General features: G+C 44.6%; 1 protein-coding gene across 2 annotated transcripts; it reads left to right on the plus strand.

Annotated features, from left to right (window-relative positions):
- The first annotated feature begins 11,972 nt into the window (after nucleotides 1-11,972).
- Nucleotides 11,973-43,426, plus strand: LBHD2 (LBH domain containing 2). Of its 2 annotated transcripts, none has more exons than XM_040412244.1 (4): nucleotides 11,973-12,289; nucleotides 34,479-34,566; nucleotides 35,261-35,441; nucleotides 43,345-43,426. In XM_040412244.1, the coding sequence occupies exons 2-4, from the start codon at nucleotides 34,480-34,482 to the stop codon at nucleotides 43,407-43,409; spliced, it is 333 nt and encodes a 110-aa protein (XP_040268178.1). In that variant the 5' UTR covers nucleotides 11,973-12,289; nucleotide 34,479; the 3' UTR covers nucleotides 43,410-43,426. The 2 variants fall into 2 exon arrangements, with proteins under 2 accessions (XP_040268178.1, XP_040268179.1); XM_040412245.1 differs by lacking the exon at nucleotides 11,973-12,289 and adding an exon at nucleotides 12,478-12,647.
- The last annotated feature ends 28,663 nt before the right edge of the window (nucleotides 43,427-72,089 follow it).

Here is a 72,089-nt window from a genome sequence, read left to right on the forward strand (position 1 = left end):
ATGTGCTTTGCGGTCCGCAAAAAAAAATAAATGACATCCGTATGCCATCCGTTTTTTTTTTGTGGATCCATTGTAACAATGCCTAAAACGGACAAGAATAGGACATGTTCTATTTTTTTTGCGGGGCTACGGAACAGACATACTGATGCGGACAGCACACATTTTTTGCGGACCCATTGAAATTAATAGGTTCCGCATCCTATCCGCAAAAAAAACCCCGGAAAGGACACGGAAACAAAAAACATTATTGTGCATGAGGCCTTAAACCAAGCATACTGCCTGGTAAGGTTGATCCTTCTGATTAAAATAATACCTGCCTTGTGAAAATCGGTCGTGCCGTTCCGGACTTTAACTCTTGATGAAAATGAAAGCTTCCGTGGCACTGAGGGGCGTGGCCAACATTGGAAAGCTGAGGTGCACCAGGGGACTGCATGCCCCGCCTATCAGTGCACTGAAGCCCTCATTTGCATAAAGGATTTAAAGTTTTTTTGTTTTTGTTTTTTCATTTCTTGGGAATATCGCAACCCTTTTTCACAAGACAGGTCTCATTCTGATCAGCAGGATCAACCCTGCCAGGCAGCATTCCAGATTTAATTGGGTTGATCCTGTAGACAGCTATGTACGGTATTCTACGGGATCAACCCAATTAATGGATAGCAGTAATGCGTTTTTCAATAGTCCATGCTGGTCCTTTTAATTCCACCCGAGCTGGGGACGGTTTGGCGCAGAAGCGATATGCAAATAGCGCGTCCGCCTGCGGTGACACAGGACGTAGCATTGCACGATCCGGTCTATCTTCATGACTCTTCTCTTCCAGCTTGTTCCCTCGTTTGCAATGCAAAATTCTCTTTGACTGGCGCATAAACAAATAATAGGAGAGGATGAGGCAGACGACCGGACCTGTGAATGAATCTCCCCGCTACGTTTCTTAAAGGGGAACTCCACCTTGTCTTCTGACATCATATAGGCAGGTCAGATTCCTGCCCCTCCTCTGATCAGTTGTTGTCTGCTGGTATCAGGCACTGGAGCACCACAGCTCCGTACACTAAGGCCTCTTGCACACGACTGTATGGCTTTTTCAGTATTTTGCAGTCCGCAAAAAACAGATCCGCAAAAAATACGGATGACGTTCGCGTGCATTCCATATTTTGCGGAACTGAACAGCTGGCCCCTGATAGAACAATCCTATCCTTGTCTGTTATGCGGACAATAATAGGACATGTGCTATCTTTGAACGGAACACAAAAACGGAAATACGGAAACGGAAGGCATACGGAGTACCTTTCGTTTTTTTGCGGATCCATTGAAATGAATGGCTCCTGACTCTCCCCGCCCACCTGCTGAATGACAGTTTTTTTCCATATGAACCAGCAGCAGGTGGGCAGGGGAGTGGCTATAGCTCTGAATTAAATATACGCTGGACTCACTGACATCACGCTGGACTCAACTCAGCTCATTAGCATGCGGCATCTTTGTGTGTATATTATGAGGTAACCATCTGTCACACCAGTAAGTGAATACATCTAAGGCACTTTTTAGTAGTTAATGATTGTATATAATTAGTTAGATTATAATCAAATATCCACATGACAGGTTCCCTTTAAGTGTTTGGATCACAAGGCCACCAATTGGGGGCGGACTGATTTATTCAGCTCTCCTTGGACTAAATTTGCTTTAATAGAGTCAGTGACAAAGCAAAAGGCATACTTTGCATGGAGGCCGAGCACGCAACTGGCATTGAGCTGCTTTCCCTGATCCTGACATAGTGAATCCATATCAAGTGAATTTCCTGCAACGGCCACTAGGGGGAGCTGACCTAATAGAGATTTATACAGCTCCTGGTGGGTTCTATTGTAGCGGTAGAGATTCCTATGTACTAAGCTCCCCCTAGTGGTGGCTGCAGGCCAAAAAAAAAAGCCACAGTAACCCTCCTCAAAATTCATCATGAAGCCGAAATGACTTCCATCAGCAGCATTTAAGGCGGGGCATTTATCACGAGGGCAGTTTATGGAGTGATTTTTTTTTTTTTGTAATTTGCTGTAAATTTAAGGCACGTCGTTTGATAAATTTGGTGCATCTTTACCAATAACGCTCTTGTCTAGAGTTGTTACTCCAGTTTTTTTTTTCTTACTCCCCCCCCCCCCCCCCCCCCCCCACTGGAGAACAATTGCACCTTTTTTGTGGCGGTTTACAATTCTGCCGTCTGCCTAATTAGCATAGATATTCTGCTAAGAGCGCTGTAAAATTAGACGTTTTTGCACGATTTGTGTTTGGTGGCGTTTTGAAGCGGTTCCTGCCTCGCTCTCTAATCACAGCTTTGTTCCCGGAGCGTCACTCAGAGCTGACACCTTCTATCGGAAAGGCTATGATAATACCTGGCGACGCCATTTCTAAGTCGGTATTTTAAGCAGGCTGTTATTTTTTTTTTTATCCGAGGTGAAAGTGTCAACAAATGGCAGGAAGCAATGAGGAGGTGGCGACGTGCCAGGCTCCGGGATTTACAAAAGATTCCGCTTTATACAAAATCCATCTGGATACAATGGCAGCCGTTCCCTCCAGCACATTCCGCCATCTCCTCCTCTGGGGCTCAGAGGCTGCAGGGCTTAAAGGGGGTGTTCAGGATCCTGAAATCGCTGTACATGCAATACATAGGGAAGTTTTACGCTGCGTTTTGCAGGGTCCATGTGCTGCATAACCTCCTGGCATAATCCACAAGCCACCGTTCACCCAAAGGAGGGCAAAATGGTTTGATTTTCGCATCTTTTTGGTCATACTTTTTCCTGTATGGAATTGTGCATCCAGTAAAAAAAAGGGTCTAGCGTGTGGCATGCATGTTATATATATATTTATTCTTTTACAGTAGGAGCCAATGAGTGACGGACGGCATTGTATCTTCCAACTCGCTGGGCATTGCAAGAGGCAGCGCTCTTACCAATCCCCCGTCGCTCCTGCAGTTCCTCGGTGCCCATTCCTTTGCCGTCCATAGTGACAACCCGTCCGGGGTTCAGTCTGTACAGATGTCCCTACACCTGAGGTGTTTTTGCAATGTGTGGCACATCGGCGGGCACAGAGGAACAAGACTGGCAGAGGACTCACGAGGCTTGCAGTGATGAGTAGCGCAACTAAGGTGAGTATACTTCACAAATTCTAGGATATGCCACCAATGTCAGATAGGTGCAGGTCCCACCGGTAGAGCGGAGCCGCCAAAGTTCGGAAGAGCGACCCGCCCGGCATTTATTTCTATAGGAGCGCTGAATTGAGCGGCTGTTTTCTGTAGTCCCATAGAAATGAATGGGAAGAGCAGAGCACGAGGGCGGCCACCGCTCCATTCACTTCTATGGATCCGCAGGAAATTGCCGAGCCAGCTCGCTTACATTCGGCGCTCCCATAGAAATGAATGGAGGCTAGCTGCACATGCGCCCCTCTTCTGTTTGGGAGCTTCGTTCTAGAGACAGGTGCAGGTCCCAGAGGTAAGACCCACGCCTATTAGACATTGGAGGCATATTCTAGCGATATGCCACCAATGCTTGATAGGACACAACCCCTTTAAGCAGGGCACTGGATCTTCTTACTGGAAGTGCTCCATGGGAGATCAATATGCAAAGAGGTGTCTCCAGAGAAAAGGGAACCATCTCGCTAGCGCCACTGGCTCCCTACGTGTCAAAATCAGACTTTTTAGGCTACTTTCACACTAGCGGCAGGACGGATCCGACAGGCTGTTCACCCTGTCGGATCCATCCTGCCGCTATTTCGCGGTGCCGCCGGACCGCCGCTCCGTCCCCATTCACTATACTGGGGACGGGGGCGGAGCTCCGGCGCAGCACGGCAGTGCACGGTGAAAGGCCACCGGACTAAAAGTACTGCATGTCCGACTTTTTAGTCCGGCGGCCTCTCACCGCGAACTGCCGTGCTGCGACGGAGCTCCGCCCCCATTATAGTCAATGGGGGCGGAGCGGCGGTACGGCAAAATAGCGGCAGGACGGATCCGACAGGGTGAACGCTAGTGCCGCTAGTGTGAATGTACTCTTAGCGAGACTTGGAATATTACAAGGAAAAATAGTCAAGAGTTGGATTTGGCGCTAGTGAGATGGTTCTCTTTTCTCAGGAGACATCTCTTTCCCTAATGTCCAAGAAAGCAGTCCACACTGAAGACCATAAAGCAGGTAAGCCTCAGCTGCAGGTGGAAAATTGGTTAATAAAGCAGTGGCCCCTTTAAATAAGCTGCTACAATAACTAAAGCTCCTCAGATCTGTTGATTGACACATTGTTGCAGGAGTATGGATACAGTGTCACTATAAGGAATGGATTTTATTTATGGGAAAGGTTACATTTACATCACAATGCCGCCTGAAATTACCGTTCTCAGCATCTGGCACACAGGTTCAATGCGGCCATTGTAAACCCTGAACATTTCGAGAAGGAGCTATTTTTGGGGGGAGGAGTTGGGGGGGGGGGGTTATTTGTGAAATAAACACAAGTGATAAATATATAGCGAAGCATAAACCGAATCAGTACCTATTGGATAGAATTGTATATTCAAGGTTTAGATGGGCAAACAATTCAGTGCTCACACATAAATAACCCCTAGTGGTAGGAGCCAGCAACTACAGCAGGGGCGTGGCCAGAAGAGCTTAAGGTTACACCCCTGCAGTGCTGAAACCAAGGAGTGAAACCATGATTGGATGACTTTACAGGAGGCACATAGGCTACAGGTGCACATAAGAAACGTTTGGGGTTTGATTTAGGGTTCGTTTTTTCAAAAATAAAAGAACATCAGCAGCCCGCGCTGACAGGGTTCTTTCGCAAATAAAATAATCTCTGGCTGCAAGATGGTGCAATTACACCCCACATCCAGGGGCAAGAAGGGCAGAAATTGTGTGTTTGCATGTAGACTCTACTGATATGCCAGTCCGCACTTCTGGTGGACTCAAGGATCTTAGGCTCCATTCACACGTCCGTAGAATGGGTTCCGCATCCGTTCCACAATTATGTGGAACGGGTGCGGACCCATTCATTCTCCATGGGCCCGGAAGAGATGCGGACAGCACACAGTGTGCTGTCCGCATCCGCATTTCCGGAACGCGCCCCCGATCTTCCGGTCCGCAGCTCTGGAAAAAAAATAGAGCATGTCCTATTCTTGTCCGCAATTGCGGACAAGAATAGGCATTTCTATGGAGGGTGCCGGCCGGGTGTATTGCGGATCCGCAATGCACTACGGACGTCTGAATGGAGCCTTAGGCTGAGTTCACACTTCAGTTAATTGACCAGTTATTTCCATCAGTTATTGTGAACTTAAAGCCGGTGCGGGTCTAAACAGGATCTAATCCTTCCATTATACCTGATCTCTGTGGAGGCTTCACTACTGGTTTTCGCTCACAAACAATAACTGATCAAAATAACTGAAGTGTGAACTCAGCCTAACTATTTCTCTTGGGTCTGAGAAGGTCCAATGGCCCTTCTATTACAATAAAGGACACCACTATAATGAATGGCGCAAGAAGCTTGAGGGCCCCTTCCCAGAGAATCCAGAATCATTAAAGTGGTTGTGTGAGATTTTGATATTGATGGCTTATCCTCAGGATCGGTCAATATTAGATTGGTGGGGGTCCGACTCCTGGCCCTCCTGTTGATCAGCTGTTTGAAGAACTGGTTCTCCGGAGAGCTTTGCAGCCTTTTCCTAGGCCGGTGACATCACCTTCAAGTGAGCGGGGCTGAGCTGCAATTCCAAGCACAGCCAAAATCGGGTGTGGAACTGCATAAGCAGGGTCTCTCACAGCGCGCCATCGCTGCTGAGGTGGGACGCAGTAAGACAGTCATTTGGAATTTCTTAAATGATCCTGAGGGTTATGGAACAAAAAAGTCAAGTGGAAGACCCCAAAAAATTTCATCAGCACTGAGCCGAAGGATCCAATTGGCTGTCCGTCAAGATACTGGACGATCCTCGACCCAAATTAAGGCCCTTACTGGTGCTGACTGCAGCCCCATAACCATCAGACGGCACCTGAGACTGAAGGGCTTCAAAAACAAAAAACGTCTTCAAAGACCTCGTCTCCTTGAACGCCACAGAACTGCAAGAGAGCACCAAACATGGGACATTCAAAGGTGGAAGAAAGTTTTATTCTCTGATGAGAAAAAATGTAACCTTGATGGTTTCCAACGTTACTGGCATGACCAGCAGATCCCACCTGAGATGTTCTCTACGCTCCACAGTGGAGGGGGCGCCATAATGGTCTGGGGGGCTTTTTCCTTCAGTGGAACAATGGAGCTTCAGGAAGTGCAGGGGCGTCAAACGGCCGCTGGCTATGTCCAGATGATGCAGAGAGCATTCCTCATGACTGAGGGCCCTCGTCTGGGTGGTAACAGGACAACGCTACAGTACACAATGCCCGCAGGACAAGGGACTTCTTCCAGGAGAATAACATCACTCTTTTGGCCCATCCTGCGTGTTCCCCTGATCTAAATCCAATTGAGAACCTTTGGGGATGGATGGCAAGGGAAGTTTACAAAAATGGACAACAGTTCCAGACAGTAGATGGCCTTCGTGCGGCCGTCTTCACCACTTGGAGAAATGTTCCCACTCACCTCATGGAAACGCTTGCATCAAGCATGCCGAAACAATAACGGCGGAGCTACTCATTACTGAGCTCATGTTTGGAAGTTGGATTTCTGTTTTGGGGGGGGGGTTTAGATTTTTTTGGAGGTGTGGTCCTAAACTTTTGATCAGCTGAAAAACAGCCCGTTCCCGTTTATTCGTTGTTTTCATTAAATTGAATGCTCAAAAAATGTTTTGTCTCCCTCCCATTTCTTCTTGTTGCATGGTGAAGCTCTACTTGGAACCTTGTTAAGATCCAGCCATGCTACATAGGAATTTTCTGCCATTTTTCAAGTGGTCTTAAACTTTTGATCAGGACTGTATAATGGTCCCCTTAAAAATAGGTGTGTGGTACAACAGGGGCCAAGAATCTGCATGAAGCGTCTATGCCCGCTGCCGCTGGGCGTCCTGTCTACAGGAGCGAAAACATAGACTACTGAAGACGCCTTATGCTGAGTCTGACCTCAGAAATGCACCAGGGACGCCGAACAGCCCGCGGAAAGTCTGCGTCTTGGATTTCGGTCTTACAAAAACAAACAGGGGCTTCAATGGAGCAGTTAGAGCGTTTCCCCTACAAGCACCGCCGTGGAGACGTCTTCTTCTGTCAGGCATCTCTCAGCTATATCTGTCTGTGGGAAAGCTGGGTGACAGCCAATAGGACCATCTTCATAGTTCCCATAGGATTCTTAGATGGTCAATCTGCCTAGTCATGGGCATGATTATGGAGATGAGCCCTTCAGGAGTCCGGGAAAGTAGGGTGGAAAGTCCTAGATGGTAACTCTGCCTAGCGAGGTCACAATGTGGGGGGCGAGCGGATCCATATCAGTGCGTGCCTGCGTCGACTTGCCATTCAGGGCGGCAAGTAATATTGCAATTTTCGGAACGCCCACAGGTTTCCTAGACGGCAAACGCGACCAGTTCTGGGCTGTATCGTTATAAAGTAAGGGTATTTGTCATTTAGGGCTCTGAGAAAGCTGGGTGACAACAGATATAACTAATAAATGGTCTAACAGAATATTAAAATTGTATTTACTGGAGATTTTCCTTGAGCACCTGCCAGCAGGATCAGCCCTACTACACTCAGCATACAGCATGGTAGGGTTGATCCTGCTGAGAAAAATGATACCTGTCTTGTGAGAATCATTTCTGGCGTTCCCGACAGGAAAAAAAACAAAACCCACATATTCTTTATGTAAATCAGGGCTTCAGTGAACTGAGAGGCGGGGCCTAACCTCAGCTCAGCCAGTGCTGGCCCCGCCCCTAGGTGCACTGTAGCCTTAATTTGCATAAAGAATAGATTTTTAAATCAGGAACGCTGCAACCGATTTTCACAAGGCGGGTATCATTGCAATCAGCAGGATCAGCCCTACCAGGTTGTAATAGGGTTGATCCTGCTGACAGGTTGCAAACCTCTTGAGGTGGAATATTATAAGCTTTGAGACTTGCCTTCCCGATTAGCTATAATTGTGCGATGTCTTTCTCGTATCCCTGCCATGATCTCTACAAACGACACATCTGCTGCCGCTGGATAATCGACAACGTCATAATTGCATCGCATTTACTGACTCTTATCCTCCCGGCTAACGCTGGGGACTTGTCAAATACTCCATCTTCATTATAGAAGACGTTGAAACACAATATGGAGGAGGACAGTCCGGGCTTGTCCTGTGCGAATTCACACAATGGCGGCTAATTAAAAGGGGCAGGGCGAAAAAGGAGGCGATTTTTCGTGATGAGATCAGAATAAAAAATAAAAAAAAGTGTGTGGGAAAACAGACATTGATTTTTGTGTGAACAATGTAGTTATAATCTCTACGGAGAGAAGGGGGCGTCCCCGGAACCTCGGTCCGCCAGGCAGGCAGCGGCAGGCGGTGAGCATATAGTGAGGTTACTCTGCCTGTGAGTATGGGTATGGGGCAAGTCCACGTGCCACGTTTTTGCCATTTGTACGGCCATGGATTTTTTCCATGTGCATTTTAAATCCGTATCAAGTTGTGAGGTGTCCCTTCTAGACACGGAATCCATGCGAAACCGCGACAAACTACAAATCTGTGGCAGTAATCCAAGGCTCGGTTTTGGATACAGCGGCAAATACACATTGGTGTATTTTAAACCATGTGAACGTAACCTTAGGATGTATTTGTGCTAATTATTTTTGTTTATTTGTGTTTTTCCCCAAGATTTTTGTAGTCGAGTCAATTTTTATTAAAAACGGCGAGGGATAAACACGTGCAAAAAATAGACTCGTGCATATAAACCATTACAGAAGCTGGGTAACAGAAGTAATAAGATGAGAGGGATGGCTAATGAGAACCTCGTGGGCGGGTCTAAGTGGCCAAGATGGGCGGGGGAGTGGTCCCATATATATATCTAGTGTATTACAGCTTTACTTCCTGTGATTCTGGGAGTTTCTTCTGCTTTAAGCCGCTGAGTTTCTAAATCTGCAGAAGGCTGGACGCAGTGTAGTAATTATCCCTCATGGTAAAAATAGTTAGATCCTAATGTAGGACGAGTGGGCCATTGTTATCATAATTACATGTGGCGAAAAAAGGCGGCATTGTGGGCTCTAGTGCTGCCGGGCTCCGTTCACACTGGGGTACACGTGCTGTGTGACCATGCAGCCCCCCAAGGCAATGGGCCATAGAGTATTCAGAGAATATCAACACAGAAGGAGCGGTAAGAACAGGCCCATACCCATCAGTAGTCACGATGGTGGCGGTGGGTCACTGGGGTGCAAAATAAAAGGGTAAAATAATGGGGCATATGTATTGTCTTAAAGGGATTTCCTCAACTATTGGGGATTAGATATATGCCACCTATCTGATTGGCCTGACTTATGTGACACTAGGGTCCATTCACACGTCCGCAAGTGTTTTGCGGTCCGCAAATTGCGGGTCCGCAAAACACGAACAACGGCCATGTGCGTTCCGCAGCACTATAATAGAAATGCCTATTCTTGTCCATGGCTGCGGACAAGAATAGGACACACTCTATATTTTTTGCAGGGCCGCGGGACGGAAGTGCGGATGCGGCCAGCACACCGTGTGCTGTCCGCATCTTTTGCAGCCCCATTGAAATGAATGGGTCCGCACCGGTTACGCAAAATTGCGGAATGGATGCGGACCTATTTAAGCAGACGTGTAAATGGACCCTAACTGATGCCAAGATAGGGCAGTGATGCTGCGTAATGCACAGTGTGCACGTTAAACAGCGCCACCCTCAATCAGGCCGTAGATGGAATTGCAAGCAATGCAATGAGAATCCAATCCCAAGACATCTATGTTAATGTAAAGGGTTCTTCCCGCTACAGGGATACATGGATCCAAAAGCATTAGTGAGATGGGGCCCTGATGTTGGATGATACGGTCGGGCTCACATTTCTCATTAGTTCCAAAGGTCTTGTATGGGGTTGAAGGCTACCACTTCTTGTGGTGAGGGGGGCACTGTCATGCTTTAGATATGCGATGATTATGATAACTTTCACAATGCATTGCACTCATGTATAATTAGATTTGTAAATGCAGCTCTGGATGTGAATGGAGAAGAAAACATCAATATCAGGACGAGTGTTGAAAATGAATTGCACTGTGGCTCAAGATTTTATGCAGGTTTATAGTGTCAGAGGGGTATTCCCTGCTCATAAAATGATGATAGATCACAGGGATATGCCATCACTTTATGATCGTAGGGGTCCAACCTCTGAGACCCCAATGTTCTGTAAAATGAAAAAGCTGCAGCGATGAATTGAAATTCAGTAATACCAGTATATTATGTGCATGCATTAACTGTCATGACAGATGGAGGATTTGAGGATCAGCACATACGTGAGACATCACATGTCAAGAAAGTAGTCACTTATTATTAAAAATGCGCAGATTTTTATTATGTATACATCTGGGCAGACTTATCTGCATAAAAGGGCCATTTATCAGTCGACGTTCCCCCATATGACCTAGAACGGTTGCAGGATCCTGTCATCCAGAGGCTATATTTATAAAACCAAATTTTCAGTACCCTAGGCAATTCAGGTTTAATAGAGGGGTCCCTATTCAGGATCCTTATCTATTAGGGCTCATGCACACAACCGTATGTATTTTGCGGTCCGCAAAATATACGGATGACATCAGTGTGCATTCCGTATTTTGCGGACCGGAACAGCTGGCCCCTAATAGAACAGTACTATCCTTGTCCGTAATAATAGGACATGTTCTATTTTTTTGCAGAATGGAAATACGGACATACGGAAACGGAATACACATGGTTAAACTTCCGTTTTTTTTTGCAGACCCATTGAAATTAATAGTTCCGCCTACGGTCCGCAAAAAAAATGGAACGGACACGGAAAGAAAATACGTTTGTGTGCATGAGCCCTTAGTCTGTAGAGGAGGATAGCTACAAAGAGCCCCTATACAGATGGCACATTGACCTGAGAAGATTGCAATACTTCATTTCTCCTGCGGTGGTGCTGTAGGGAAATTGAACACTTCCTGGTGGATTCCCCTGCAGATGATTGGTGGAGGTCCTGGCAGCAGAATACAATGGGATCAGCTTATAGTTGGGTAGCCCCCTCTAATAAAAAGGGATTGTAAAAAACAGATTTGTGAAAACTGTGCTAGGAAGAATCTTTGTAATGTTGTTCTGAGAAAAAACGGACAGGAGCAACATTTAGCGATATTTTCAAGTATATAAAAGGATGGTAAATGCAACAGCACATAACCGCTGAACATGCAGTTATACATGGTGGAGCATAAGTACATATGTGACATGGCTGAGACATGTAACATCCCTCCATCATTATAGATAATAATAATACTACTACTACTAATAATAATAATAATAAAAAATTATTATTATTATATATTATAAAGCAATGTGTTTTATAGCTAAGTTTAGCTTCTGAATAAAGGATAATACATAAATAATAAAAAATAATATCACTGAAAATAAATAATAATAATAATAATAATAATAATAGGCTATTACATAATTTAAAAAAAAATTAAAAATCACTAAAAATAAGAATACATTACAAGACATACAGTACTGATAGGAAATCTAGATTTTGGGGACTGCGAGTGATGATAACGCCTGTAAGGTGCTGCGGAATTCCTCTGCGCTATAGAAGTGAGTAAAATAAATAAATAAATATAAACAATGAAAAATAAATAAATAAATAAACAGCGTATCAATAATATTCATAATGAATTTTGAAGTGTTTATGACATAACTAATCCTGATCATGATGTCATTAGTTACTCATTTATTATTTGCTGCCTGGTATTATGGTATATGACTATGTGTAACAATAAATAATAATAATTAGAATCCTGATGTTCTGTGGCATACAAGTTTTCCGATACAACCTGGGCTGAGCAGCCATCAGTGTGTGGCACCTCCTCTGCTGGTGGTGGGTCCCCCCTGTGGTGCACACAAGCTCCCTCTGCCTGTACTAGTGTGTGCACTCCAGCTCTGCTCAGTCTGTCTCTTCTGTGCTGCTCAGGTCTCCCTCTGTCTCTTCCTCTTCAGATCTCTCTCTCTCTCTCTGCCTTCCACACACAGTCATTTCTCTCCCACCCCTGACCCAGTAATACAAGCTCTGGAAAGCGCAGAGCACACTGATCGAGGGAAGAAGAAGAAGAAGAAGCAGCAGCAGCAGTGATCCAGGGAAGGAGGCAATTCCAGGACCCCCTACTTCAGGTGAGCACCCCCACCCCTTGCTTGTGCAGCTTGCATCTATCCTCCTCTAGATCCTGCCTGTGATGTGCATGCTCTGAGCCCGGCTATCTGCTCATCTCTCAGGGCTTCATGTTGCACCAATTGAGTTTCGAGAGGAAGGAAGGAAATGGGTGTTAAAAATAATAATAAAAAAATAACTTTGACTTGAAGCTGCAGCCTGAGCTGTGACTGCAGAAAACTCTGGGGCACTGGATCCTACAGGTCCATCTGCCTTGTTGAGATCTCACTTTGGGTGCAAAGATCGTCAGTGATTCAATTGCACAGATAAGATCGTTCCCTGGAGTCTGAAAAGGGTTAAGGACAAGCTGTGTGCGATCAGGTAAGGGCTGGCTTATGTCTGCTGGGTTTGGTCATTAGGTGCATAGGGGGGAATCTATATGGTTGTATAAGGGTTGCTGAGGTGCAGTACCCGGTAGTGCAGCTAGGGGGCAGGTGTGTTTTTAATGAGCGCCCCCTGCAGGAATGTCTTGTGTGGGTAACATGACAGCAGATACTGTAAAGTGGATGTTTCTAGCTACAAAATGTCACAATCTGTGAATGCACATAGATGTTATAGCCAAGAAGGCAAAAACTGTTTGAACTTGTAATACCACAAATGGCTGCTAGGAGGCAGAAGTGTTAGTTAGAAGCCAATCATCTCACATAGAACGTGTACTTCCTGCTGGCTCCTGATAAGTTGGGACTTGGTTGCAGTACCCAGTAATGCATCTAGGGGGCGGTGTTGCCAATAGGGTTTGCTAATTAGCGCCCTCTGCAGGAATGAGCTGGAATTGTTGGACATAACAGAACAGTGAGAGCAGATCTCTTGCTTTGATGACAATTTCTATAGAATATTTGGCGAGTGGAAGGATTGATGTTTTATGTAGTAGATCTGGAGATATTCCCTGCACTGTGTGGGTGCAGCATAATCCAGGATTTTCTGGGTTGTATAAATGAGCTCACAAAACCCAGTATTAAATAGAAAGACAGCAGGCACCCTGCAGCGCACCCAGATTCTCCTTCTGAACAGTGTAGAAATATTCCAGCGCAATGTTTTTAGCATGTATTATATAGCCATATAATATGGGGATGTAATGTAGAAGTATAATATATCTGTATACTATAGCAATGTCCTGTAGGTTAATGGAATGATAATATAATGGTATAATATAGCAGTATAGTATAGCAGCATAATATAGCGGTATCATTTAGCAGTGTAGTGTACTGTAGCGGTAATATAATGTTATAATATAGTGATATAATGCATCGGTATAGAGTGTAAGGCCTCATGCACACGACCGTTGTTTTGGTCCGACTGCGGCTCGGATGCGGACCCATTCACTTCAATGGGGCTGCAAAGGATGTGGAGAGCACTCCGTGTGCTGTCCGCATCCGTTGCTCCGCTCCGTGGTCCGCCAAAAAAATATAACCTGTCCTATTCTTGTCCTTTTTTTGCGGACAAGAATAGACAGTTATATTAATGGCTGTCCGCGCCGTTCTGCAAATTGCGGAACGGACAGGGACACCATCCGTGTTTTGCGGATCCGCAATTTGCGGACCGCAAAACACACAACGGTTGTGTGCATGAGGCCTAACACAGTAGTGTAGTACAGCATTTTGTGCTAGTAATACAAACCCTAGGTGCTGTAGGTGTAGACTGGGAATCCATTTAGGGCTCAGAATTTTGGATTCGGAGGTAATATCTGGGGGTGCTGAATGAAATCAATACTGACGTCATGTGACCAAATCTTATACAGGGGAAACTCGAAAAATTAGAATATCGTGCAAAAGTCCATTTCTTTCAGTAATGCAAATTCAAAGGAATTAATGCAGCTTAAAATTTGAATTTTGTGAAAAGGTTCAATATTCTCGGCTCAAAGTGTCGCACTCTAGTCAGCTAATTAATCTATACCACCTGAGCAAAGGGGACCCGAGATTGTGACTTTGGGGTTTCATAAGCCGTAATCATCCAAATTATAACAAATAAAGGCTTGGAATATCTCACTTTGCATGTAATGAGTCTCTCATATGTTAGTTTCACCTTTTAAGTTGCATTACTGAAATAAATGAACTTTGCCCGATATTCTCATTTTTCGAGTTTCACCTGTAGATCCAGACGCTGACATTCTCCTGTTTGATGACAGGTTATTACTTTATCCTGAGGGCGCCCTCACACCCTGTGGATTTTAGTTTTTTTGCAGAATTTCCCGCAACTGAAAATCAGTTCCATTTATTTGAATTTGGCGGCAAGCACCTGGATTTCTGCGAGCCCCATTCAGGTGAATGGAACTGATTTTCAGTCGCGGAAAATTCTGCAGCGTGTGAATGCACCCCAACACATGGCCTCTACACTTTCTTAAAGGGAACCTGTTTGGCACTCAGATGCCCTATCACTGCTGAATTAGTGTCCACCACTGCACCCAATTCACAAGTCCGAAAGTGTGCCCAGTAGAGGATGTATTATAGAGGACATTGTAGGCCTCATGCCTCCCCTTCATCTGCCAAGGCAATACAAAGCCGATGATACGGGGGAGCAGCTGCAGGCAAATCTAGTTCCCTGCAGCTGCTCTCCTTGGTGCTACTTTCTGAAGGGCTATCAAGATGTGATGAGGGGCATCATGGGCACCCCCGGCTACTCATATTGATAGGGTATAGGTAATGGGTAGAGCAGCCAGAGGGATTTTGATTTCCTTGCAGCAGCTCTCCATTACCCTTAATGGTCTGGTTTGTAAAATGAGATTCAGGTTACAAAATTATTTTAGGCAATTGCCGTCATTGCAGTTTCTCAATAGTCGGCAAAATCCAAGCAATTTTTCCCAGTCTGATCTGCTGTTCAGGTGTTTTGGTAAAAACCCTTGTAGAGATGTAATGATGACTATAGTGTCACCCAGCTTTACCAGGGACAGATGTTTATGTCTGGTTTGTATATAGGTCCTTAAAGGTAATCTCCAGCAAGAATAAAGTCCAGAAATGTGTTAGTAGTTGAAAATTCAAAGATGTGAGGGTTCAGGGCAGGGGCCCCCCTCTAATAGCCAGAAATAATGTGAGTTCCAATGACATCAATGGAGTTGCTTAGGTTGGACCAAAGACCTAATGCATGTCTGACCAAGGAGCCCCACCAGAAGCTAGACCAGAAGTCAGCCACAGAACCTGCACTGGGGATTTACACCAGGGTGTGTGCGGTCATCTGATGTAGAAAACAAACAATAAAAAACTGCACTCCTATTAGTGGTGCTCAGATAAAATGTTAGAAACGTATCTGTTCACATGCTGACTGTTTCCAGTAGTATCTAGCAGAATAGTGAGTGCAGCTCTGGAGAATAATACAGGATGTAACTCAGGATCAGTACAGGATAAGTAATGTAATGTATGTACACAGTGACTCCACCAGCAGAATAGTGAGTGCAGCTCTGGAGTATAATACAGGATGTAACTCAGGATCAGTACAGGATAAGTAATGTATGTACACAGTGACTCCACCAGCAGAATAGTGAGTGCAGCTCTGGAGTATAATACAGGATGTAACTCAGGATCAGTACAGGATAAGTAATGTAATGTATGTACACAGTGACTCCACCAGCAGAATAGTGAGTGCAGCTCTGGAGTATAATACAGGGGGTAACTCAGGATCAGTACAGGATAAGTAATGTAATGTATGTACACAGTGACTGCACCAGCAGAATAGTGAGTGCAGCTCTGGAGTATAATACAGGATGTAACTCAGGATCAGTACAGGATAAGTAATGTAATGTATGTACACAGTGACTGCACCAGCAGAATAGTGAGTGCTACTCCAGAGCTGTACTCACTATTCTGCTGGTGGAGTCACTGTGTACATACATTATATTACTTATCCTGTACTGATCCTTGGTTACATCCTGTATATGTAATGTATGTACAGTCGTGGCCAAAAGTTTTGAGAATTACATAAATATTGGAAATTGGAAAAGTCGCTGCTTAAGTTTTTATAATAGCAATTTGCATATACTCCAGAATGTTATGAAGAGTGATCAGATGAATTGCATAGTCCTTCTTTGCCATGAAAATTAACTTAATCCCAAAAAAACCTTTCCACTGCATTTCATTGCTGTCATTAAAGGACCTGCTGAGATCATTTCAGTAATCGTCTTGTTAACTCAGGTGAGAATGTTGACGAGCACAAGGCTGGAGATCATTATGTCAGGCTGATTGGGTTAAAATGGCAGACTTGACATGTTAAAAGGAGGGTGATGCTTGAAATCATTGTTCTTCCATTGTTAACCATGGTGACCTGCAAAGAAACGCGTGCAGCCATCATTGCGTTGCATAAAAATGGCTTCACAGGCAAGGATATTGTGGCTACTAAGATTGCACCTCAATCAACAATTTATAGGATCATCAAGAACTTCAAGGAAAGAGGTTCAATTCTTGTTAAGAAGGCTTCAGGGGGTCCAAGAAAGTCCAGCAAGCGCCAGGATCGTCTCCTAAAGAGGATTCAGCTGCGGGATCGGAGTGCCACCAGTGCAGAGCTTGCTCAGGAATGGCAGCAGGCAGGTGTGAGCGCATCTGCACGCACAGTGAGGCCAAGACTTTTGGAAGATGGCCTGGTGTCAAGAAGGGCAGCAAAGAAGCCACTTCTCTCCAAAAAAAACACCAGGGACAGATTGATCTTCTGCAGAAAGTATGGTGAATGGACTGCTGAGGACTGGGGCAAAGTCATATTCTCCGATGAAGCCTCTTTCCGATTGTTTGGGGCATCTGGAAAAAGGCTTGTCCGGAGAAGAAAAGGTGAGCGCTACCATCAGTCCTGTGTCATGCCAACAGTAAAGCATCCTGAGACCATTCATGTGTGGGGCTGCTTCTCATCCAAGGGAGTGGGCTCACTCACAATTTTGCCCAAAAACACAGCCATGAATAAAGAATGGCACCAAAACACCCTCCAACAGCAACTTCTTCCAACAATCCAACAACAGTTTGGTGAAGAGCAATGCATTTTCCAGCACGATGGAGCACCGTGCCATAAGGCAAAAGTGATAACTAAGTGGCTTGGGGACCAAAACGTTGACATTTTGGGTCCATGGCCTGGAAACTCCCCAGATCTTAATCCCATTGAGAACTTGTGGTCAATCCTCAAGAGGCGGGTGGACAAACAAAAACCCACTGATTCTGACAAACTCCAAGAAGTGATTATGAAAGAATGGGTTGTATCAGTCAGGAATTGGCCCAGAAGTTGATTGAGAGCATGCCCAGTCGGATTGCAGAGGTCCTGAAAAAGAAGGGCCAACACTGCAAATACTGACTCTTTGCATAAATGTCATGTAATTGTCGATAAAAGCCTTTGAAACGTGTGAAGTGCGTGTAATTATATTTCACTACATCACAGAAACAACTGAAACAAAGATCTAAAAGCAGTTTAGCAGCAAACTTTGTGAAAACTAATATTTGTGTCATTCTCAAAACTTTTGGCCACGACTGTACACAGTGACTCCACCAGCAGAATAGTGAGTGCTGCTCTGGAGTATAATACAGGATGTAACTAAGGATCAGTACAGAATAAGTAATATACCGACACAGTGACTGCACCAGCAGAATAGTGAGTGCAGCTCTGGAGTATAATACAGGATGTAACTCAGGATTAGTACAGGATAAGTAATGTAATGTATGTACACAGTGACTCCACCAGCAGAATAGTGAGTGCAGCTCTGGAGTATAATACAGGATGTAACTCAGGATCAGTACAGGATAAGTAATGTATGTACACAGTGACTCCACCAGCAGAATAGTGAGTGCAGCTCTGGAGTATAATACAGGATGTAACTCAGGATCAGTACAGGATAAGTAATGTATGTACACAGTGACTCCACCAGCAGAATAGTGAGTGCAGCTCTGGATTATAATACAGGATGTAACTCAGGATCAGTACAGGATAAGTAATGTAATGTATGTACACAGTGACTCCACCAGCAGAATAGTGAGTGCAGCTCTGGAGTATAATACAGGATGTAACTCAGGATCAGTACAGAATAAGTAATATACCGACACAGTGACTGCACCAGCAGAATAGTGAGTGCAGCTCTGGAGTATAATACAGGATGTAACTCAGGATCAGTACAGGATAAGTAATGTAATGTATGTACACAGTGACTCCACCAGCAGAATAGTGAGTGCAGCTCTGGAGTATAATACAGGATGTAACTCAGGATCAGTACAGGATAAGTAATGTATGTACACAGTGACTCCACCAGCAGAATAGTGAGTGCAGCTCTGGAGTATAATACAGGATGTAACTCAGGATCAGTACAGGATAAGTAATGTATGTACACAGTGATTCCACCAGCAGAATAGTGAGTGCAGCTCTGGAGTATAATACAGGATGTAACTCAGGATCAGTACAGGATAAGTAATGTAATGTATGTACACAGTGACTCCACCAGCAGAATAGTGAGTGCAGCTCTGGAGTATAATACAGGATGTAACTCAGGATCAGTACAGGATAAGTAATGTAATGTATGTACACAGTGACTCCACCAGCAGAATAGTGAGTGCAGCTCTGGAGTATAATACAGGATGTAACTCAGGATCAGTACAGGATAAGTAATGTATGTACACAGTGACTCCACCAGCAGAATAGTGAGTGCAGCTCTGGAGTATAATACAGGATGTAACTCAGGATCAGTACAGGATAAGTAATGTATGTACACAGTGACTACACCAGCAGAATAGTGAGTGCAGCTCTGGAGTATAATACAGGATGTAACTCAGGATCAGTACAGGATAAGTAATGTATGCACACAGTGACTCATCTTTTAATGTATATTCTATTTATATATAACCTGTACCGTCCTGTTGAAAGTTGGAGCTACCCTTAAGTGCACCATATCGAAAGCAAAGCAATAATCTTCTCTTTATTGGAATCACTAGGTTTTAGTCAGTTGCTGAACCAGCGCTCTGTGCGGCTGACGTCAGTGTCCTATGCAACATATATTTCCCACTTTCTCACGCTCTGTCCTATCTTTGGCATGTGCTTTGTCAGCACAGCTGTTTCATATGTATGAGTCTCAGCTCGTCCATCAGATCTCAGTCCCAGCTAGCAGTGCGCTCGCCCGGCTGTGATAAGGCCGCAGATATGAACATTATAGGATCCCTGTAACTGTGTCCGCTAATAGCTGCTCTGCAGGTAGTTATCATAGGGATAGGTGATACATAGGGATATGATACTTATCATAGGGATAGGTGATACATAGGGATATGATACTTATCATAGGGATAGGTGATACATAGGGATATGATACTTATCATAGGGATAGGTGATACATATGGATATGATACTTATCATAGGGATAGGTGATACATATGGATATGATACTTATCATAGGGATAGGTGATACATATGGATATGATACTTATCATAGGGATAGGTGATACATAGGGATATGATACTTATCATAGGGATAGGTGATACATATGGATATGATACTTATCATAGGGATAGGTGATACATAGGGATATGATACTTATCATAGGGATAGGTGATACATATGGATATGATACTTATCATAGGGATAGGTGATACATATGGATATGATACTTATCATAGGGATAGGTGATACATAGGGATATGATACTTATCATAGGGATAGGTGATACATGGTATTTATGGGATAACCCCTTTAGGGGCAGGTCTAGACCACCAAACTATAGTCAAATGTGTCAGCAGGATCCATCAAGCTGTTTATGGCGGCCTGTACGGCCTCTGTGGGCGGCAGGTTCTCAGGACCTCCTGCTGTCTGCTGAGTGATCTGTAGAATAGTCCTGTGTGAGGAAGCTGCTACATGTGCAATAGCCTGATATGTAACACAGTGACCTGTAGGCTGGGAGAAGACATCTGTCCGTGTGCTGCCTAGTACTCTGCAAAGCCGATTCAGAGGAAGGCAAAAAACCGTCATGTGGTCGACGCCAATTTTCTGCATCTTTGTGGAAAAAAATTCCTTCCCAAATCTGTCAATCAGAATAATACCCCACTAGTAATAGTGACCTCTCCAATACTGACCCCTGTGGTACCCCACTAGTAATAGTGACCTCTCCAATACTGACCCCTGTGGTACCCCACTAGTAATAGTGACCTCTCCAATACTGACCCCTGTGGTACCCCACTAGTAATAGTGACCTCTCCAATACTGACCCCCGTGGTACCCCACTAGTAATAGTGACCTCTCCAATACTGACCCCTGTGGTACCCCACTAGTAATAGTGACCTCTCCAATACTGACCCCTGTGGTACCCCACTAGTAATAGTGACCTCTCCAATACTGACCCCTGTGGTACCCCACTAGTAATAGTGACCTCTCCAATACTGACCCCTGTGGTACCCCACTAGTAATAGTGACCTCTCCAATACTGACCCCCGTGGTACCCCACTAGTAATAGTGACCTCTCCAATACTGACCCCTGTGGTACCCCACTAGTAATAGTGACCTCTCCAATACTGACCCCCGTGGTATCCCACTAGTAATAGTGACCTCTCCAATACTGACCCCCGTGGTATCCCACTAGTAATAGTGACCTCTCCAATACTGACCCCTGTGGTACCCCACTAGTAATAGTGACCTCTCCAATACTGACCCCCGTGGTATCCCACTAGTAATAGTGACCTCTCTAATACTGAACCCGTGGTATCCCACTAGTAATAGTGACCTCTCCAATACTGACCCATGTGGTACCCCACCAGTAATAGTGACCTCTCCAATACTGACCCCCGTGGTATCCCACTAGTAATAGTGACCTCTCCAATACTGACCCATGTGGTACCCCACCAGTAATAGTGACCTCTCCAATACTGACCCCCGTGGTACCCCACTAGTAATAGTGACCTCTCCAATACTGACCCCCGTGGTACCCCACTAGTAATAGTGACCTCTCCAATACTGACCCCTGTGGTACCCCACTAGTAATAGTGACCTCTCCAATACTGACCTCCGTGGTACCCCACCAGTAATAGTGACCTCTCCAATACTGACCCCCGTGGTACCCCACTAGTAATAGTGACCTCTCCAATACTGACCTCCGTGGTACCCCACCAGTAATAGTGACCTCTCCAATACTGACCCCTGTGGTACCCCACCAGTAATAGTGACCTCTCCAATACTGACCCCTGTGGTATCCCACTAGTAATAGTGACCTCTCCAATACTGACCCCTGTGGTACCCCACTAGTAATAGTGACATCTCCAATACTGACCCCTGTGGTACCCCACTAGTAATAGTGACCTCTCCAATACTGACCCATGTGGTACCCCACCAGTAATAGTGACCTCTCCAATACTGACCCCCGTGGTATCCCACTAGTAATAGTGACCTCTCCAATACTGACCCATGTGGTACCCCACCAGTAATAGTGACCTCTCCAATACTGACCCCCGTGGTACCCCACTAGTAATAGTGACATCTCCAATACTGACCCCTGTGGTACCCCACTTGTAATAGTGACCTCTCCAATACTGACCTCCGTGGTACCCCACCAGTAATAGTGACCTCTCCAATACTGACCCCTGTGGTACCCCACCAGTAATAGTGACCTCTCCAATACTGACTCCTGTGGTACCCCACCAGTAATAGTGACCTCCCCAATACTGACCCCTGTGGTAACTGCCGCGCCCTCTGCACTTTGATTGACAGAAAAAGGCAGTGTAAAATGTCATTACATCTAGCCTTGTCAATCAAAGAGCAGTTGCAGAGAGAGCAGAGCCTCTAGGTGCAATGGTAACGCCCCCATTGCTCCTAGAGGCTCATTTGCATATATTAAAACATTTTTCTCAGCAATGCGGACACATAGGAACATGGGACCAACACGGACGCCTTCAGCTGCCAAGTGCACATGTAACAGGTCAGCCGGTGTCATAGGTACAAATCTGATGCCCTTTAAGGGATTCTGTGACGAACTGCAGTCAAAAGGGCAAAAAAATAACTTTTATATACATCTATATATTTTTTATGTCACTGGTCATATCTGTTGCTGACAGCTGCTCCGGCTTTGCTGTAGACTTTGCAGACAGAGGCCCTTTAAAGTAGAAGTGTAGGTCTATATTTTTTTTTTTACGGCCTGCCACTCTCCAGCTACACAAAAGATGGCCGCCGCCTCGCTTATACCTGGCGTCCAAACAGTTAAATAGTAAACTGAAACATTTCAGTAATGTTAGCAAACAGATTATAATTTCATGTACGGCGGGGAAAGCGCGCCACATCCTGTAAACAGCTCGATGTTTGTTCTATGGGTGTGAATGTGTTTTTCACCGCCCTATACTGTGCCAAAATGAAATCCCACAAAAATTCCGATTTCCAGAGGAGTTTTTGCTCGCCGCTCTGAAGGGGTGTGGATGTCTAAAGGGTTTACTTTTGGTGAGCTGAAGGGAAACGAATCGTCGCCTCAAGATGGGAACTGAGCCAAATTCAGCACAAAAATGTCTACAGCGAGACAATATGGCCATTCATGATGGCTGCCGATATGAGATGGAGCTCTGTCCCAAAATGACCAATCAGATTTCAGCTCTTATGTCGGTAAATACAAAGTCTTGCTCTGATTGGTTGCTGTGGGGCTTACCTGAGCAGACAGGAAGTAGTTGATAGTCGCAACCAATCAGAGCCCAGCTTTATTTTTGTCGGGGGGGGGGCCTTTGGTGTCGTTTTGATAAATCTTCCCTAAGTGACTCTTAACCAATTCACTGCCAGGATATATTTAGGCCTTAAAGGGGTGTTCCCCAAGGAGACGGTCCGGCTGGAAATCTGCCGGATCACCTCCAGACCTCATTGTAGTCGACGGGGATCCAGCGGTGAAGTAGAGGATCTGGCAGGCTGCTCTGCGCCGGAGATGTGAACAAAGCCTTAGGCCCATTCTCGGCATATTTGCTGGGTTGCGGCCGGATCTTCGTCGGTCCCCAAATATAGTTAATGGGGCCCGGACGACATCACTGTAGCTTCTGGCAATGCCAGATCCAGACATCCCGGGCAGGCAGCTCCCTGTCGGAGATGTGAACCTAGCCCAAGCTGGTAATAGTCCTTTTAAAGGGGTTTTATGGGTTCAGGATATTGAATCTCCAGGAGAGGTCATCAATATTAGGTCTATGGGGGGCCGACTCCCGACGACCCCTTGTGATAAGCTGTTTGATCGAGCGCTGCGGCCTCTTCATCGCTTACACGGGGACGTCTGCCTGGACTTTGTCTTCTGATGAGGAGGCTGCAGCTCTCGCGCAAACACCACTTCAGTCAGCTGATTGGTGGGTATGCCACGCGTCGGACCCCCACCGTTGATGACCTGTAATGAAGATATTCCATGGGATAATAGGTCATCAATATCTGATCAGCGGAGGTCACTGAGCCGCCACATCAGCTTCATCGTTTATCATTGTTGTTTTGTGGCGCTTCCACTTGGCAGAACAACTCTCTGCTCCAAAGTGACCGAGACCGAGCCGCGGTACCAGGCAGAACCACTACGAACGTATGACGCTGTGCCTGCTGAACAGTCAAAGGGGATTCATTACTCATCAACTGTTTTGTGGGGGCACCGGACGTCCCATACAACCCCTTTAGATCAAAGTTGGTTTGGACCTGGCGATTTCAGCACGGCTGGACGATTATCTAATCTTAAAGGAATTTTTAACGACTTTGATATTGATGGCCTGATAGCCTTCACGGGAGGAGTGTCCGCTCTCCTGGCTGGCAGTCACATCTACAGTTTGTAGGGTGGTTACCAAGGAATAGGTCTCACCTTTGTTGGTGACTACCTGGTACCTCCGTAATGTGGTGTAGACCAACATTGTCACCTTCAGCGCAGAGGACTGAGGCGTCGCTGCACTTCCATCTGCCCACCACATACCCATGCAGATTTCTAATGTGTCCACTGAATATTTCAGAAACCAGCCACGGTGCCAGCTGACGCGTCCCTTTAATTATCCTCACGGAAACCCATCTATATGCTTATTATAGTTTCATGCAGATTGTATTTAGTCGCCCTATAGTGCACAAGTAGAAAACGTTCTCACCGTCGTCTGACTGCTGCAAGGAGCCAATTTTCAGGATCTGAGCAATGAATAATTCAATCTGCTCCGACTTCCTCTGCTCTTTGCAATTAACACCGTTTTTTTTTGCTCAGAATAACCGTATCATCTGTTCGGATGCGAACACACGGAGGATATTGGTTTTATTACAAGGCTAGAAGACACCCACATGTGTTTTTCCATGGGATTAGTATTGTTTCCGGCACTGCGGATCGCTGTCAAGCCGCGTTCAATCAGTGCACTGTGTGAGACTACTATTATGTGACACCATATGGCACTATTATTAGTGTTTTACTGTAAGGACTGTGACCTAGTAGAATTTTGGTACTGTACGGGGATATTAGAGGGGTGCTGTATGGCAGTATTCTACGTGGGAACTGTATGACGTTATTTGGCTACTGTAAGGGACTATTACTATATAGCAATGTTAGGTTACTGTATAGCATCATTATTTGGCTCTCGTGCCACTTGGGGACACGTCACTGGCTGCAGCGGCACACCTGACACTATCCATCTGGAAGTTTACAGTACGGGGCCCGGAGGACGCTGAAGGGAGCTATGGGGCAGGTGAGTATTATTTTAACAATAGTTAAAAAAAAAACTAGACAACCCCTTTAAGAACCGACGATTGTCATATGATGCTACTGTATTATTATAATACCATATGGTGGTTATATATGAGGACTGCACTTACAGACCGCATGAGCCTGTTACGGTATGGTATTAATACTAGGATACTGATAATATTCCAATTTTTCCCAAGCAGGGCTCGGCGGTTCCTTGAGACCTGGTCACAGAATTTTTGGGCATGCAGATTCTATTGGCATGCAGATTTCAGAGGTATTACCTTATGTGCCCTGCCTGGCTGCACATGGCTCTGCTCCCCTGTAATCCCTGACAGCTCACGAATACCTACTGGTGCTGCACCTACCATGGGAATTTCCAGACTCGCTCAGGTTGTTTTTTTGTTTGTTTTTTTACCTGCAGCATTGAAATACTTTATATCAGGACATGTCAGTCTGTGTACTGATGCGTCACCGAGGACTTTAACAGAGCGCTGCTCTGGGGCCGCTTAACGGGGTTCCTGATACCAGGACACATTCATTTCAACAGGGGCAACTATAAATGCCTAATTGGTAAAATCTGCACCCCATGAAAAGGTCCCGCATAAAGTATTGTTATAAAGTGAGGCTGAGGACGCAACATGGCAGAATTGGGTGTTGTGTGTTCCCCTTTAAAGGGAATCTGTCGCTACCAGTTTGGACTGTTAGGCTAAGTTCACACGGGCGAGTATTCCACGCGGGTGCAATGCGGGAGGTGAACGCATTGCACCCGCACTGAATCTCGACCCATTCATTTCTATGGGGCTGTGCACATGAACGGTGATTTTCACGCATCACTTATGAGTTGCGTGAAAATCGCAGCATGCTCTATATTGTGCGTTTTCCACACAACGCAGGCCCCATAGAAGTGAATGGGGCTGCGTGAAAATCGCAAGCATCCGTGTTTTGCAGATCTGCAATTTGCAGACCGCAAAACACAAAACGGTTGTGTGCATGTAGCCTAATACTGCAGATAATAATCTAGAATTGTGGTGACAGATTTGGGGTGCATTCACACGTATGTAAAACGGGGATCTGTAATAAAATACGGATGGCGTCCGTGTTTCATTCTTTTTTTGCGGATCTATTGTAACAATGCCTATTCTTGTTTGCAAAATGGACAAGAATAGGACATGTTCTATCTTTTTTGCAGGACTGCGGAACAGACATACGGATGCGGACAGCACACGGTGTGTTGTCCGCATTTTTGCAGACCCATTGGAATGGGTCCGCGTCCTGTGCACAAAAAATGCAGAACGTATGTCAAGCGAAAGTACGGTCGTTTGAATGGGGCCTTTAGGAGACAATTGCAGACCACAGTAGGTGCAAACAATTCAACTTTACTGAACACAACTGCAATGACAGCAAAACAAACGAGGCTCGCGCACACGGCCGTAGATGTTTTGCAGCCCGCAAATCGTGGATCGGCAAAACACGGATACTGAGTGAGTGCACGCCGCCATTTTTTATTCAAACTCCTGCAGAAATTTCCTATTCTTGTCCGCAAAACGGACAAGAATAGGACATATCCTATTTTTTTGCAGGGCCATGTAACGGATTTACGGATGTGGACAGCACATGGGTGTACTGGCTGCATCTTTTGTGGCCCCCTTGAGATGAATGGGTCCGTATCCAATCTGCAAAAAAAACGAAATTAAGGCTGTGTACATTAGCCCTCAAACGGGTTGTCCAAGCCCTAAAAAAAAATGTAGACATGGTATGGCATGGGCTAAAAATGGGGAAAAAACCACCACTCACCTAGCTGGAGCCTCCAGGTTCATGTGGTGCACATCCCATCTCAACCAATTCTGGTCCCAGAGGTCAACAGTGGTACCACAAAAGGTCCATATACAATCTCCCCTCATTGGTAATAAACCGCCCTATTGTATTCCAGTCTGACCTTACTTCATTCTTCCCTATCACTCCACGTGGCTTCAGCCACGGTCTCGCTACGCTTCCTAAACTTGTTGCACAGCAGAAATTGCACAGCATAACATACATGTCCCATAGAAAGCCGACAGCCATGAAGACCATCATTCCTGCAGCCATATCCCACGGCTGGTCATGGACAATGTATTGCAGGGGTAATGGTTATATAGCGAGGCACAGGTTATAACATACAACTCCTAGGCGTCAAAGCTGACACCATTACCGGACTCATCACGTACCAGTGCAGGGTTAATGATGGCGGCGTCTCCACCGCCTCTTGTTCTGATCAACCCTTCGTTGTGCATTGGGCTCTGGATAATATCAGGTTACTCGTAGCTATCTGGATGATGAGTCTGCTGCGTGGAAACCGATTTTGACTGATGGATTTATCTTACATGACACCATAATTATTGCGACAAAGGATCGGCGGTGCAGCCCACATCATTTCTGGGATAAATGGGGGGAGAGCCGTGTGCTGGAGGGGATAAGTGTCTCTCGAAGGCCGTATCGCACGCTGCGCTGTAATTTCCGTGTCTTATCTTTGCCTTTCCACGGATGATTGATATTAATATGACGGGGGCAGGAATCATCTCTAAGTAACAAGTTTTTTACGACTTTTAAAATCCATTTAGTTCGAAGGTGGCCAGGATTCGAAAAACATGGCTGCATTTTTCCCATGAAACGGCGCCACCATACCTGTCTACAAGTGGTGTGCGATATTGCAGCCGAATCCCATTCACTTCAATTGAGCTGAGTTGCAATACCAGGCACAGCCCATGGACAGGCGTGGCGCTGTTTCTGGAAGAAAGTAGGCACTGTTGAACCCTACTGACCTGTCTGAAGTTTATGTCATGAAAACGTATTGTCCCTTGAAGACTCATGGCTGCTGGTCGGCGTTAGTCATGGCGGGCTTCTGCTCGGTCACTTTTATGGGGTACCAGACTTTTGACTTTGGGGGGGTTGAAGAATCTTCCATGCTTCTACAACACTCTTTGCCAAGAGGACTTTTCTTTTTCGCCAATGCTCATTAACAGCTCATCTACCTTTCTGCTTCACTGCGTAGTCGCGCCTCGCGCCTCATGGAGGCACAAAGGCGCTATGAAACCTGTGTGTTGTAAGAGAAGGGAGAAAAAAGAAATCAAAGTTTCTTGATCTTACCATTTGAAGATCTGTGAAGTGACATGTGTTGTGTGTGGGCTGCCATCTCCCGGCATCTGACAGACTGTTCTGGAGAACAGGAAGAACTCATTCAAATGGACATTACAGTGCAACGCTATCTGGTCCAAAAACTCTGCAGTGCGCGAGTGTAGCAGAGCCGTTTAGGCTGCGCAACATGGACACTGCTCTATGTGAGAGTTCACAGTCTGAAATGCATTGTTCTTTAGCTGACACTGCATACATGTGCTGGGGGGGGGGCACTTACTTGAAGGATATTTCCATTTTTTAAAATACTGCACATTTTAAATCTGCAGAAGGAGTTGAGTAACTTTGTAAATACTCTGCTTTACTGTTTTTCTACTGGTTCTGAGTTATTTCGTATAGATTATTTGATTCCTAGCCAGAGCTGCTTTCAAAATTCTGCTAGTGACCTCTAGATGCAGGCAGTGGTTTAGCTCCGCCCTGATCTGTCATGTGACCAGACAGCTGGGCTCTTCCTTTTAAAGGGGTATTACCATGTTAATACTGGGCTGACTGCTGTCACTATATAAATGGTGGTGGTGAATTCCACAAAAGCCTTTCCCGCAGTTTCTCTGCCCCTGATTTGCAGGGAATTACAAAACCGCATTTTTTCCCCAAAAAAATTGGCGATGTGCGGGCGCCACCACCAGTCTGTAAGTAGTGACATACCTTCGTTATATGCTACCATTGCTATACGTTGTAAAAGACATACCAGGCCACAAGGTTTCCCTCTACTACATGTCATTTATAATAGTAATGTAGTAAGTGGGGCCCCTTTTACAGATATTGCATTGGGGCCCTCCTGTGAGGAACCTTCTCCTTTGCTCTGTCGCCCCCTGCTGTGCAAAGGAGGTTGTAAGTAATTTGCCAAATATTTGGGAGCAAGAAGCTGGTTACCTTTCTTACAATTTTTGGTTTTACCTCCTCCAATGAGTTAAAGATGCACTAAAAATCATTAGTTGGGAGCAAAACTAAAAAGTAGACAATTCCTTTAAATGCCATTCTTATGGCTACAGGGGATTTCTGGGACTTAATATCAGATCGGTGGGGCTCTGGAAGGGGTCATGGAGCTTGGAATAAGTGCTGTGACCTCTTCCTCGGCCTGTCACGTTACGTCAAGTGAATGGGCTGCATTACCAAGCACGTCCACTGTTCAATGGATGGCGCTGTGCGTGGTATGCTGGGAGGAGGCTGCAGCGCTCACCTTAGTGCTGCGGCCACTTTTAACAGCTGATCGCAGGGGTGCAGGGAGTCAGACCCGAATGATTTATTAGTGACTATCTTTCCCGGGAATAGGTCATCAATATGCAAGTCCTGGAAAACTCCTTTAAGGGGGGGGGGGGAAAGGTCAGATGCTAAGTGACCTCTTTTAGAAATGTTTTCCATAGGTTAACCAGGGCCTTTCTATTACAGAAGTGAGATTGTAATCTTTAGATTTCTACAATGCCGGCTTCGCGGTGGCGGAGGCCGATACAATAACACCGGCTGACCTCATGGCGAGGAACATTTCAGAGACAAAGGCAGATTATGATCAGACATTGTGACAAACACTTCAGTGAATGCGGAGGTTCAGCCACATACAGGGACTTAAAGGGGAAGTGAACCGAAAGCGCTAACTTCTGCCTTACCCTAGAGTTTATGGAGTCTCGACGGAACTTTTTAACCATATGGATGCTGGAGTGAAAGATGGCGTATTTTAGGAGTTATTAGATTCATGGATGTGTACCTTAAAAGGGGTTCTCCGGGAATTAAGAAAATGAAAATACTTAAAGATTACTTTATTATAGATATATTCCAAAATACCTTTCATTACTTAGAATGCTCCCTAGACAAAACGAGCCAATCGTTAGGAGAAATAAAATGGCCGCCGTCCTATTAGTGCACACGAAACCTGTCCTAATCACACAGGAGGACAAGTTACTTCACAACACTGAGCTAAAGAGCTGCCTCATCTTCCTCTCTGCTCTGTGGTAACAATTTTTACTAAAATGGCGGTAAAAAAGATTCATATTCACCTCATCCATTTGCGCGAGTAGAGTCCACCGTGACCATCTTTATTGAACATCCTGTGTACTGGACCTTCAATCAAGATGGCTGCGGCGGACCCGGCTCGCGCCAATGGATTAGGTGAGTATTTTTATTTTTTAACAGATTAACCCCTGACAGCCCTCAATTATCATCTCTGATGCCTCAGATGGACGCAGCATCTGAGGGGTTCAATGACGGGGGGGGGGGGGGGGGGGGGGGGAGAGCAGTGATGGTCAGTTCGCAGTGTTCGCCAGTGAACACATGCGGGCTGCCATCTTGACTCACCTGTCCGGCGATGCACAGGTAAGCCCTTCTATCTCTCGATATTACCTTTCAGTTTCAATTTGTCTCTCAAAGCTGCATCGAAGGATCTTGTGATGTTATAAATGACACTGCAGCGAGCGGGGCTCATCCATACATCTGCTGCACGGAACCAGACGATCACATGTTTTCGTAAAAGATTTAGAAAACGAGAAGTAAATGAGATCTAATTAGCTGAGATACATTCTAAATCAGTCATTACATGAGAGAAAAATAATATAGTGTCACAAGCGCCCGGCATCTGACTCCACGAGATCTACATCCTCTGCGCTGACCTATATACATTCTAAACTAATCCTGAGGAATGTACATTTCATACAGAACCTCGGCCCTGGGGAGCGAAACAGATATAAGGAGTAAAAGGCAGTGTGAGCAATCTAGTCTGGAAGAGTCCCTACCGTCTCAGTGTAATATGTTACATATTACTGTACATAGGAGCAGTGTTATAGTAGTTATATTCCTGTACATAGGAGCAGTATTATAGTAGTTATATTCTTGTACATAGGAGCAGTATTATAGTAGTTATATTCTTGTACATAGGAGCAGTATTATACTAGTTATATTCTTGTACATAGGAGCAGTATTATAGTAGTTATATTCTTGTACATAGGAGCAGTATTATAGTAGTTATATTCTTGTACATAGGAGCAGTATTATAGTAGATATATTCTTGTACATAGGAGGCAGTATTATAGTAGTTATATTCTTGTACATAGGAGCAGTATTATAGTAGTTATAGTCTTGTACACAGGGGGCAGTATTACAATAGTTATATTCTTGTACATAGGAGCAGTATTATGGTAGTTATATTCTTGTACATAGGAGCAGTATTATAGTAGTTATATTCTTGTACATAGGAGGCAGTATTATAGTAGTTATATTATTATACATAGGAGCAGTATTATAGTAGTTATATTCTTGTACATAGGAGCAGTATTATAGTAGTTATATTCTTGTACATAGGAGCAGTATTATAGTAGTTATATTCTTGTACATAGGAGCAGTATTATAGTAGTTATATTCTTGTACATAGGAGCAGTATTATAGTAGTTATATTCTTGTACATAGGAGCAGTATTATAGTAGTTATATTCCTGTACATAGGAGCAGTATTATAGTAGTTATATTCCTGTACATAGGAGCAGTATTATAGTAGTTATATTCCTGTACATAGGAGCAGTATTATAGTAGTTATATTCCTGTACATAGGAGCAGTATTATAGTAGTTATATTCTTGTACATAGGAGCAGTATTATAGTAGTTATATTCTTGTACATAGGAGCAGTATTATAGTAGTTATATTCTTGTACATAGGAGCAGTATTATAGTAGTTATATTCTTGTACATAGGAGCAGTATTATAGTAGTTATATTCTTGTACATAGGGGCAGTATTATAGTAGTTATATTCTTGTACATAGGAGGCAGTATTATAGTAGTTATATTCTTGTACATAGGGGCAGTATTATAGTAGTTATATTCTTGCAAATAGGAGCAGTATTATAGTAGTTATATTCTTGTACATAGGAGCAGTATTATAGTAGTTATATTCCTGTACATAGGAGCAGTATTATAGTAGTTATATTCCTGTACATAGGAGCAGTATTATAGTAGTTATATTCCTGTACATAGGAGCAGTATTATAGTAGTTATATTCCTGTACATAGGAGCAGTATTATAGTAGTTATATTCTTGTACATAGGAGCAGTATTATAGTAGTTATATTCTTGTACATAGGAGCAGTATTATAGTAGTTATATTCTTGTACATAGGAGCAGTATTATAGTAGTTATATTCTTGTACATAGGAGCAGTATTATAGTAGTTATATTCTTGTACATAGGGGCAGTATTATAGTAGTTATATTCTTGTACATAGGGGGCAGTATTATAGTAGTTATATTCTTGTACATAGGAGGCAGTATTATAGTAGTTATATTCTTGTACAAAGGAGCAGTATTATAGTAGTTATATTCTTGTACAAAGGAGCAGTATTATAGTAGTTATATTCTTGTAAATAGGAGTTGCAGTGCGAGAAAAATTGCTGCCCCACTTGTGATTTGCACAAGTGAAGAGCAGCGTGCATTGATTTTTTATTTTTTTGTGGTCTGGTGGTGTCTGATGCCAATATTTATCGAAGACTTTGTGTACATGTCACGGCTGAGGATGGGGGAAATCCTCAGCCGTGTGCAGCCAGGTGATGTTATGGCCTACTCGGCCAGGAGAACAGGATAGGGAGCAGGTCACCTCCTAACAGCGTCCCTACCCTGACCCTAACTCCTAACTGCATGGGCCGAACTTAAAGGTAGGAGGACCCATGCGCAGGAACCTCGGATCCCTAACTCACCCTCCGTCCGGTCCCTGCGCTAGAAGTCAGGGTAAGACGACCTACTCCTCCTAGACACGGAGGAGCAGGAGTCTCAACGGCCAAGCTGTTGGGAAAAAGGGGAAACATAAACAGACTAACGGAAATGGCAGGTGAACTCAGTAGCTCAACCAACCTGCCACAGCCTTGCTGACTGGATCCCTGACACAGAGAATCCAGAACCATTAGCTGCACAAACCAACATAGGAAAATCCCAACAGACCATCACCCAGACATGACACATACAGGTAAGCATAAACTTAATAAGACATAAAACCTGAACTTAAACCTATGACCACAGTGGTGCTTCTCACAGAGAAATGGAAAGCACAGGAGGCTGCCTCAGCTAGCAAGCCTGAAGCAACCTACTGAGCCCTGCTAGAGAGAGGGTATATATAGGCCAAAGTGGCCACACCCAAAGGTTGGACACACCCAGTGACATCACACACACACTGGGAAGGAAGTTAACCCTTCCAATGCCACAGAAGGGAAACACACATACATAAAGGGAAAGTGCACACAATAACATACAACACAGTGCACACAACACACACACCTAACAAAAGGTTGCTAGGTGTGACCGCATGCCAGGGCAGCAAGCTGCCTAGGAACGCTCAGGCTGCTCTATTGCAAAAAGGAACACTGGTTGCCCGCGGCAACCACAAGTGAGGCCACAGACAAGCGGCCCTCACCCGTGGTTGAAAGCCCATACAAAACCGCAGGCAACAGCATGCGGTAAAGGAGTTACGGTCGTGGGCATGGCCGTGACAGTACTGAATGGAGAAAGCGTTTTATTTCTTGCAAAGAAGTGTGTATGAATGGATAAGAGATGTGTCAGCCTTGAAGAAGGAGCCGGAAGCTCGTCCACGACTACATTGAGTGTGTACGTGAACTGATTCTGTTGGATAGGCGAGTGACCGTGGATTATGTGTCCCTACGAGGACGAAGATTCAGTCTGATGAAGAGCTGAGGACAATGGTGCATTCGCGGCTCTCAGCTCAGGGAATACAAAAGCTTGTTTGTTACAGATGGACAAAGTGTATTGAAAAGCAGGGAGATTATGTCGAAAAATTATGTATTTGTCTTTTCTGAAAGTTAAGTAAAATTAATTCTTCATGCAGATAATTTTTGACTCACCCTCGTACATTTTTGTACGTAGGAGGCAGCATTGTAGTAGTTAAATTTATACATACACTAGGGGAGAATATCATAATAATACCATATTTCTGTGATATATGTTATGTAGGAGGGACCCCCAAGGAAACCTTAGACTCTCCTCCTGATGTTGATTTAGGCCACCTTTGCCCTGTCTGCGTGGTGGCGCCATCTCTTGGTGGGCTCCATACTAACCACACGTGACATTTCTGTGGTATTTATTTGCAGCCTTCTAAACCTCAATAGTTTGTTTCCCAGGATTACCACTCCAGCTGTTGTATACATTTAATTCTTACAGTTGCCGCTATGTAGGCTCGAGCGTGTCATGTAGAAAATCTTTGTGTGAGGTAACATGCTCCTCCGTCAGTTTTAAAGGAAGTCGTAGGTGGCGGGGCCATTAAATGAAGGCCAAATCCAAGCAACTTAATAAAGCTAAATCTTCAGTAGATACATTTTTTTTCGACCTTGGATTAGGTACAAATGTTACAGTGAAATCTCAGCTGGAAACATTCGCAGTCATTTTGCATTTCATCTGTAATAACTCACTTATTGTTTTTGAATCTTTGCAGCATGACGGAAGTGATGAATACGTGTGAACCTGGGATGGAAGAATTTTTGCTTAGTGCAACGGCTGGGGCAGAAGGACATGCTGTTCAGGTAATGTCCATGCTTTTATGTAGGCCTGTAGTACAAAGGCTTATCAGAAACATACATAGAGTAGAGAAGGCTTCCTAACAATGGGTCCCTCCTTTAAAAATGGTCCTTGGTACCGTGTAGACCATCCTGGATTTGAAGGACCTGATGCCTTTTTGCAACAGCTGAACTCCTTGTCTCATTCTTCGTAGGGTTCTCCTCCTTTGTCTCATTCTTCGTAGGGTTCTCCTCCTTTGTCTCATTCTTCGTAGGGTTCTCCTCCTTTGTCTCATTCTTCGTAGGGTTCTCCTTCTTTTATCTCATTCTTTGTAGAGTTCTCCTCCTTTGTCTCCCAATGTAATGCCAGTATATAGCTAGAGGCTTTCTTAGGGTCTCATCCCTTTGAAAATGGGACCCCTCTTCTCCATGAACCCCTCTGTGGTACATTTGCCCTTGGTAAGTCGTGCAGATATAGATCCCAGCTGAATGTATTTGTTTTTCTTAGTTTGGGTGGGTATTCCCAGCATCAATCCCTGCCACCAAATCTGGACCTCCTCCTCTTGTGGAAGAGCTTGGCTTTGTCACCTTCTATATTATGGAGACACTTACCCTACTTTCCCAGTTATATTAAGTAAGTCATTTAGGGGAAAGAGTAGAGGAGGAGACCAGCAGAAGAGATTATACACTTTTTTTTTAAAATATTGTTACTCTATCCCAGATCTTTCCAGACTCCCATGATAAGCACCCTAAGCTGACAAAGCGGTTACCATCGATAGTAGTGGAGCCCACAGAATCTGGGGACGTAGAGAGTGGAGAACTACGCTGGCCTCCAGAGGACATCTCACCCACGGATGACAAACGGGAGGCAAAGTCATGCCAAGGACATTCAGATCTTGAAGGTGAGAGCGTGTGTGGTCTTCCTCTCACTAGCTTATAGAAAAATGCACATGGCCGCGTTCAAGATGTACAGTACCACTGGACTGCGCTGAGAGCACTGGAAGCCTTACAATGCTTAAACTTCTGTAGTGGTGCTGCGGGAGAAACAGGCATTTACATGCATATAGTTATTGGGGCAATAGGAAAAGAGATAGTCTAAACCAAATAGCCCTAACACATTTTAGAAGTATTATACTCCAGAGCTGCACTCACTATTCTGCTGGTGCAGTCACTGTGTACATACATAACATTACTTATCCTGTACTGATCCTGAGTTACATCCTGTATTATAATCCAGAGCTGCACTCACTATTCTGCTGGTGGAGTCACTGTGTACATACATTACTTATCCTGTACTGATCCTGAGTTACATCCTGTATTATACTCCAGAGCTGCACTCACTATTCTGCTGGTGCAGTCACTGTGTACATTACATTACTTATCCTGTACTGATCCTGAGTTACATCCTGTATTATACTCCAGAGCTGCACTCACTATTCTGCTGGTGCAGTCACTGTGTACATTACATTACTTCTCCTGTACTGATCCTGAGTTACACCATGTCTCATACTCCAGAGCTGCACTCACTTTTCTAATAGTTGTCTTTGGAAACAGTCAGCAAGCTTGTTGTCAGACAATACCCTGAAAGCCTGAACTATGATTCTACATTGCAGGCGGCAGATTACAAACCATCAGAGTATGGTCTGTGCAGACACTGAGCAAGCAGGGGATGCAGGGAGATTTCCGATCTGAAGCCTGCCATGTTGTGAAGCAGCTCTGAAGGACATTATCCGAGGAGCTTTTCATGTGGAGGAATCTTATTCTGTGGAGAATATGACGTTTCATGAACATCAGTTGTTTTTTTTTAGATCTCGTTGTAATTGTATATTATTGGCCTGGGATATAATTGCGGCACTGTCATCCGGTATATTGCAGCCGGCTGCTCCGCGAGCCGCTTGTTCTCCCCATTCGCTGTCCTGCCAGTTAACTGTAAAATCTCTCTCCTGGATAACATGTCTTAAAATCCCCTCTTGACCTCTTTTTTCAGGCCAAGAAGACAGACTGTGTTTTTCCAGCAATCCCACATTTTGTGAAATCGTTAAATCCTATAATCAGAGCTGTTTCTGCGAATCTTTCTTTTTTCCTCCGTCGCTTTAATCTTCACAAGATCTCCAGCTCCACCGCCACCAGTTAACCTCTTCCGTATTACGTGACTCTTAAAGGGGCCACACAAAAGAGACATAGAAATATCTAATATCCGAGGTTGCACTTTGCATTGGTACTTATTCCGCTTCCCGGGTACATTGTCTGTATGTGCAAATGGCCTTGAGATAGTAAACTCATCAGCTCACGTCCCTGGGGTTATATTTCATATATTTGGAATACTATTTGATATCCCTGGCAAATTGTTTTAAATCTCTATTAGAATATCCCATGTGCCTGGCACAGTACTCTGCGTTTTTGGATTAATTCCTCATATCCCTGGAGCTGTATTTTATAGCCTTTGGGTGTAAAGGGGTGCACTTAGCCTTTCTGCTGCCTGAGGCAAAAACTGAAACAGCGAAAACTTAACATAACCCCTTCCCTTCAGCCCCGGCCCTTCAGCTTCCCCCCCCCCCCCCCCCTTTGTCCCTACCTGGTGCTGCCTGAGGCAATGGCCTCACCTGGCCTCATTGGTGGTGCGCCCCTGGGTGTTAATTCCTAGTACAGTAGATCAAATCCCTGCCATAATTTGATATGTATTTCATAATATCTCAGGCATAAAATATCACATGTTATATCTTTACATAACATTGTAAATCTCTGGTGTAATGTGTCACGAGCCTGCAAAAAATATCACATCGATGGTGTATGTCATATCTGTGTTATGGTATGTTATATACTTATAACATATCCCTGTCATAATATGTCATATCCTTGTATAACATCTCCTATCCCTGTCACAGTTTGTCATATCCCTGCAAAATATCGAATATCCGTGGCATAATGTGGCAAATACATTTGGGCGATAAATCTCAGTGGGCCCCCTTGTGGCATTATTTACATTTGCATGTCCCCCTGTGGCTCCCAGACCATATAAGGACCCCCAGAAAGTATAGTGGCCCCCATACAGTATAATGACCCCCTGTGCCCCAATACAATATAATAACCCCCCAGTGCCCCCCATACAGTATAATGTCCACCAGTGGCCCTCCATTCAGTATAATGACCCCCAGTGGCCCCCACACAGTATAATGACCTCCTGTGGCCCTATCACAGAGTATGATGACCCCCAGCGGCCCCCTCATTGGGGTTCATACTGTATGAAGGGGGCACTGGGGGTTATTATACTGTATGGGGGACACTGGGAGTCATTATACTGAATGAGGGCTCTGGGGGTCATTATACTGTATAATATTACAGGCTATAGCTACTAGAGAGGGGTCGTTGATCCTGGGAGTTTTTCTGATGTCTGATCGGAGTCGGGAACAATTTTGTTCCCCTAAAGTGAGGAAAATTGGCTTCTACCTCACAGGGTTTTTTACTTCCTCTGGATCAACGTGCAGGATGACAGGCCGAACTGGATGGACAGATGTCTTTTTTCAGCCTTATGTACTATGTTACTATGTATAATTCAGCACATCTGGAACGTGTTTGAAATTTTACTGTCATTTTATCCCAGCCACCAAGTACACAGAACACATCAGATCCAAATTTCGTAAGGGGAAGTCTAGTTTGTCACTAAAGGAAAAAAAAAAAAAAAAAAATTGCCACTTTGTGCATATAATGTATTTCCTTTTGCTTAGTGAAACTTTTAACACTAAATAAATAAATAAATAAATAAAAATGAAAGGTGTTTTCCAAGTGTTTAAAAAAGGTTCTCTGGGTTTTCATATTGATGGCGTCACCTCTACTATGCTACCCTCAGCCCTGAGCGTTTCTAAATGTTCATTGTGTTACCATAAACATATAAATTACTTTTAGTTTCAGTTGCAGACGAATTCAATAAGTATTATGCATTTTTGTACTTCCCGACTTTAGAGTCCTATCTTACTTGTGTGACCAGAGAAGAGTCATATTTTCAAGCTCCGACTCATTTCGGGTTAATTTGCATATGTATCAAATCGGTTTTTCTACACAATAAAAGCACCCAGAGCTATGGGGACTGGGTATTGCGGATGTGCTAGCGGCCATCTAGCAGCCCATGTCCTCAGCTCTATACACAAAATCCCGGTAACAGGTTCCCTTTAACCCCAGGATAAGTCGTCAATATGAAATTAGAGATGGTCCGTCTCCAGGCACCACCGCTGATCAGCTGTTTAAGGAAGCCGCTGCCATCACTGGAGCTCCTCGCAGCTTGTTGTCAGGCACAGCACCGTCCATTGGATCGCGCCCATTCACTTGAATAGGACTGGGCTGTGCTTAGTTTATATGACCGATGAAGGTGACGTCACTGGCCTAGGAAGAGGCAGCAGCGATTACTGGAGCACCATGGTCTCTTCACATGGCTGATCGGTGGTGGTGCTGGTAGTCGGACCCCCGCCGATCTTATATTGATGACCTGTCCTGAGGATAGACCATCAATATCAAAATCTCAGACAACCCCCTTTAATCACAATCAACAGACAATGCTTAAAATAGGTGGCAAGGTCTAGGTGTAGGTAGGTGTCTAACTGACCAGCTGTTTGAAGACCACTTCTTAGGCCTCAAGTGAATGGGTCTGGGCTGCACTACCAAGCACTGCCACTATCCAATGAACAGCGCTGTGCTTTGTAAGCTGCAAGGAGGCCATAGTGCTCAACGGAGCGCCACAACCTCTTCAAATAGAAGTGGGCGCCGGACCCTCAGACCCCCGAACAATCACATACTGATGATCTATCCTGAGGGTCGGTCATCAGTATAAACACTTAGACAACCTGTTTAAATTAGATAACAACAAAAATAGTAAAATTTGGCAGAATTATTTATTTATTATGTATTTATTTTATATAAATAGCAGCCCTTGATTAAAGGCGGATTGGACCCCATAGGTTTTCCTTCGCCTCCTCTTCAGTATCACCGGTTGATGGCGCCGCCGCTGCCGCCGCGTTGTTTGCATATAGCTGCAGTGATTTGCCTTCATTCACAATTTCCATTTTTTCTCCTGTTCAAATATTCACAGAACTCTGACTGTGCGGCTAATGGGATAATGTGTGATTTAGGACTCTTTAGGAAGAGGATAAAATGTAGTTTTAAAGATGTTTTGAGCATAAAGGAAATTGGGTCTAATTTAATTTTATGATTATGTAGCGTTATTGATTAAAAATTCCACCTTTAAAAAGATAGGGGGACATTTACCAAGACCGTCGATTTAGACGCCGGTCTTAGTCCATGTTGGCTGGCGCCTAAGTTATGTAGTAGAGGCGCGGGCTGTTGTGAAATGTTCCCAAGGACATGCTGGGAGTTGAGCTGGAGAGCCTTATGTTGGAGACCACCGTATTTCAGCCACAGATGGATCCTGCTCTACCCCTTGGGGACTTTATGTTGCCCCGGGGCGTCCAGTACTTGGGCTCTCGCTGTTGATCTGTATTTACATAGATTTGTCTTGTGCATTTTGTGGAAAGGGGAGGAAAAAACCCACAATTTGCATGTTCATTATTTGCAAAGATTAAACACTGAATGTGGCGTGTGGAGGAGTGGGTACGTTTTGTTTAAGTAGAGCTGAATCATCGTTGCTCCAAAAATATGTCGAAAAACACATGTTTCTGCAGCTTTGGCTTCTACACGTGAAACATGATGAAGCAGGGAGGTTTTTAAAGGGACTGTTCACCCTCAATGCTGTGTGTACCGATACGAAGGGTGTAGTTACACATAAGAAGACACTGATATCAATGATGTGTATACAGCAGGTGGCGGGATTGTTACAGGTTTTGCATCACTAGGTTTGGATCTCCACAAGAACATGGAGATCAGGGTTGTCACTTGTGGACACATCCTTTATTGCCAAGCAGCATCTGGAACTCGAGCGCGTCATCAACACAGCGGAGGAGATTTATTATAACTGGTATATGGGTAACTGGCGTAGTTGCCCATAGCAAGCAATCATACTTTATAATTTTCCAAAGGCACTGTGAAAAATGAAAGGTGGAATCTGATTGGTTGCTAGGCACAACTAAAGAGGTTTTCCTTTATACCGGTTTTGATAAATCTCTCTCTTCTGTCCTGGTAGTTTGTTACAATGTATCAGTGCAGGTAAAATGTATCAATCTGAAATCCAGGCTGTAGATCTTGCTCTAGACTGGATACAACTGTAACAACTTCCTCAGCTGTGAGAAGAATCAGGCTATGTTTATAGGCATTAATATAATCTGTTGTGGCTTTTGAAGGTAATTGGGGTCATTTATCAAAGACCAGATTTTTACGCCGGCCTTAGATAGCCCCTTCTGCAGCCAATAACAGGCCGCGATGGGGACAAGCCTCCCTAGCGTCACCTGCGATGTGTAATGACCGGCGTCACGCAAAGGGAGGGAAATGGGAAGGCCCTGTCCAAGGGAGAGGGAAAGATGGTGACCCCTGACTCGCCTTGCGGCTGGCACCTGACTGCCCTGACGTCCCTAGACGGGTTCCTCACCCGTACGCCGATCACGTGCCTAAACCCTGGCTTTCCCTAAGATGAGCCCTATGTAGTGAATGGGCCGGTGGGATCACTAGTCCGCACCACTGACACTAAAGGAAAACACCAAGGAGAGGACAGACAATACAGACAAATATATAATCCCAGGTGGGCGACAACAGCAGACCACAAAGGCTCAACAGGGATCCGGAGGGTAACGTTCTGGAACAACAACCAGGGAACACAGCTACACAGCTCCAGTGGGTCAGTATAGAAGTCCAGGCAGGAAGCTCTATATCTGGCAACCAGAGAAGTGAGAGATGGGAATATAAGGAGGTTGGGAGTGCTGGACAAGGAACAGCTGAGGAGAAGAGGCTACGGATCCCTGAGTGAGCCAAAAAGGGTTGCAAGGCAAACCCAGAAAGCTACCATTAAGAAACCGCACTATCTTTATACATAGAGCGCGCAGCCACCCGCTGCGACTTCCTGACCCCGGGTATAACGGAGTCAGGCGTGGCTTTTGACACCCTCGTGACACAATGCTCATCCCCGTTGCGGCCTGCTATTGGCATTCCCCCCCCCGTCGCCGGATCTTTTGATCTGCGCGACAGGGAGATGCAGAGGTGGCCGTGTGTCCGCAAATGGGTCCGCATCCGTTCCGCAATATTGGGAACGGGTGTGGACCCATTCATTCTCTATGGGGCCGGAAGAGATGCGGAGAGCACACTATGTGCTATCCGCATTTCCGGAGCGTGGCCCCGAACTTCTGGGCCGCGGCTTCTTAGAAAAGAAATAGATCATGCCCTATTCTTGTCCGCAATAGGCAGTTCTATGGGGGGTGCTGGCCGGTGTATTGCGGATCTGCAATACACTACGGATGTGTGAATGGACCCTAATTATAACCTATATGAGGTGCCCGGGCATTGGGGGGGGGGGGGGGGGTCATTATAGGGATTGGATAACCCCTTTAAGATACATAAATCAAAACCTGAAAATAAATCAATGGGAGATAGACCTCCAAAGACAATTACAACTGTAGATTTGTAGATGTTTATCTGTATGCTCATGTGTCTCAATACTGTTATAATGAACTCCTTGAAGGCAGTAGCAGATATGTGAGAGCTGGCAGTATAATATTTTAATAAAATGTCAATTTTGAGATATGTTTTTTTCATCCAAAGAGGAGCTATCATATAACATGTAGGCGGCTCAATTATTGATACATTGGAACTTAAATGTGTCCCCTGCAATATGTGGTTGTTCTTTATTTATAAATAGTATAAAAGATTTATTACTTTCATCCTAATATTTAGCGGAGATGCTGTTATAATGTATCTAACCCGGAAAGTGCTTTTATTTTATGTCTTCACATTGAGGCAAAAAAGAGGGAAGGGTCAATTTCTCTAGAATATTATATAATTTAAGACACACTGCAGGCCTTGTCATAAATTAGGCTCACCTCTGGCAGTCCATGGGGGTCATTTATTACGAATAATACGCCACTTTATGTGCATATTTAAGGCACAGATTTTGTCGCAAAGGGGTTTTGCTGCAAAATCTGCAACTTTTCCAAGGTAGCGGGAAAAGGGGGGGGGGGGGGTGAGCAGGGAAGAGGGTGGACCGGCTGGCCCCTCTCATTTGCCATTTTCTACGCCAGTTTATAGTGTGGAAAATGGCCTTAATTCACGTCAGCAAGGGAGCTGGCATAGTTTAAACCATGTTGCATGGTCAGCGGAACCAAGCGCTTGCACCTCTAGATAACTTTTGCGTATCCGCCACCAGTGCAGGGATATTATGACCGTCGTATATAAATCGCCGGTCTTAATAAATGACCCCCCCTCCTTCCCCGTGTGCCTAGGGTAAAAACTATCCCAGCCCGTGAGTGGAGTAATTTTCACTCTTTTTTTTATGCTTATTTCCCAATTGGCTACAAAATAGTTTTGCATTGGCGTTAAAAAGTTGTGTAATGGGTCTTGTGACTTTTTTTTTTATGCCAAAATCTGACGTACCGCCGTTAGTAAATGACCCCCAATCTGCAGATTTTTGCAGATGCAATGATGGTGGCAGAATTTTGTCAAAATTTAGGCACAGAGTTCGCTCCTAAAACCCGGCGTGGAAACATGGCCTTAGATCTGTGCAAGTTTGTGGCCTCTAGATATCAATAGAACACTCCCATTCACTGACAGCAAGCAGAAATCCTGAAAAAGCTGTCGAATGTAAAATGCAAAGTGTATGACGTTGCAGCCGTAAAATGTTCGAGTTAATAATGAAAAATATGATTTGCTTTGTTGCAGGTGCTTCACGTTCAGGAGGGGAACATTACGCCGGATGCAGAGCGGGGGGGAACGGCGCTAATTAAAAGCCTTAAATATCGTGTCTCTCTCTCTCTCTCTCAGTTTTTTTAAGTTCTCATCATTGTGAGAATAGGCAGAAATAGAACAGAGTTCCATTCAGTATCAGTGGAGTAGTTAGCGCTTGTGAGCAGCAGTTGGGACTGATCTGTTCCTCCAGATTTCCAGGAAAGTGCCGGGGGTCGCTTGGCACCGTTTATACCGCGCCGTTTCTCCCAGTTTGGCGTTTCTAGCGAGCTGACTCACGAGCAGAAGATTCCAACATGTACAAAGCTCAGCCAAGCTGCTGAAAAGGCCTCCGATAATACCGAGCCTTCGCGTATAACCCCCACCAGGAGCAGCAGCGGGCTTAATACATCCAAAACAAATTCTGAATCATCTTAATTGTCGTCACTCCAGGAATCGGAGTCCCGCTCCGTATGTATATAAAGCTTTAGGAGTCTCGCTGTACCATAATTTACATTGAAGATGTGACTAAATACATATTCATTCTGGTTGTAAATGTAATGGCGCGCGTCATTATTTTCTAGAAACACATGGGGGCGATTTTAGGAGGGTGCAGTTTTTACCAGATGTGTTCTAAAAGAGAGAAGACCTGCTCACACTTGTCGGACCACGGATCTATGGCGGTTTTCTAAGGTGATTATTGCACTTGGTAATCGCACCAGGTCGCGGCGCGGTGCATTAAATGATGTGTATATACGGCGTTTCATCCAGCAACGATTTCATGATATTAACAAAAAATCCAAACATCTAAATTTTCTCACGTTCAAACATCCGTGCCATTTCATTTTCCTACACCTAGACAGCGATGATAACATTCAATTTTGCATTTGAATTGCAAAGTGCAATAATTACGGAAAAGAAAACCCGCTACAGAGTCCTGGCCTGATTAGTGTCTACATAGCAGTATAGCGGTGCTACTGTTAGACCCATAAAAAAAGCATTGAGTTCCACAATTTGAGCGACTTCTTGTTTTTCAGCTTCTCCAAACTTGTGAACTTGCGTCAGACTACAACTTTGTTGCAACGTGACATCCTGTTCTTTTCAGTGGGAGACTTAAAGGTGCCGGACCATCTCACACATTGGTGGCATATCACTAGGATGTGCCACCAATGTCAGATTTGTCCAAGAGGTGGGACCCGCATCTATTTCAACAACGGGGCCCCCAAAGTGAACGAGTGAACATGCGGACGCCCTCAATTCACTTCTATAGGACTGCAAAAAAAAAAAAAATAGCCAAGTGCCGGCTCCCATAGAGGTGAACGGAAAGGTGGTCTTGGCTGCGCTTGCGCAGTGTGCTCTCCGTTCACTTCTATGGGACTTCTGAAAATAGCCACGCGCGCTAGCAGTGCGAGAGCAATGCTGTCCATGCGCGGTGCACTCTCCTTCACTTTGGGGGCCCCATTCTAGAGATAGGTGGTGGGACCTGCACCTATCTGACATTGGTGGCATATCCTAGCAATATGCAAAGAAAAGAAAATTGGGGGTCAGTCAGCACATCCCAGTGTCACCAATGCGTGAGATGGGCCAACCCCTTTAAAGCTCCTGGGTCCCAATGCAAACTCTCCCCAACTATCACACGTCATCTATAGCACTACTGTTCTCTTATGTGGCAGCGGGACCAGTGACTTTCTCTCCCCCCAGGGACCTGGATCCTGCTGCAATTACCATTACCATTAAACAAAGTTGCATGAGGGTGGCATGTCTAAATGTGACGTGCAGCTTTGGTTAAAGTTGTCTTGTATCATTTTTCTGACCATCCAAAAAATTTAAGATTTGATGCCGGCGTCCATAAAGGGGGCATGACCTGATCGGCCATTGGCCGAGTTAAAAAAATGAAATATATGCAGACGCCCAAAAATTAAGCCACACCCCCAGATTGTAAAACCGATGGTCCATGGGGGGAATATGTAAAACATGGAGATCAGATGTTAGATATTTGGCACATTTAATTTGTGATCCAAATCTCCAAAAAAATCCATTAAAAAAAAAATCACTTTTTATAATCTACAGATGATCGAAGTGTATCAAACTTTAGTCTCTAGTCACACTTAGAGCTGCTTTCAAAAGTCTGCTGATTGCCTTTGAAATCTGAATCCGCTTATTACTAGGTCAGTCATGGAACCAAACTGCTCTTGGGCAGTTGTCATGTCCACTCCCAAAATGCATTGCTTTCCGGTGCTGCTTTGGGTGTGAACAGAGAGTGAAGCAAAACAGGTAAAGCAAAGGAGGTCAACAGTTTATGTAGAAGTAACCCATGAGATATTGCTTTATATCATGTTTTTCTTCTCTTATCCTGCTGTGGTTTTGCAATATTCCAAGTTTTTATGTTTAAGAATAAAAAATAAATAAATAAATGGACAGGTCATTTTCCCCCCACAAGGCCATGCCTTCTGAAATACTCTGTGTCTCTGCCACATGCAGCCCTGACCTCAGTCATATCAGTCCATCCCATGAGTGGACACCTCTTTGCCCCCACAAGATTAGCGCGCCGCTGTCCTGAAATGCGCTGTGATGTTGAAACACTCAACTTGTGAACTGTGCAAATTAGACACAAGCTTACTTAAAGCACATGGTTAGCAACAGAAAGCACACGCAGTGGAGGAACCCTATGGGTGAAAAATGGTCAGGGCCAGAAAAACAAGAGTTCTTCCAAAAACAGTGCCAAACCTGCTCAGCCTCATTCTTTTCAATGGAGCTTAGATGCAATGGCATATACAACCTGCAGTCAGGTGGGGTACTGTTTCTGGAGGAAAGCAGCCATGTTTTTTTTAATCCTGTACAAACAGAGAGTGATAATGTTTCTCTAAAGTGTGGGGATCCAAGCAAATAGCTCCTCATATCTCACCCTCATCTCTATGTGACATGGGAAGAAGAGATTTACTGCAGTCACACCAGGATCTTCAAGCTCTGACATGGGTCTCTTCTGGTGGAGCTTTTTTTTTCTCCAGCTCCTCCTCGTAGGAGGGGCTAAAAAGGTAACACCTCTGCGGAAGAGTCACTTCCCTTCTGCTATAGTAACGGTCCATGCCCACTCTCACTTTGCTCCTGGGCAGGCCAAAGCTCTTCTCATCTGCTCTCTTGCTCGCCGTTGTCTCTCCCCTTCTACCTGGAAGGCTGGAATGGCTCCTCTTCTTCATCGCAGGCTGTGGCCTACTGCTTGCTGCCATTGCCCTCCTTCATGCAGGCTATGTCTGCTCTTGCTCTGCACGTAGTGCACAAGTGCTCCCTCTGTCTCTTAAAAAAGGCCAGTGTGCATGCACCCTAATTTTCACCAGTCAATGACTGGCCAGCTTGGGGTGCTCAAGGCTAAAAAAAAACAAAAAACACTTAAGGTTCCAGTTTGACCTGCAAAGTGTGTCCTGCAAAGGTGTGCTCTTTCTACATTTGTCTGCCCGTGTACTGACTTCTGCCTGTTTCCCAGATTTGACCCTTTTCAGCCTGACCTGACCTGTGCGTGATCTCTGTTCTGGCATGAATCTGCCAGCCCTGACCTTGTGCTGTTTATCGGATCGCACAGACTCTGCCTGTCCTGACCTTGGCCTTTCCCTGAGAACGGTTTTGCCTGATCTCTCGATGCTCTGATCAGCCGTCACCTGAACAGAGACTACTCCAAGAGTTAGTGGCATGGTGGTTCCCCTGCAGCAAAGTCCAGATCCCTGTACAGGGGTGTGAAAGGTGAAGACCAGGGTGGCCTTTAGTAGTAGCCCCAAGTCAAATATGTTAAAGTGATACTTCCACTTCTCTTAAGAGTGTATTACACAGCCCGATGTGGCAGATGATTGTTGGCAGGGAAGCGTTCCCTCCCGGCAATCACCTGCTCTCTAGCGGAGGAGACCACTGCTATTACCTTTGGGAGGAGCGATCGCTATTCCTTCGCTCGTCGCCATGCTGTATAGTAGTTGCCGTCTGCACCAAGATTTGCTGCCTGCAAATGACAATTTTTTTAACATGTCAAAAGATTTGAAGGGTTTGCTCATTCATTGGGCGGCAGTATCAAACTGCCAGATGATCGCTAATGACTGTTCATGCAAACGCTCGTTAGCGATCATCCGCCGAAAAATCGGTAGGTGTAATACAGGCTTTACTGGAGCTCCAGTAGCAGGATAGAAGCAGGGAGATGTTTTATTCTGTGCCCTTCAGCAAAGCATCATGGTTCCTATAGAATTCCTGCTAAACACTGGATGATTGGGTTATTCCATAATCACCGTAAAGATATGCGAACCCATGGCGGACGCTCTGCCGTTTTTCCACCCCCAGAATAGAGAAAATTCATATTACACTACCAGCAAAGTGGCTGAGATTTTAGCAAAACTCCTCTCACTGTGTAGAAATTCTACAACGGAAATAGATCTGCGGTGCAGATTTGGAAATCCGCAGATTGTCCGCAGTGTAGAATAAGCAACGAAATGCATGCGCATATTCCACGCGGGAAATGCGCATCATATCCGTACCATGTGGACATACTGTAATTCCTCAGCATTATCCTATACAGTATATGCCTCGTCTACTGCACCAGCAGTGTGATGGTTTTCGCGCTCCTTTGTGTCACAAGCCCATTGTCTCCGCCATAGATTGAGATTCCATTGTGTGTGCAGACATCAGGCCGACAACAGAGACGCAGATTTAACTACCGGTTATCCGCATGTGATTATCTCCTGCTAAATTTGGCTCCTTCCCGGCGATATATATATATATATGTATTCTTACCCAATGATATGGATCGCCGGGGCAAACCGTAAAGAAGCCTGACAGATTTATCAGCAGCTGCAGCGACTATGCTCATGAATATTTGAAAATGAAGGCAATTCCAGCGTGTAGGAGGAGATGAAACAGCCGAAATGAGGTTTTCTCTGCATGTGAAAGCCCCTGCCTTGGTTCAAAGACTGAGGTGCCATGTCTTGTACAGCAATTCAATTGCTGCTGATAGGTGGAAAATTCATAGAGCGCAGGTATTTCATGGATTACAGCATGAATCTGTATAGCATTAGATGTACTTTCATGGCCCAGCGTGAAAGCTACACCAGAGCCCCTTCTCCCGACCGTCATGTGGCATTTAGATGGCGAGGGACCCTTGGGCCACCTCCAGACACCTCTGTCCTCCTCATGGCCTCCTACACGCATGTTGTCGTTTTGCAATTTTCTGACACAAACTGGGGTTTTGCTGTGACTTTAGAAAAGTTGCATCAAAATCTGTGATGTGACCAGAACGCGTCAATGTACCCTACTCAGACTGACTCCAAATTATACTATCCTACATTATACCAGTATACAGTACTATGTTACGGCACCATACAGTGCCCACATACTACTGCAATATAGTGGCCATATAAAAGTGCCATAAGTGCCCACCTACTGCTGCATCATCGTGGCCACATGAAAGTGCCATACAGTACCCACATACTACTGCACTATAATGGGCATGTAAAAGTCCCATTCAGTGCCTACATGCTACTGAAATATAGTAGTCATATAAAAGTGCCATACAGTGCCCACATACTGCTGTAATATAGTTGCCATCTAAAAGTGCCATACAGTGCCTACATACTACTGAAATATAGTAGCCATATAAAAGTGCCATACAGTGCCCACATGCTACTGAAATATAGTAGTCATATAAAAGTGCCATACAGTGCCCACATACTGCTGTAATATAGTGGCCATATAAAAGTGCCATACAGTGCCTACATACTACTGTAATATAGTGGCCATATAAAAGTGCCATACAGTGCCCACATACTACTGTAATATAGTTGCCATCTAAAAGTGCCATACAGTGCCTACATGCTACTGAAATATAGTAGTCATATAAAAGTGCCATACAGTGCCCCCCTACTACTGTAATATAGTGGCCATATAAAAGTGCCATACAGTGCCCACATGCTACTGAAATATAGTAGTCATATAAAAGTGCCATACAGTGCCCACATACTACTGTAATATAGTGGCCATATAAAAGTGCCATACAGTGCCCACTTACTACTGCAATCTAATGGCCATAAAAGTGCCCAAAAACTACTGAAGTATAGTGTCCATAAAAAAGTGCTATGCAGTGCCCACATACTACTGTAATATAATGGCCATATAAACGTGCCAAACAGTGCCCACATAATACTGGAGTATAATGACCATTTAAAAGTGCCATACAATGACCACATACTACCGAAATATAGTTTGAATATTTTATATGGCTACTAAATTGCAGTAGCATGGGGGGCTGTATGGCACTTTTATATTATGTTCCAATAGTATGTGGGCATGGTATGTTACTTTTATTTGGCTACTATATTTCAGTAATGTGGTACAGTGACCACATACTAGTGCAATATAATGGACATATTAAAGTGCCATACAATACCACATACTACTGTAATATAGTGGCCATATAAATGTGCCATACAGGTCCACATACCACTGCAATATAATAGCAATATGAAAGTGTCATAAAGTGTCCAATCTACTGCAATATAGTGACAATATGAAAGTGTCATACACTGGCCACATACTACTGCAATATAGTAGTGGTAGTAACTAGAGTTCAATGGGCCCCATACTAAAATCAAGGATTGGCCCTCATCTGAGCTGTACTGCAATCAAAGATTGGATGGCAATGCCATATATAAGACCCCACAGAGAGAGCCAGATAGCAATAGGCCACCATATCCCCCCCCCCCCCCCCCCCCACAGAATGAAATCTGAATGGGCCCCTTCAGTCAACGGGCCCCGAAGCAGCTGCTATGGCTGTAGTTACAGGATAATCCAGTCCTGGGAATGTTCTTTGAAGAGTTCCTCACTGGTGGCAAGACTACTACTGGTGAACAAGGGGCCCATATATTGTGCTTCCACAGGGGCCACAGCTATGTTCCTTTGTAGCCCTCTCGCATCTGATTCTTATATCCACAATTGCCAAAACGGTGAAATACATCATCCAAATTCAAGTGAATGCCTGATACTGAGGAGAGCGGCGGACAGGAGCACTTGATTTTCCCAGAATATATAAAGTAGACACAAGGGGCCCGTAGCAGAAGACGTGGGGTAATCAGCCCATAGACGTCTACCGTGAGATCTACAGCGTGAAGCATATTTTTATTAGTCTTCAATCTGCTCTTCTAATAAAATATTTAAAGGGACGGTATCAGGTAGAGGGAGGCCTTGAAGACTTGGGTTCAGTCACACACAGTAATTAGATTACCAGCCCCTCCCTTTAACGGGTGCTCGGTTACACCCCATATATGTGATCTGATAAAAATGCCAGATGGTCATCAATCTCATGAAGGGACTAGTCTGGCTCTGGAACGCATTGTTTTTGCCCCACCCTACTAAATCAATTTCTATGTTGACTCATCCACAGCAGTTCCGTGACCACCTGGCCTTTCCTTCCTCCTGGCACAGAATATTACGGGCGACAGGTGCCCAATTTCAAGGTGTGGTATCCCAAGTGATTCTGACCTACATATGTTACTGCTTGCTATTTGTTAGCAGGTCTTAAGCAGATGAGAGGTCATGACTGAGAAGACTGTCTATCCATGAAACAGGTCACCAGTCACCCACTTTATTTCATGCACTATCCTATTGACTACCCTACTTTTTGGAATTTCAGTCACTTTTCAGTACTGATAAGTGGCAACAAACTTCAAAAACCTGCAGATTAAGCTGGCCATACACATAAGAGATATGTCAGCGGAATCCACCGATCTTGGTGGGACTAACCGTCAAATGTCTGCGAGTGACTCTCTACCTACAGTAGAACTTGGGGGGGGGGCAAGGATTTTTGTTATGCTGGTGTTCCATGCCGATGGCAGGACAGCCCGAAAGCTTAGCTTGTTTCTAGGATTGTCTGTCCATGCCGGTGTCATCCTGTACCCTTGGCAATGCAACTATGTAGGCTGCTGTTCACCTCCTCTACCTCTGTCCACCCATAGGGCATGCACATGCCTCCTCTGGCTCTTAAAGGACCAGTGTCCATCCACCTCAGTCTTCTCCAACCATTGACTGCCCACTTAAGTGTATTTAAGCAACATTCCCTGTGGTAAGGTGCCTGGGCAATAGGTTCTAGTTGTATAGATGGTCCACTACTTGTCTTGTTCGTTCCATATTTGACCCTTCTCTGCCTGATCTCTGTGTGGACCCTGACCCCTGGACTGATTTAGGATTGCATGAACTCTGCCTGCCCTTGGCTTGTCCCTGACTCTGGTTCTGCCTGACACCTCAGTGTTTTTAACTGGTGTCTCTTGAACACTGTTGGTCAGTAGTCTACTGAACAGAAACTACTCGAGGAGGTAGTGGCCTGGTGATTCCCCTGCAGCAGAGTCTAGATCCCTGTACAGGGGATAAAGGGTGAAGACCAGGGGGAGCACTTAGATAACGCCCTTAAGAGTACCCTCAGGCCAAATCTGTTCAGTAGACATAGCAAATCCACATGCACTTTGTAGCAATTGGGCAGATGGATTTCAGCATGACTGACCCTTTTGTTCTTAGGGAGAAATAATGCTGCCGGAGGAGCAGCTTCCCATAGAGAAAAACATGCAAGCTCAGCCGATCCAATCTTTCCATGTATGGGAAGAATCTAATGTGTATGGCCAACTAAACCTAAAGAGGCTGTTTTTTTTTGATTATAGGGTCCCTGTATTTGCATTCTCAAGCAATAGTAAAAACAAAAACAAAAAAAGAAGAAAAATAAATCGAGGTAGGTACAAAAAAAAATGGAAACACAAGACTATTTTTGTCCTCATTGGCAGCTTCATCGTAGGAGCCTGAAAATGACATTTCACAATATCTTGCTTAAAAACCCAGAAAATATGCATTGTAAAAATAAACGACCGTGGAACACGCTGTGCGGTTTTGTAATTGGGCTTCAAAATATGTTAAGCTGCATTTCCAAATCCAGAACAATTAAGAGATTTGAAAAAAAAAAAACACACAAACACAAAAAACAAAGACTTTCTTGAGAATAAAGTTTTCAAGTGGAATTTTAAAGGGAAGATGACAGCATTGCCTAAAGAAGTACTCCAACTTGGGGGTATTTTTTTTTTATTATTCACCCCTCTGTTCTGGGTCCGACTGGTGCAGAGGTGTAACATAAAGCTCCTTGGTGCCAATGCAAAATCTGTATCAGGGGCCCCTGTATCTATATACAGGGGCAGATTGTAAACTTAAAGTGGCCCTGGAAAAAAACTAAAAGTGGCTCCATGTTGTAGGTAGGTACAAATTGACAGATGCCGGGACAAAACAGGGGACAGCAGAAGTAGGCAGGGTCTGCCATACCGTAGTGCAGCACAGAATACTGCCCCAGCAGAACCAAACACCACAGGGCAGCACAAAATACTGCTGCCCCAACCACAGTATTCAATTGTATCTAAGTTGAGTTCAGGAGGGCACCTGTGGCCGTTGAGCATCAGATCATTATATACCTGGCATGTGGCCATCAAGAGAGCTTTAGTGGCCCTCTCGTCATTAGCCCACCAGGAAATTTCCCTGTAGGGTCTATGGCCAAACCACCCCTGGCTAATATAATAATAAGGTCTTATGTGGCAGAGGGGCCATTGGTACCTCTTGGGTGCAACTGTTGTCTCTGAGCTAGTCCACCAGAGGCTCTGGTGCAATAATGGGCCCTACAAATCCAGCAGAAGTCAACTCCACTTAAAACCACATGGAGATCTAGTGAGGGCGAGAAATCACCACATGACAAAGTAGACCTCAGCAAAAACTGAATGTTTTTGGAATGATTTCCGGGCACTTCAAATTAAAGAGACAGTTCTACGAAGCCATTGGCCGTCAAGGTCACGCAAGCATATGGCACTGACATTTTAGTACTAAACCCTTTTATAAACTCCTCCAGAAGGTCTCCTTTAAAGTCAATGACTCCTGCTGTTTTTTCAGGAACCACCAATGGTCATCTAGATTAGCCTGCCAGCTGCTGCTGTGGTCTGTGCTGTAATTATCAGGAAGTCCTTCGTATTCCCTAATGCATATCGTTAATGACTCAATTGTTTGCAAAGCAGCAGCCTGAATATGGCCATTACATTGCATTCCAAGCTGCAACCAACGGGTGATCTAAATCTAGGTTGGAGATCTGGATGTATTACCTTCATGAGAGGTGCTGTGTAGATATGGAGCACCGTGGTCTCTTCAAATGGCTGATCGGCGGTAATGCCATCAATATACAAAATCTCAGACAACAGGCAATGCTGGTCTGATGTCATCTTCAGGCATGAATTATCTAGTCCAGATTAGGCGAGCAGTAGACCAAACAAGCAACGCCTAAGGAGTGAAGCAGGAATGGAAGAAACATTTGGTTAGCTAGCAAACCCGACATGGTTGTGGGCAGGGACAAAGGCCACTCGCCGTTGCGTGCTACTCTGGATCTGGGCAAGGTGAGTAACAATAAGAAGTTTATTGTTGGAACATAAGTTCAGATATCAATGGAAGATCCCATACCAGGAAGTCTCAGACAGTCTTGGAGAAATTGAGTTTAAATGTATCAAGTGCTGCATTTATCACATAATCCTGATATTAAACAAAAATAGGTTGTCATGGAAACGAACCTGGAAGACAGCAGAGATCAAAAAATAGCAGGATCATCTGTTAATTGAGTCACTCAGATTCTGAAATAATTCTGAGCTAGGTTTGCTAAGGATCTGTGTTGTAGCCACTAGCTCAGGATTCATTTGCCAAAATGGTTCAACAGTTCATTTGTATCCTGGGATGAAGAAGATGGAAAAGGTTATGACTATACAATACTGTACCATTCTTATTAGTTACCTTCAATGTTGGCCCAACTCTTGGTTGACCATATGGTTGGCTTTTTTTATAAGAGGAACCACCATGGGTCTTCATTCATGGAAACATCTCCAAACAGAAACCACCACTGAAGAGTGAACATAACCTAATGGGTAGAAGAAGATCAAAGCAGATTGGAGCCTGATCTTTGGACGAGCATTGGTGGCAATGGGGTCTAGGGTCACCTGAAAAAAACACTACAGTGCCTGACTCCTTTATGACCAGGGTTGACACCCAACTAGGCTGCCAGTTGTATTGACGATGGACCAATCTCATTCGTATTCCAGCCTAAAACATTTATTACCTATACAACAGATAACTGCTAGGACCACCACCTTTCTGCAGTCATAGAGTTTGGGACTCCTGGATACACAACTGTAACAGAGAGGAGGTTAAATGGAGAAATGATGAAAACAGCCATATTTCATTCTTTCACCATTATGGTCATGTGGCTTCGAGAACCAGAGTTTCCTATGCTAGTAATTGGGGGGAGATCCAAACAGTCAGACCCTCATTTATTTTTTAAGGATAGGTTCTAAATGTTTAGGACTATAGCGATAATCATTAAAGGGTTTTCTGGGACTAGTTTATTGATGGCCTATCCAAGATTGGTGGCTCCCTGCACCCTCTTGATCAGCTGACTGAAGAAGGGGGCTTCATTGTTTACCAGGCACAGTGCCATAGCACCCATCAATCTGACAATGATTGCCTATACTAAGGTCACAGTCTGGAAACCCCAACAATGTCAAACTCCAGAGTCAGGACTGTTTTTTTTTTTAACTTTCGGCATTGCTAAGTTGGGCACAGGTGCAGGATCCTTTAAATTCTGAGGCCCCTTTAAATCCAAGGGAAACTAAACTGATGCCTCTATTAAATCCAGGTAATGAAACAAGGAGGATTTTATATTTCCTGTCTGTGAAGCTCTGGTTGTGTTGTGATCGAGATCTATTGGAGTATTACGAGAAGCAATGCCAACACCTTAAGCAAATATCTTTGTTTTCCTGGTGTGACATTTGTAATAGGTCTGTAAGTCTTGGTCTGAATCATTCATATTTCATCTATTTTTATCTGTGGGCTCCATGTCTTCCCATAAATCAATAGGATTTACGTTACACATGAAGAGTCATCCGTCATGCTGCTGGGGGTTTAAGCCAATGCACAGTGGTGCATCCATCATCTCATCATGGATGGTGACTTCATCGAGAAATGAGTAGACCTGTAGCGTCTCAGTGGTCTTGACAATTATTCAATGGGTTGTCTGCTTTGAGTATCCGCTTTGGAACTAGTTATGGACTCCTCAGGGCCCCCATTGAGGACCCTCGTCTAGTAGGGATAGCAAACAGCAGATATCAACAACACATTTTGCTTTGGAGGACCACGCACTAAGCGGACACTAGATGGATTTCAGTGGACAATATGTAATGCTTACTTTCTCCTGTGGAGGCACTGCAGGGAAAGTGAACACTTTCTGCCAAGGTTCCCTACAGATCATAGATGATTTATGAGGAGCTCAACAGCAGGACACCTCGAGATCAACAAATTGTTAGAGTGCCCTTTTAACAAAAAGGAATTGTGAAACCTATCCACAAGATAGGGAATAAGTGTGTGTCAGATTGTTGTGGGTCCCACCTCTGAGACCCCCACCAGTCATGAGAACCTGGGTGCCATGTCCACTGTTTATGGAATGGCCGAAGAGAAGATGAGTACAGCACTCAGCAGTTTAAATGCAGCGATGGTGGGCTTACAAATGAATCGGTGGTGGGACCTCCCAGGTATTAGACACTGCGGATAAGTTCTAATCTTGGGGCAACCCCTTTATCTCTAAACTTTTTATAGGTGCACCACAGGAGAAGTCTTGGAGACAAAAATTCCATGGTGTGTTGATGAAAGAGGGTTATGAGTAAGATGTTGGACGGAAAAAAAAAGATGCAGAAAGGTACAGCACGGTGGAGAGCACTGAATTGTATTCTAGATGAAGCCAGCAGGCAGGGTAATGACTCCGATAAAGCAGATAAAAATATTACCATAACCAGTGGACAGAAAGATCGTCTTTGCCCAAAAATGACATTTCCACCTGGTAAAGAGACAGGACCAAGGAATTGTCTGAGGAACAGCCCAGGGCGTCATTACCTTGTATTTTTTTAAGTCATTCCAATACATTACCATAAGTTACTGGCGGAAATCAGGAGATTCAGCAGCCAAGAAGATTACTAATGAATCATGAATGCACCTCGGCTTCCACTCCCCATGATTGGCATCGTAAATCAAACATGGACACCTCCCGAGTCCCGAAATCAAAGGACCACTCATTAATTTGATTGACACTTCACCCGGTGACAGATTCGCTGCTCTGTAATCAATTAAACCGCAATTCATCAACAATGTATCTCGAGTATATTTAACCAGTGTTTTCCCTGGATGGTGGTGGAATATAAAAAGGCTGTAATCACCGAATCCTCAAGATCAGTAATATTCATGAAAAGACACAATTTAAAACCAATTCTGAGCCTGCAGGAAATGGATGGGTTAGCAAAAGGCGGGACGAAGTCTCAGAAACAAGTGACTATGACCCGAATCCAGTGACAGACCCAAAATATTCAGGGAATAAGGTTCGAGATTCATCATATGTGAGGTATAATAATAAAACTCGTCTAATGGAAAAATCACTGTGATTATGTGACCAGTAAAGTAATCTAGTATAATAATAGTAAAATGGGAATCTATGACATAGTGGGCAGTATTATAGCAGTTATATTCCTGTACATAGGAGCAGTATTATAGTAATTATATTCTTGTACATAGGAGCAGTATTATAGCAGTTATATTCCTGTACATAGGAGCAGTATTATAGTAATTATATTCTTGTACATAGGAAGCAGTATTATAGTAGTTATATTCTTGTACATAGGAGCAGTATTATAGCAGTTATAATATTGTACATAGGAGCAGTATTATAGTAGTTATATTCTTGTACATAGGAGGCAGTATTATAGTAGTTATATTCTTGTATATAGGAGCAGTATTATAGTAGTTATATTCTTGTACATAAGAGCAGTATTATAGTAGTTATATTCTTGTACATAGGAGGCAGTATTATAGTAGTTATATTATTGTACATAGGAGGCAGTATTATAGTAGTTATATTCTTTTACATAGGAGGCAGTATTATAGTAGTTATATTCTTGTACATAGGAGCAGTATTATAGTAGTTATATTCTTGTACATAGGAGCAGTATTATAGTAGTTATATTCTTGTACATAGGAGCAGTATTATAGTAGTTGTATTCTTGTACATAGGAGAAGTATTATAGTAGTTATATTCTTGTACATAGGAGCAGTATTATAGTAGTTATATTCTTGTGCATAGGAGCAGTATTATGGTAGTTATATTCTTGTACATATGAGGCGGTATTATAGTAGTTATATTCTTGTAGATAGGAGCAGTATTATAGTAGTTATATTCTTGTACATAGGAGGCAGTATTATAGCAGTTATATTTTTGTACATAGGAGCAGTATAATGGTCGTTATATTCTTTTACATAGGAGGCAGTATTATAGTAGTTATATTCTTGTACATAGGAGAAGTATTATAGTAGTTATATTCTTGTGCATAGGAGCAGTATTATAGTAGTTATATTCTTGTACATATGAGGCAGTATTATAGTAGTTATATTCTTGTACATAGGAGGAAGTATTTATAGTAGTTATATTCTTGTATATAGGAGGCAGTATTATAGTAGTTATATTCTTGTACATAGGAGCAGTATTATAGTAGTTATATCCTTGTACATAGGAGCAGTATTATAGTAGTTATATTCTTGTATATAGGAGGCAGTATTATAGTAGTTATATTCTTGTACATAGGTATCACGGTCGGCGTGACTATCACATACGTGACACAGAGGGAGGGAACGAGGAAGGCCCTGCCCAAGTGAGAGGGAAGGTGGTGACCCCTGACTCACCTGGCGGCTGGCACCTGGCTGCCCTGACGTCCCTAGACGGATTCCTCACCCGTACGCCGATCACGTGCCTAAAGCCCTGGCTTTCCCTAAGCTGAGCCCTAGATAGTGTACAGGGCGATGGGAACACTAGCCCGCACCACTAGCTCTAAGGGAAAACACCAAGGGGAGGACAGACAATACAGACTCAACATATAATCCCAGGTGGGCGACAACAGGAGACAACAAGAAGCCCAACAGGGATCCGGAGGGAAGCACTCTGAAACAACAACCAGGATACACAACTCCAGTGGGTCAGTATAGATGTCCAGGCAGGAAGCTCTATAACTGGCAACTAGAGAAGTGTGAGGGGAGAATATAAGGAGGTTGGCAGTGGCAGACAAGAAACAGCTGAGGAGGAGAAGCTACGGATCCCTGATTGAGACAAAAAGGATAGCAAGGCAAACACAGAACACAATCACTAAGAAACAACGTGATCTTTAGATATAGAGCGCGCAGCCACCCGCTGCGACCTCCTGACCCCGGGTATAACGGAGTCAGACGTGGCTCTTGATACCCTCGTGACAATAGGAGCAGTATTATAGTAGTTATATTCCTGTACATAGGAGGCAGTATTATAGTAGTTATATTCTTGTACATAGGAGCAGTATTATAGTAGTTATATTCTTGTACATAGGAGCAGTATTATAGTAGTTATATTCTTGTACATAGGAGCAGTATTATAGTAGTTATATTCTTGTACATAGGAGCAGTATTATAGTAGTTATATTCTTGTACATAGGAGCAGTATTATAGTAGTTATATTCTTGTACATAGGAGCAGTATTATAGTAGTTATATTCTTGTACATAGGAGCAGTATTATAGTAGATATATTCTTGTACATAGGAGCAGTATTATAGCAGTTATATTCTTGTACATAGGAGGCAGTATTATAGTAGTTATATTCTTGTACATAGGAGGCCGTATTATAGTAGTTACATTCTTGTACATAGGAGCAGTATTATAGTAGTTATATTCTTGTACATAGGAGCAGTATTATAGTAGATATATTCTTGTACATAGGAGCAGTATTATAGTAGTTATATTCTTGTACATAGGAGGCGGTATTATAGTAGTTATATCCTTGTACATAGGAGCAGTATTATAGCAGTTATATTCTTGTACATAGGAGGCAGTATTATAGCAGTTATATTTTTGTACATAGGAGCAGTATTATAGTAGTTATATTCTTTTACATAGGAGGCAGTATTATAGTAGTTATATTCTTGTGCATAGGAGCAGTATTATAGTAGTTATATTCTTGTACATAAGAGCAGTATTATAGTAGTTATATTCTTGTACATAGGAGCAGTATTATAGTAGTTATATTCTTGTACATAGGAGCAGTATTATAGGAGTAATATTCTTGTACATAGGAGCAGTATTATAGTAGTTATATTCTTGTACATAAGAGCAGTATTATAGTAGTTATATTCTTGTACATAGGAGCAGTATTATAGTAGTTATATTCTTGTACATAGGAGCAGTATTATAGGAGTTATATTCTTGTACATAGGAGCAGTATTATAGTAGTTATATTCTTGTACATAGGAGCAGTATTATAGTAGTTATATTCTTGTACATAGGAGGCAGTATTATAGTAGTTATATTCCTGTACATAGGAGCAGTATTATAGTAGTTATATTCTTGTACATAGGAGCAGTATTATAGTAGTTATATTCTTGTACATAGGAGTAGTATTATAGTAGTTATATTATTGTACATAGGGGCCGTATTATAGTAGTTATATTCTTGTACATAGGAGGCAGTATTATAGTAGTTATATTCCTGTACATAGGAGGCAATTTTTATTAGTATAAACAAGCAAAAATACAATAGTACATTTCAAAATAAGAACGAACAAACAATTATTAAACTGAAATCATACATATCATCAAAATAATAAATTTATAATAACTTTAACTTAAGAGTCCATTGCAAATAAATGGGAGAAAGATGAATAAATAAACATAATTTCAGGATACATGAACCAAAAATTACTCCAAATATACATTCCTCCATAATTTTTCATTCTCGCCCTTTCTCCTAACTTCTATAGATCTGATCCACCTTAGCTCCGACAGGATGAGGTTTACGGCTTTCTCATGATTGAAGGGCTCACTGTGGATGGACACTCTTGTTCTTGTATGCCAGTGATAGTATTTAACGATAGTAATAATCAGATGCATGGTCCCCCGGTCAATGTCAGCTACCTGTGATGTCACACCATATACAATGTCTAGGTAGGTCAGAGACTGCAGTCTTGGGATTTTTAGCTTGCTGGTTATCTCCTGCCATATCTGTCGCCCTCCCCAGCACTCGGTTATAAAATGTTCCATAGTCTCCTCCTGCTGACAGCCCAAGGGACACATGCAATCTAGAACACTCAGGAACTTTAAATTGCCTCTGACAAAAAGCTTCCCATGGAATGACAGCCAGGCAATGTCAAACAACTTTGCAGGAAGCCTTGGTCCGTTGAGGAACCTAAGACTTTTCTGCAAGGTGGCTGTTGTGCAGTCTCTCAGTGCTGGCTGCAAGTTATAGAAGGCCCTACAGATCCTTATATAGAGATCCTTCCTGGTCTTAGTCTCCAGATACACCTTGTCTATTCCCCATTTCCTCACACATTTTAGACCATATTCCAGGTACTGGGGGAGGAAGCCACGAGTAAACCGACCCCTCTTGAGACTGCCGCCTCGCACCCAAGACTCTGCAAAAGGCAATATCCAGTCCCTGACACTGTTCACCCACAGGGAGCTGCTGTTTGAGTCCAGGCAACCAAAATTAACTTTCAGAAACATGGAGTCAAAGAACACCCTTGGATTTAACATATCCAGCCCACCCTCTCTCCTCTGTAGGTAGGTGATCCCTCTTTTTATTGGGTTCAACCTGTTCCCCCACAAAAGTTGGAAGAACAGGCTAAAGAGCCTAGCCGAGAAAGGTTCTGGCAAAGGAAAGACAACAGAGACGTACAAGAAGACGGGGACCAGGTAAGTCTTCAACATAGTAACCCTTTCTCTATAGGTCAGCCTCCAGTTCTTCCATCGCTGAACCTTTGCATTTCCGGAATCCAACTTTTCTTCCCAATTTAGTTTGGCATTATCTTCCCTCCCAAATTTGACCCCAAGGATTTTAATATAGGTGGAGGCCTTTGCAAATTGTGGCAGATCAAAGTCTGGATCAGTACTTAAAGTCCAGAGAGCTTGACTCTTCTCAAGGTTGACTAGAGACCCTGAGGCCTCCGAGTAGCTTCTGATGGCTGCAGACAACATCTCCACCTCTCGAGGCTCAGATATCACCACAGTCACATCATCCGCATAGGCAACTACTTTCAAAGGCAAGCAGTGGGGGACCAGCACCCCCTGAAAATCACACTCCTGTAGTGACCTCAGGAACGGGTCCAAGGCAAACACATACAGCAGTGGACTCAAAGGGCAACCCTGTCTCACCCCTGCCTCTACTTCAAAAGTGTCCCCTTGCCAACCATTGATTAGAGGAAAGCTCTTCGCCTCACAATATAAAGTTTTCAGCCAATCTACAAATTGTCCTGGAATACCGTACTTTGACAAAGTGGCCCATAGATACTCGTGATCCACTCTGTCAAAAGCTTTAGCCTGGTCCAGACCTACAACATATCTCCCACACCTCAGAGCTTTACATCTCTCAAACATCTCTCTTATTGAGATGACTGCTCCAGAGATGTTCCGCCCTTTTACTGTGCCAAACTGACAGCCTGCCAACAGTGCCCGGGACAAACAGACTAACCTAGAGAACAGGATTTTTGCAAGAATCTTCCTGTCGACATTCAAGAGGGCAATCGGCCTCCAGTTCTTGATGTCACTAGGCTCCTTACCTTTAGACAGCAGAATTAGCGAGGACACCCTCATGGACGGAGGCATCAGGTGATTTTCTAGACAATTTTTGTACACGTCCACGAGGATTGGGGCCAAGTGGTCTCTGAACTTCTTATAGAATTCTGCTGTTATACCATCTGGACCTGGTGCCTTCTTCAGATGTAACTGATCAATGGCCACTTTAACTTCCTCCACCGCTAATTCTGCTGTCAAAGGAGAAAAGTCCACATCATTAGTATCAGGGCCTGGAGTTGCCTCCAAGAATTGAGTCATCTTCTCTTTATCCAAAACCTTCTTCTGAAATAAGTCAGCATAGTAAGATCTCACCACCCCCAGGATACCCTCCCGAGATTCCTGCAAAACACCCTGGGAGTCAGTGAGACCTGCCACCGATTTATTAGCCACTCGCTCCCGGCAATTCTCAAAGGGATCAGGAGCCCCTAAGGTCCCATAATCCCGTTCCAGAACCAGGGAGGTGTACCTGCTGTACTGATACTGCCTTATCTCAGATTTCAGTCGGTCGATCTTTTGTTTTTCATCCCCACCCGCCGAATACAGTGACTCCAATTCTTTCCGCAGCCTGAGATACTGGCTATACTTACTCTTCCCTCTTTTAACTGACAGTCTCTGTAAGAGGGATCTGATCTCCACCTTGACATCCTCCCACCAGTCGGCCACGTTGTTATAAAAGTCCACTCTCTGTAGCTGAACCTGGAAAAGAGAGTGGACACAATCCTGGACATAGACATCATCCAGGAGGCTGGAATTAAGCCTCCATAGCCCTCTACCAATATCAGAGCGTCTAGTGGCTCCCAAGCAAAAAAACAAAGCCAGGTGGTCAGAGTAGGGGACGACCTTCTCACTTATCCCGCTAACAGTCTCTGTGGGGTTCACAAACGCCATGTCGATTCTACTGCTTCTGTCAGCACAAGAATATGTGAAGTTTGGCTTTCTGCCACCCCATGTGAAGACATCACTTAGGCCAGCCTGCGATATTATGTTACTTAAGACTCTGGAGTCTCTGACCACCGCTCTGCCCGAGGACCGGTCACCTGATGACAAAGTGACATTAAAGTCCCCTGCCATTACCACAGGTATAGAGGTGAAAAGATACTGCTTCACATCATTAAACAGCTGGATTCTCTCAGCCACTGTCTGTGGGCCGTAGATGTTAATAAAGCGGAGCCGTCTACCATGGATGGTCACTTCCAGCACCAGGCACCTTCCCATAGCTACCTCCGTTAACCTGTGCACAGTCACGTCATTGGTGTTAAACAATATGGCCACCCCGGCATAAGGCTCCACAGCCAGCGACCAGTAAGAAGGACCAGACCGCCATTCACTCTCAGCCTCACGTAGATGCCCCAAGGTGTTCAAACGTGTCTCCTGCAGAAAGATGACATCTGCATCCAGGGATCTGAGGTGATCGTATACCGCGTGTCTGGTCCTTCTTACTTTGATGCTGTTCACATTGCTCGAAGCAACTTTTAGAAAAAACCCAGCCATCACAAGACAACAGAGAAAGAGCAGATAAGTGACTCCCATCCTCATAGGTCAGGATCAGAGGCTTCCTGCCTACCACCGGTCTCCATATCTGACTCTACAGGGGCTTCTACAGGAGGGGGCTTCTTCTTTGTTGGGGGGTCCCCTGTGTCTGCCTCACACTCATTATCTATTCTCTGTTGCTCTTCCTCATAATCCCCATCAGACTCTGATAACGCCTCATATCTGTTTGATAGGACCATGACACCTGCACCGGTACTGACTTTTTTCCTGGTGTTTTGGCCCAGGTTATGTCCCTCCTCAGACTTACGGGAAGACTTATCTTTTTTCCTCCTTTTGTTCCTCTTGGCCTCTTCATATACAGAAGGTGATACAGAGGCGGCTGCCTGAGACTGGTCCTGAGTGACCACCTCCATGGTGCCCTGTGTGTTCTCTGAAGGCTGAGGTTCGGGTGTTGTCTCACCTGACCCCTGTTGTACCTCGTGCCTCGTCAGTATGGTCCCTGACATCAAAGCCTCCTCCTCTATAGCGTCTGCGGCCTCCACTAACTCCTCATCTGGAAGCTCCCTGCATACGTTATGCCAGGCATCTGGGCAATCCTTATGTGAGTGGCCTATCTGTCCGCAGAGATTGCATCTAACGTTCTTACACGTGGCACTCAGATGGCCGAGCTCACCGCACAGGTTGCACTTGACCACTGTGCACACATTTGCCACATGACCGACCTTGCCACACTTGAAGCACTTTCTAGGTTGCCCAGGATAGAAACAGACGCCCTTCTCTCTACCGATAAAGAAGGAGTTAGGGAGATGTAAGGTGATGTTATTGTGCTGGCGCAGCTTCACCAGCACCTTCCACCCTCCAGTCCAGACACCATCATCGTCCCTGTTCTTAGTGAGGTCGGAGACGAGGTCACAGTGCCTCCGGAGCCACACCACAATGTCCTGGGGAGGAACAGATTCATTCCAGAAAATAACATTCACAATGGCAGTGTCTGGCTTGGAAATGGGAATGAAAATGAACTTATTCCAGCCGTCGGTGTCTCTAACCCTGGCAAAGTTTGCCCAGAACCTATCCAGACTAGACATAAGCTTAAAGCTGACATCATAGCCCTGCCTGTCTGGTAGATTTATCACCGCCAGGATGTCCTCTGGAGCAAACCCCATCTGGTGGCACAGGAGTTCCCTCACCACAAACCTCCTATCGGGGAGGTCTTCTTTGGTGCCTCGGTGTTTAAACCTCACCACGTTCCTCCTCTTAAACGCCTGGCCTGTATAGCCTGCACTGGAGGTGAAGGATGGAGCGCCGCGGCTCCAGGCATTTCTGGGAGGATCCTGACGGGGCTCACTACCCTGAGTATTGGGGCGAGTGTCTCCACTAGAGGGGCTTCACGGGGGGGCACTACCCTGAGTAATGGGGTGCGCGTCTGCACTAGAGGGGACAGTCTCATCCGATGTGGGTTGTGTTAAGGGGGGGAAATTACAGACATCATTCTGTACACCTTCCTGACCACCATCCACCTCTATATCCCACACAGACTGTACAGTATCCCCAGCCCCCAACCCCTCAGGTACAATATCAATGTCCCCGGTCTGTGCCCCAGTAACAGAGCTCTCCTGCGTCTCCGCATCACCCTGACCCATAGATACATGTCCACTGTCCTGCTGTTGGGCTGGCTCTGCTGGGACTTGTGGTGCCACATATCCAGGATGTTGCTCAGGGACAGCTGAAGGTTCTTGCGGCTGCACTTGCCCACCTCCCTTCTGGAAAGAGAAACTTGCAGGTTTCAGTATTGGTTGTGTCACTTGCCGGGGCTCATCTGTGGACACGGACCCTGATTGTGCTCTAGAGGAGCGGGATCCAGAGTCACTGTTCTGTCTCTGCTGTGAGAAGCGTTCCTGGTTCCCGTAGGACTCGGCCAGGGGCCCCATCCTCTCCAGGACACAGTCCATCTCCTTCACCACCTGTGCCAGCTCTATGCTCAGTGAGTGCAGCTTGGTATCATACAAGGTGTTACTATCGGGGTGCGCAGTTTTCAGGTTATATACACAGTCTATCTGCATCTGCAGCAGTTGTTTGTGGTGCTTTAACTCCCCCATTCTCCTTACCAGAGCCGGGATCTCCTCCGCCATCTGCAGCTCAGGTGCTCGCGTGGTCTCCTTCACCTGCTGTCCTGGTCGGGGCAGGGGTCCAGGCTGTTTGGATTCACTGGTCTCCTGCAGCTTTGCCTTTCCAGCTTTACTGCTAGTACTTGCAGTTGCATCTGCTGAGGCCTGTTCACACTTTGCAGTGTTTGTAGACATGGCATTCCTGGTTACCTGCAGAGGCATTGCTGCAGATCTGGTGCGGCCTTGGCAGGCCATGCTGGAAGCCACAACTTGCTGTTTCAGGTTTTCTTGCAATGTTTGTTTCTCCAGTGACGTCCGTCTCTGTCTGTGTGCAGGAGAGGGGAGCTGCTCACCTGCTGCACGACCTGTGCTCATCACCTCTGCACCTTGCTGGCTGGACTTGGGATCCGCTTGCATCTTCACTGCACTCACTTTCTTCTCTTCTTCTTTCTTCAGAACAACAATATTTCCTTCATTCTGCTGCTGACTGGAAACTTTGGGATTAGTATCCACTTTAGGAATGGTTTGGGAGTTTTCTCCCAGTGTAGGCCTGGAAGCCTGGGCCTTGCTGAGGGAAGTTCCCCGCCCGGGCTGGCCACACCCTGGGCTCTGGACAGACATCCACAGGCTCAGGAGAGCTACTCACACACGTCCTCACAGCTAGGAGGCAGTATTATAGTAGTTATATTCTTGTACATAGGAGCAGTATTATAGTAGTTATATTCTTGTACATAGGAGCAGTATTATAGTAGTTATATTCTTGTACATAAGAGCAGTATTATAGTAGTTATATTCTTGTACATAGGAGCAGTATTATAGTAGTTATATACTTGTACATAGGAGGCAGTATTATAGTAGTTATATTCTTTTACATAGGAGCAGTATTATAGTAGTTATATTCTTGTACATAGGAGCAGTATTATAGTAGTTATATTCTTGTACATAGGATGCAGTATTATAGTAGTTATATTCTTGTACATAGGAGCAGTATTATAGTAGTTATATTCTTGTACATAAGAGCAGTATTATAGTAGTTATAGTCTTGTACATAGGAGCAGTATTATAGTAGTTATATTCTTGTACATAGGATCAGTATTATAGTAGTTATATTCTTGTACATAGGAGGCAGTATTATAGTAGTTATAGTCTTGTACATAGGAGGCAGTATTATAGTAGTTATAGTCTTGTACATAGGAGCAGTATTATAGTAGTTATATTCTTGTACATAGGAGCAGTATTATAGTAGTTATATTCTTGTACATAGGAGGCAGTATTATAGTAGTTATATTCTTGTACATAGGAGGCAGTATTATAGTAGTTATATTCCTGTACATAGGAGGCAGTATTATAGTAGTTATATTCTTGTACATAGGAGGCAGTATGATAGTAGGCGATCTATTTCATTTTTGTCTTTTCTTCCGGGGACATGGCAGGATTCTTAACTACTGGCATGGCTGACTGAGGCCAAGGCTGTCTTCTCAGAACATTCATTTGTCCAGGAGAAGTATACCCCAACATTTAACGGAGCATTTGCTGAATTGACCAGACTGTATAAAGAACACATTAGCTCCTGGTGGGAGGTACAGGGTTTGGAGTACTATATTAAACAAGGCATAGTACCACGTTGCCTGCGCATTTCCCTTACTCAAGCTAGCCATTGCAGAAGCACTGATCTTTTAAAGAAATGGGAAAGAGAGGCTACTAACAGTTTACTCCGTTTCATTCAACTGTTATTAGAGGAGGAAAGAATTATATTTGAACAAGCAGAAAGACAACTTGAAGAACAGATAGAGATTACAAAGAAATTCAGCCAGGAACCATAATTGAACGGTACCAATATCGTTTAAAAGAACGTAAACACAGGCAATTTGCTAGGGACTCCCAAGACTTCAAAGACAATAAAGCCTATTTATTTCTCACACAAGCCCAGACACGACTCAAAAATCGGACCTCTCCTCGACTGAGACCGAGGTTTCTGATAACGAGAGAGTTAGACAATCGAAAACAAGGGGTAGAGGGAGAGGTACATATAGACCTAGAAGGCGAGGAGGACATTCCACACAGAATCAACCCACCCACTCCCACTCACCCATCTCTTTTTCAGAGCAGGAAACACATTACCCACTGCGCAGTCGGAACACACAACCATCCACGACACATTAACGACAGCAGATGACAAGCTGGTCATCAATCTGTCTTCCTGTGCACTGACCCCAGTTGAAATCAAATTACTGAGAGGAGGCCTATCCTTTGTAGCCACGACCAAGTTTGACTTGTTCCGTTGGGTTAAGGACCTCCACCTGTTTGCCCGCAAATTGAGGTGGCATAAACACTTCAAACTCATAGAAAAAAGAGAAAGTGGTGATCTGGGCATTCCGGTGGAGATCCTTAGTGATGTACGGATGTACAGTTTGGATAAAACTTCAGGGAATCTTAAAGGGGAAGGGCCTTTTACTGACTTAAAAAACAAAAGTCAAAAAATGCCTCCCCAGGGAGACGTATCCTGTATCGATGTGTTCCTCAAACAGATTACCGCAGAATTGACAAATTTGATCTCCACCCCTCCGAGGTTTAACTGCAGTGCCATCGGATAAGGGGGGGGGGGGGGGGGGGGAATGTTGTGGTCATAGACACGTCTGCATATAGGGAAATGTGCATGGAAATCTTGAAAGATAGGTCTGCTTATGAGATCCTACCCACAGACCCTACGAGACCATTCCAGATTGAATTACGGGAGATTCTCATGAAGGCAAAAAATGACCAGTTAATTAGCAGTGAGAAATTTGATTACCTTTATCTCTCCCACTCTGTGACGACCACATTTTATTGCCTTCCAAAAGTCCAGAGGCGAACCTCTCCTGTGAGAGGACACCACATCGTGTTGGGTGCGGGTGGCGTGTCCCAGAATAGTGGGATATATATTGACCATATCCTGAGGCCGTTTGTGCAGAGCTTGCCCTCCTATGTGAGAGACACCAGCGATCTTCTCACCAAATTTGGAGCGGGACTGAGACGGAGTTTGGCGACTTTGTCAGTGGACTAAACGATAACTCCGCCAATCTTAGATTTACTTCTGTCATAATGGAGGACCACCTCCCATTTATGGACATCTTGATTTCAAGGGATGATAAGGGGGCCTCCAGACCACAATATACCATAAACCAACCGCGACCAACTCTTTGCTTAGTTGGGACAGCTGTCACCTAACCCCACTGAAACGCGGGATACCTACAGGGCAGTACCTGAGACGCAACTGTTCTGAACTAACTGAATTCAGACGTCAGGCGAGAGACCTCAGGGGAAGATTCCGTATACGGGGCTGTCCCGATAAAATACCACGTGCATCCTACCAACGAGCACAGGAACAAACGCGAACCACGTTACTACACCCAGGGACCCGCCCGAGCGTAAATACACGAAATACAATAAGGGTGATAGGGACCTTCGACTCAGCAGCAACGGAGGTGAGAAACATCATAGAATGGAGGACTGCTGAAAGGGCCTTTCACAATAGTTATTAACCTCTCTCAGCAGTCCCCCATTCACAGTATTTATTAACCCCTTTTGCCACGCCTTGCCCTGTGAATGTGGTCTGTCAGACTGGCTGCACATGTCTGACTTCTCTGTTTGTTTTGATTTGGGTCTGAGCTGGATCCACCTTCCCTCAGGTGTACTAGGCTTAATTGTTAGTGAGGCTATTCATCCCTCCTTCCCCCTGTGCGGGTTATAGTTCTTTCCTGGGAGCTCTGGATGTGTGGTGGATCGTCTGCTCCAGCTCTGCTCAAGATAAGTCCTCTCCGTTATTTCCCTTTGTGTGTTTTATCTAGGCCTCTAGGGAGACGCTTGCTTCCTCCTGGTTTGAAGAAGCAGGTTGCCTCTTCCCTTTTCCCTGCTGCTTAGGGTTTGCCCAGGGTGTTTAGGTTTAGGCACGAGGGCATGTGCATATCCATCATTAGGGTTTAGGGAAAGCTTTTAGTGATCGCTAGGAGGTGACCCTTTTCTCCCTAGCTTTTGGGCCTAGTCGTTTGTTCTGTTTGTTTTCCTGTGTTTGGTTATTTCCCCGCTTACCTACCTATCGTGACATTTTTCAGCAATCTCCGGCAGCACAGACCAGTTAGTAGTACCTCATTTCCCTCCTACCTTAGTTATTACAGTCAGTCCCCCACTACTCCCCCCGCATGAACAAACTTCCCCCCGGCCCTTTCGGTTTCAGCAATCCCCATTCCCAGTCTTCAGTCTCAGTCTCAGACCAAGTTGACAGTGACACTACCTCAGCGCAGCGCTGCGCTCCTGAGAGTCCTGAGACTGAGTCTGTTCCTCCTGCTCGGAGCTGCTGCTTCCTTCCAATTGCCGCCGGGCTGCGCGCCTGCAAACCAGAATTTACTGGTCTGGCGCGAATCCGCAGGCAGCGCGTGATGTCAGTGCGCTCTGCACAGTGACTTGATTCGGATGATCGGATCATATGAGTATATGGGCGATCGGAAGCCCTCTCTCTCACTATATTCTCGGGGGGGGGGGGGGGGGGGAGCAATTGACCCGTTGCCCCTCTTGGATCCGCCAGTGCTCATGGGACACATTTTTTGGAGATGTTTTGATATTTTGCTTTAGTTGGATGTTGGGAAATTGTTTAGAGGGATATTTGAATGTTGACACCTTCCTTCATATGTTGCGCAGGACTTATATCCTTGATTAATCATCGGTAATGCCTGTGACAGGTAACATTTAGTCTTCTATCAGGATGGAACAAGTGTCTCTAATTAAATTCTGGTAGAACATGAATTTGAGTCATTGAAATGATTTGTTTGCTGTCGTTCCTGAGTCAGGCTTTCAGCTTTTCTGTCTGCTAAATCTGATGTGAATAGAGCTGTGATGCAATCTTAGACACCATTGAGGGGCTGATATGCTGCTGCTTCTGGAAAAACAACAGACCATTTTTTTTTCTACTCCTAAACAACCCCTTTAAAGCCATAATACTAGCTTTCGTTAATTTCTCTTTGCATAAAGCCATATTAGTATATTCGCTCAGGCTGCCTAGCTACCACTAACTTCCTGTCTGGGTGACCACCATTTAGCAGCATATGGAGAGGTGGTCACAGGAAATCCCATGTGCTCTACACCAGATTGCTCCTGCTCTCAGACAACAGGAAGGAATAGTGGATTGGTCACGAAATACTGCCAATATACAAAACGTAAGAAAAAGGGGTTAATAGTTTCAGGAACAGGAATGATTTGAGGATTTGTTACCTGTCCACTTCGGCCCAATTAAGTTTGTGCTGCGGGACACAAACAGGAGGAGACCAGCTTATAAAATATTATTTTCCTATTATACCAAAATAAATTCCCACCATTCCGTATAAAAAGCTGTGACAGTTAAAGGGAGAGAGCTGCAGCAGAAAGGACACGCCTACTCAGCTGTGATGGGAAAAGAGCTGCTGAAGAAAGGAAACCCCCCTTGAGTTGTGATTGGGAAAGAGCTGCAGCAGAAAGGAAACCCCCCCTGAGCTGTGATGGGGAAAGAGCTGCAGCAGAAAGGACACACCTACTCAGCTGTGATGGGGAAAGAGCTGCAGAAGAAAGAACACGCCTACTCAGATGTGATGGGGAAAGAGCTGCTGAAGAAAGAACACGCTTACTCAGATGTGATGGGGAAAGAGCTGCTGAAGAAAGGACACACCTACTCAGATGTGATGGGGAAAGAGCTGCTGAAGAAAGGACACGCCTACTCAGATGTGATGGGGAAAGAGCTGCTGAAGAAAGGACACGCTTACTCAGCTGTGATCGGGAAAGAGCTGCTGAAGAAAGGACACGCCTACTCAGCTGTGATCGGGAAAGAGCTGCTGAAGAAAGGACACGCCTACTCAGCTGTGATGGGGAAAGAGCTGCTGAAGAAAGGACACACCTACTCAGATGTGATGGGGAAAGGACTGCTGAAGAAAGGACACGCCTACTCATATGTGATGGGGAAAGAGCTGCTGAAGAAAGGACACGCCTACTCAGCTGTGATGGGGAAAGAGCTGCTGAAGAAAGGACACGCCTACTCAGCTGTGATGGGGAAAGAGCTGCAGAAGAAAGAACACGCCTACTCAGATGTGATGGGGAAAGAGCTGCTGAAGAAAGGACACGCCTACTCAGCTGTGATGGGGAAAGAGCTGCTGAAGAAAGGACACGCCTACTCATCTGTGATGGGGAAAGAGCTGCAGAAGAAAGAACACGCCAACTCATATGTGATGGGGAAAGAGCTGCTGAAGAAAGGACACGCCTACTCAGATGTGATGGGGAAAGGGCTACTGAAGAAAGGACACGCCTACTCAGCTGTGATGGGGAAAGAGCTGCAGAAGAAAGAACACGCCAACTCATATGTGATGGGGAAAGAGCTGCTGAAGAAAGGACACGCCTACTCAGATGTGATGGGGAAAGGGCTACTGAAGAAAGAACACGCCT

This window comes from Bufo bufo, chromosome 11 (assembly GCF_905171765.1).
Source record: "Bufo bufo chromosome 11, aBufBuf1.1, whole genome shotgun sequence".
Taxonomy (NCBI): Eukaryota; Metazoa; Chordata; class Amphibia; order Anura; family Bufonidae; genus Bufo; species Bufo bufo.

What these genes read in the sequence shown, in the direction of transcription:
- LBHD2 (XM_040412244.1), top strand. Translation starts at nt 34,480, where the DNA reads ATGACGGAAGTGATGAATACGTGTGAACCTGGGATGGAAGAATTTTTG. An exon ending in CAGAAGGACATGCTGTTCAG is followed by an intron (nt 34,567 to 35,260) that starts GTAATGTCCATG and finishes ACTCTATCCCAG; the next exon opens with ATCTTTCCAGACTCCCATGA. An exon ending in AGGACATTCAGATCTTGAAG is followed by an intron (nt 35,442 to 43,344) that starts GTGAGAGCGTGT and finishes GCTTTGTTGCAG; the next exon opens with GTGCTTCACGTTCAGGAGGG.